At 40.5% G+C, this 72089-nt stretch overlaps 1 protein-coding gene across 2 annotated transcripts; it reads left to right on the top strand.

Moving 5' to 3' along the window:
* The first annotated feature begins 34990 nt into the window (after nt 1-34990).
* On the top strand, nt 34991-70564 carry SLC34A2 (solute carrier family 34 member 2). 2 transcript variants are annotated; one of them, XM_032806627.2, is made up of 13 exons: nt 34991-35037; nt 47269-47383; nt 47493-47627; nt 48233-48361; nt 49280-49423; nt 50068-50179; nt 54300-54495; nt 55146-55241; nt 58863-58983; nt 59678-59845; nt 61622-61738; nt 61823-61947; nt 67222-70564. In XM_032806627.2, the coding sequence occupies exons 2-13, from the start codon at nt 47278-47280 to the stop codon at nt 67801-67803; spliced, it is 2031 nt and encodes a 676-aa protein (XP_032662518.1). In that variant the 5' UTR covers nt 34991-35037; nt 47269-47277; the 3' UTR covers nt 67804-70564. The 2 variants fall into 2 exon arrangements, with proteins under 2 accessions (XP_032662518.1, XP_032662520.1); XM_032806629.1 differs by lacking the exon at nt 61823-61947 and having other exon boundaries at nt 67222-67582.
* Nucleotides 70565-72089: the final 1525 nt, after the last annotated feature.

Here is a 72089-nt window from a genome sequence, read left to right as displayed (position 1 = left end):
TCGTTCCACTAATTTCTCGTCAGGGTATGTAGTTTTGAAAGCTTGGTTGAGATTTGTACGTGTTGGTCTCTGTCTGAGGGCGTTAAGCCAGATGCGGTTGCTACCTCAGCTGCTTGGCTGCTAGAAAGGTCGTGTGATGCCACTGCCCGGATGGGACTGGAGGCATGAAGAATACTTCCAGGACAACATTAATTATATGACTTCTTAAACAAAACATCTTATACTTTACACAACAATCAGTTTTTATATATTATAGACTTCTAGAAAGAGAAACACCTATCTAAAAACTTTAAAATGTATTACTCACAGCAAAACTTACACACACATACACAACACAAACACACACACACACACACCACACACACACACACACCCACACACACAAGCACAACAGGCGTACACACAACATCTGAACAACTCGACCTCATAACAATGTTACTGGTTCACTGTAAATTTGAAGACTATAATAGACACACACACAATAAACACACACAGAACACACACATACACACAAAAGACAAACACATCACAAAAATAAAACATACAAGAACACACACACACACAAAGATAACAACACACACACATGAGAAACTCCCCCATGGCCAATATGAATACAACAAATACTCCAATTTCCAGTGCAAGTACACAACATGACAGCTACACACATACCAATAATACTCGGCTCACCAGCCAGCTAAACGTAACACAAACACACACAACAAAATAATGTAAAAACACACACAAGAAAACACACACACACATGAGACACAACACACATTACACGCTTGCAAACAACAGATACACACAACAACAACACCCCACAGACCGTCTAACAGAACACAACACACAACAAGGCGTTCCAATGTACCTCTTTAGCCATACTCACACCCGCATCTGTCCTACACTGTGGTGAGTCAATAACTGCAGTGGCCACTCCGCCGACCAGAGAACCTCTGCCCCTTGCTGCCGACACTACGTCTGCAGGCGGCTTGTGATGGAAGATACACGGGAGCGTGTTTGAGAGTGACTTCAGGGTTGACTTGTCACAGGCCCAATGCACGCTGATAAGGCAGTAATAACAGCGCATCCCCTGCGTGTGATCCAGATCGCTGGTCTTCTTCCACCCACGATGTGTTGAGGTAGATGCAGACATAGCCAAACACAGTACAGCTTAGACCTGAAGGTATGATTCACATCATGACTCTTCACTCCAAAGTTTAAGAAGCCCCACAGATAGTCGAAGCAGTGAATATATAGAAGCGACACACGTAGAGAGTTGCCAACACAGCTCATCTCTTCTACGGTGCATGACTGGCGAGCAGAACAGCGGAAGCCAGGCAGACATTCACAGCAAGGTAACATGAAGAAAACAGCGTGTCATGATTTACTACCAGCTTAACTGTCTGGTAAGGTTTCAGGCAGAGGCCTAGAAACAGTCCCATTAAGAACCAGGCAGGAAAAATTACTTTCTATAACAGGTGCTAACAGGAACACAACAGAGGAAAGAAACAAACTGAAACGAGATGCGCGCAGAGGAGCACTTTAGACGGAACTCCCTTCGAAGCGAGACCAGCACCACACAGAGTATGCCGAGCGCAGGGACATGTAGACCCAGGTTCAGATCGAGGCGAACCTCCAAAGAAATATGCATAAACACCACACACAGAGATGAGATCAGAAAAAATCAATCACCGTGACGATAACACAGAGACAGCCGCATTAGACCATGATAGACATCTGCTATCTCAAACAAAAGCCAGCAGAGGCCCCATGACAGACCCTGTGATACTGTCAGTGGACAAATGCTGTACCCCACGTGCTTTGAGAAAGTATGGGCAACAAGAAATAATGTGATCGGCAGAACTGAGAATAGAGGCAACTTCTCATCTCAACAAAAACCCCCAGGGAAGTACAAGCAATGCGGTGCTGATGAGACACTGTACACAGATTAATACGAGGATCACATCACGTCAAGTGCCCAGTCAGTATAGTTACTAGATTCTGTGATTCCTACTTAGCGGAGGAGATGAAGGAATCTTCGTCGATCCGACAGCTCCGAGATGCAACCAGGCGAGTTCTGCCGCGCTGACGAACAGATGCATCGCATTGACCGAGATGTAAGCAGAACCGCTTCCGCCCATCATAGACTCTGTACGCGAAGTCTGCTGGGGACGTGAACCTCCAGTTCGAAGAGGTACCAGTCCAAGCATTTGTTGTAACTTATGGAAAAGCAGTCGTAGTAGCATGGATCGAAGAGCACCATGGAAGTGCGCAGGGAATCCTATTCCGTCACTACAGGAATTCCAGCCAAAGCTGTGTCAAGACGCTCGAACAAGACTCATATGATGTCATACACTGTAGATGTGAGATCACCATGGAGGGAAAGACTCACACAGCTCCTCGGACCGAAGCTGTCAGAAGTCACAAGGCATGCAGTGTGTGTCACCACTTCCTCTTTCTCACTCGTCATCATTCGGGACATTGAAGACATCCACGCATGACGATGCTAGGACGGGAACTCTTCCATGACATGTGGAACCCAGCTTGATGACCTGACTTTGCTGATGATACATGCACTCACTGGTCACGCGACAGTAGTAGCAATGAGAAGCACCCATGACACTTTGATGGCAGCCACCGATTTCAATCACAGCGTTAGCTTCCCCTACGCAACAAGCTTCACATGTAGCAAGACCAAGTATCCTTGGAGTTAAATATCCCATCAGCAACGACCCGTCTCACACATCGAATGAGAAAGCCCACTGAAAGAGCTTTCGCAGTCCTTCGACGTCGACCTAGCGTAGCATCAATCGTAGCAGCCAGGCGATGGCCACAGACGCAAGAACACTGGTCCCAAGCGATAGAGGGGATTGGTCGCAGACAGCATAGACAAGCCTCATTACAGACTCGAAGACAGCATCTCGAAGGCTCACAAGAAGAACTCGTACTTTGGGCGTTCACATAAAATTCTCGACTGCGCTTCAACTCCACATCGTGTTTGAATCGTGCGCTTACGTTGATATCGGAGCTAACAAACCCTGGAGGACCAACCGCAAACAAACACCAGGGAAAAGATGCCAGAGGCTACCTTTTCATTAATAGCTGCCTCCAAAGAAGGGAAGTTCTCACCAAATCCCGCTGGCAAGAGCACCGCAAATAACCCCTCCACCACTTGGACGAAGAGAACCCGTCCAACTCCGAGCACGAGCGAAGATCCAGCAAGCGCGACGAGTGGGCTGCATGTCAGACATACACTACGCAAGCAGCCAACTAACATCACCAGACAGGCACTGCGGTGGAACCCCCAAGGCAAGCGGAAAAGAGGCCGTCCAAGAAACACCTGGCGACGCGACCTTCAGGCTGATAGCAAAAAAAATGGGCTATACCTGGAACCAGCTAGAGCGAATGGTCCAGGATAGAAGACTCTGGAGATCTGTGGTTGGCGTCCCATACCCCGATTGGGGTGACGGGCATGAGTGAGTGTGAGTTCTTAAAGTTTGCATGTTACTTAACCATTTGTATTTTCCGTTGTTTATTTTTATTTTGTAATAAAATGAACCCTGTATAGATTTCCACCTTAGGTGACTTCTTTTGAATCCCCCCAAACTCTGAAAGACTGTTTTGTGATTCAGTGTAAACTGAAAAAAAAAATGAAGGGAAACACTAGGTGTATTCATTGCTCACAAGGGATCTATTTAGCAGAATGTTGCAACTTTTGATGCTGGAAATAATCTAGCTTTCTGTCAACAGATGAGATCATAAAACATCTGAGTCTCTTTAACCCCATCTGCAGTTCATCTACTTCCCAGCTTGAGATCAGTGGACTCTCAGAGGCTGAAAACTATAACAAAAAAAAATAATAAAATTCAAATTCCAGATGTAAAATAAAAATGTAGTCCTGATTGACCTTATTCAGACTCTTACCCCATTATGTTGTAGAGAGACCATTTGTTACTGCATTGCTTTTGTCTGATTTATATATTCATTGCTAATATTAACTCCTGTAGCACCTACTGCTATGGCAGATGGGAGCTTTAATTACGCAGGACAAAATCCAAATAAGAGCAAAACAAAAACTCTTAGTAAAAACCGAATGGATAAAGAATGTGGCTTAACTCATGTCCTGACATTCATTACACTTGGGTTTGATGGGAGGTATTACCTGAGTATTGCAAAGTTATTCCATGGGACAGAGGGAGTTGGTCAGAATCGTGGAAAGGGAAAGGGGTGATCCACAGAACTTTTGTTCAAGAATGAACACTTGATGCATTACTTTGAACTGAGGGGTATATTAATTGCAGTGTAATGTGGGCTGAAAAGTAAACAAGAACATTTGTTTTCTCCACAGCTTTGGTTGGTGCAAAGCCAAGCTATTCAGAGAGAACTGTCGATCCCTTGCTGCAGATTGTTAGTGTTATGAGGGAGAAAGGAAAGGAATATAGAACACAGATGAAGGTATTCTAGATCCCAGTTACAAACATCAGCCTTGCCCCAGAGTTCAAGCCTATCTCCATGGAAAACCACACGACTAAAAGCCAGCTGAAAACCATGGAGGAAAGCCTCCTGTTGCAGACAAGTTATATGACTGCCAGGTACAATTCCTGAATCCTTAATCAACCTCTGTCCCTAGAGGAGGTCTTAGGCTATGGGGAGAAGGATTACTCCCTTTGGCTGTCATTGGGAAGAAGCTGATGGGGCCTATTTGCAGTGTTGTGTCTCTCTTTTAGAATGTAAGCTCTTTGGTGATGGGATTGTCTTTATCTTGTTTACTGTAAAAGAAAGAAAATTGTTGATGCTAAAGAAATAAATATTTATAAGATTAATGAAAACTAATGACACGTCTATGCTTGTGGTAGTGTATAGAGTATGTACACTACATACCAAGATAACCTGAGTATAAATAGCAGGGTAGATGGTGAGGCACAGTTTAGGCAAGTGGAGTAAAGACATGCCATAACCTTTGGGTGTATACCCTGCATGGCTCTCTGCATGCCCAAGCAGTGCTTCCCATGTCTATGCTGCTCTTTTTAGTAATGTTGGTCCTGCTGTCTCATCAAAAGACTCTGGCTGTAAGGGCACACAGGTCTCAAACCCAGGATCATGGGTTCCTAGGAAGCCCTTACAACTGGTTGCCACTTCTAGAAGTGAGGAGCTAGCAGAACACTGACTTACCTTCTTGAGGCACTGCCCATAAGGATCCTGTCTGGGGGACAATGATGAGTTTCTCTGGTTGGCCTGACCATACTGTTTAAGCCAGAAGAAGACACAAGAAGTTGTCTGAACTGAGAGACTTCCTGACTGGCTGCTGATCTGGACCTGACTGTTGTTGATCTCTGTCTCTGACCCCTAGCTTGGTTCCTGGATGCTGATTCTGGCTCTGACCACTATGCCTGACTGCCCCTGCTATGATCACTAGTTCAGACTGCTCACACCCTAGTCTTGACATTGGCAAAGGGGAAGCAGCAGGGAAAGGCTCCAGCAGCTCCCTCTGCCAGGGCCTTGCTCATAGTCTTCCTCCTGCTAGAGCCTTTCATTGCAGCCTGTAGCTACACACCACAGTGTGGATGCAGCCTGCCTTTCACTGCAGCGTGTAGCTACATGCTGCCACCAATATAGACAAGGACTAAGTAGTAGCCTGGAACTTGGGAACTTTGAAAATATAACTCTTCAAGTGTATGTGTTACTTGACTGTTTATATTTGCTAGCACAGGAGTGCTCATGGTAGCAGAGTTAAACACATGCGTAAGTATTTGCAGGATTGGACCTGTATGAGCCTAGGCCTCATTGAAAGTCACTGGGATTTAGGTATAATTTAGACATTAAGTGTTTAAGAATATTAACCTGAATCTTGTGATTCTCCTTAGCTCCATATCCTGCTTGCTTTACTGACAGAGTAATTCCGATGAAGTCAGTGGGCCTACTTACATGAGTCAGGTGAGCAGGACTTGGCATCTAGTATTACACAGTCTGACCTAAATTAAAGAATTCCTGGTCACTTCTTAATATCACAAAGCTAGACACATTAGTGACACTTGCATATCTTTTCACATTTGTAGATACAATATCTGTCCTTAATGTTTATGCTGAATTCTTTGAATTTTGCAATAGCTATGTATAGCCTATGCATAGCATTTCTTTGTGTAATCACTGTCAACACCTCCAACTCATAATAACAACCATGACGAGATATAATTGCACTGTTTGTTTATTTCAATGGACCGTATAAAGTATAAGTTCAACATACATATGACCCAGTATAAATAATATTGATGATGTTGCATGCAGTGTAGGTGGAGCTGTGTTGGTCCCAGGATATCAGAGAGACAAGGTGGGTGAGGCAATATTTTTATTGGACCAACTTCTCTTGGTGAGAGAGACAAATTTTTGAACCACACAGAGCTCTTTTTCTGGTCTGGGAAATGTACTCAGAGTATCAGAGCTAAATGCACAAGGGAACAGTTTGTATAGCATAATATTCTAAGGGATCATTCAAGGTAGAGTAGCCTGTTAATACTGCTGCAGTCACAGATTGTAGTAATAACTTATAAGACACTGGATTCAAAATGCCTGGACTCTACGACCTTTTTAGCAAGGAGGGTCTCAGCCCAAGGAGCTGCAGCCCAAACCCAAATTCAAATATCTACACTACAATTAAATAGCCCTTTAGCCTGAACCTAAGTCAGCTGGCATGGGTGAGCCAGAGGTATCTAATTGGAGTGTAGACATACCCATAGAGTACCAGTTGCAAATGTGACAAATTGGAGGTAAAATAATGATGACATATCTGCCATGGATGGAGTTTACCCACTACCAGGCTGATGCTAATTCATCCCAGCCAGAGATGACTGGTCCCTTATGCTCATAAAAATATTTCTAAAGAGCAGTTGTTTGCCTTTGGAATGGATCAGGTTGCACCAGATGGCATGTATTTTTAAAAACAAATCTGAAGGAAACTTGCCCCTAAATCTCTCTACAAGGTCACTTCAAATTATACAAGATGAAACCAGTAACATGTTCATTAAAGTCATGAACAGATGTGTACGCCTGTGTCCAGCCTAGGGGTTGGCAACCTTTCAGAAGCAGTGTTCCAAGTCTTCGTTTATTCACTCTGATTTAAGGTTTTGTGTGCCAGTAATACATTTTAAAGTTTTTAGAAGGTCTCTTTCTAGAAGTCTATAATATATAACAAAACTATTGTTGTATGTAAAGTAAATAAGATTTTTTTAATGTTTAAGAAGCTTCAATTTAAAAATTAATGTTGTCTGGAAGTAATTCTTCATGCTCCAGCTCCCATCCGGGCGCAATCACACGACCATTTCTACAGCCAAGAGCTGAGGTAGCAACCGCATCTGCTCTAACGCCTCAAGACAGAGACCAACACTACAAAATCTCACCAAGCGCCATTTCAAAACTACATACCCGAACGAAGAAATTAGGGAACTAGATCACAGAGCAGACGTGTACCCAGAAGCCTCCTACTGCAAGACAACCCAAGAAAGAAACACAGCGATCACATGCGGCATCACATACAGCCCAGCTAAACCCACTCCAACGCTCAATCAGGGATCTACAACCCATCATGGACATGATCTCCACAGCTTTCAGCGGGTCTCCTGGGGTCAGGCAATGCCTTGCACAGACAACTCACCTGAAAGTATTCTACCAGCAACTGGCCGACCAGTACCATAGCAACTCTAAGCTCAGGAACCAATCCATGCAACAAACTCTCGATGCAACTCTGCCCAATTCTACACTTTTAGCGACCCATCATAGGACTAACGCAGATCAGCCATACATCAGCTGTTCATTCACCTGGCACGTCGACGCACTGTAAATATACGCCTCATATGCCAGCAATGGACCCTTGCTATGTACATCGGCCAAACTGGAACAGTCACGTAGGAAAAGGAAATGGACACAAATCAAGATATCAGGAATGGCATATACAAAACCTGTAGGAGCACTTCAACCTCCCGTGGCACACTATAGCAGACCTTAAGAGTGGCTATCGCATGCAGCAAAAAAAGCTTTGCAGGACCAGACTTCAAAGAGACAAACTGCTGAGTTTCAAGTTCATTTGCAAATTTGACACCATCAGCTCTGGACTCAACAAAGATGTGAATGCTTGCCCAATTTACAGAACCAGTTTCTCCTCCTTGGTTTTCAAACACCTCTTCGTGTAGACAGGGCCCTCCACCCTCCTGATGAACATAACCTCGGTTATCTTAGCGTTTGCTTGCTAGGCCATATAATATCTGCCCCTGGAAAATTTTCCCTACGCGATCTGACGAAGTGGGTATTCACCCACGAAAGGGCTCACGCTCCAAAACGTCTGTTAGTCTATAAGGTGCCACAGGATTCTCTGCTGCTTTTACAGATCCAGACTAACACGGCTACCCCTCTGATACCCATCCACAGAGACTTTCTGTCTCATGAACCTCAGCTGGAGATGCTTCTTGAAGAAGAGAAAGAACTACAAGAAGGGAAAGTGGACACCCCAAATCACCTCTCCTTTTCCTTCTACCCATAGGTGCCAACTTCCCTGCTTTCCCCCGGGTGCTCAACCCTTCTCTCTTCCCCCAGCCCCGCCCCCACTCCGCCCCTTCAATGCATCTCCACTTTTCCCTGCCCCACCCCCATTCCAACCTCTTACCCAAAGTCCCTGCCCCAACTTTGCCCCCTCTCTGCCCCTATTCCAACCTCTTCTCCAAATCCCTGCCCCAGCCCCTCCTGTTCCTGACCTCCTCTCACCTGTTTGGCACCAGCTGGGGGGAAGCGCTGGGAGGTAGGTGGAGGAGTGGGGAAGCGGTGCATTCGGGGGTGGGGGGAGGGGAGCTTGGCTGCCAGTGGGTGCAGAGCACCCACTAGTTTTTCCCCATGGGTGCTCCAGCCCTGGAGAAAAAAAACTTTTGTAGTGATAATCAAGATGGCCCATTTCAGACAATTGACAAAAGGTGTGAGGATACTTAACATGGGGAAATATATTCAATATGTGTAATGTCTCAGCCATTCCCAGTCTCTATTCAAGCCTAAATTAATGGTATCTAGTTTGCATATTAATTCAAGTTCAGCAGTTTCTTGTTAAAATCTGTTTTTGAAGCTTTTCTGTTGCAAAATTGCCATCTTGTACACTATGTACATTGGCCAAACCGGACAGTCTCTACGCAAAAGAATAAATGGACACAAATCTGACATCAGGCATCATAACATTAAGAAACCAGTAGGAGAACACTTCAACCTCTCTGGTCACTGTGTAACAGACTTAAAGGTGGCAATTGACACCTCTTGTCAACTGTCTGAAATGGGCCATCTCGATTATCACTACAAACATTTTTTTCTCCTGCTGATAATTGCTATCTTAATTAATTAGCCTCTTTGCATTGATATGGCTACTTCCACCTTTTCATGTTCTGTATGTATATATATATCTCCTTACTATATGTTCCATTCTATGCATCTGAAGAAATGGGCTGTAGCCCACGAAAGCTTATGCTCAAATAAATTTGCTAGTCTCTAAGGTGCCACAAGTACTCCTGTTCTTTTTGTGGATACAGACTAACATGACTGCTACTCTGAAACCCATCACTACTGAGAATCCGTAGAAGAATGTTTGAGGAAAATTAAAGAAATTTAAAACTGGTTTTGTAATCTTTTTTCTCAGATTGTTGTAGTACTATCTGATGCATGTTTTCTCCAGATTTTTTTTTGCATACTACACATTTTACCCTTCTCTGTTATTACTTTAACTTTTAGAAATAGTTTTGTTCTTCATTTATCATGACTTTTCTGTTTCAGTATAAACATTGTTGACTTTCTAAGCTCCTGGCATGTCTTTCCTTAAGTTATTAGGTTACAATGTTAGTTTGCCAGCCCTTACCCACATCCTCAGGCCTTGTTGTATGCAATGCTGCATCAAGTGCTTTCAATGTGTCAAGTAAATGAGCAGACCTTAGTTTCGTATAAATTGATACATTCTATCCCAGACCTGAAGAAGAGCTCTGTATGGCTTATAAGCTTGTCTCTTTCACCAACAGAAACTGGTGCAGTAAAAGATATTACCTCACCCACCTTGTCTTTCGAATATCCTGGGACCAACATGGCCACACCAACAGTACAGTCAACGTTCATAGGTACAATTTCCTGAATGTCCAGTGAATGTGAAGTGAGAATTCTTAATCTGATTAGCAATTGCATTCATTGCAATTTCCTCCCTAATCCTTCTTCTAATGCGAAAGAACAACTGTATGATGCATGCTTCCATTTACGGCACCTTGTAATATTATAATGCAACAAGACAATGAATTCTACCAGGCCCTTTGCATTCCCAGGCTTTTATGTCCAGATTTTAGAAAATTTGGTCTTTAAAAGGTACACGCAATTAAAACGAAAAAAACAAATGAAAAACCCCTGATGGTGGCTCTAAAGCTGAATTTGCTTTTCTCATGTAAGACCTTTTTGCATTCTGTATTTCACAAATACATATAAAACTGTACTGATCTTCCGTATAACTTCTTGAAGGCTAGGCATGTGTTTGGTGGGCCCATAAATCATAAGTCCATTCCAATGTTCTCTACAGAAATGTGGTTTCACTGGAAAGTCAGCAGGGCTCTCTCATCATTCTAGAAGTCCTCATCCAAGTCTGTGATACTGGGATTGTCATGTTTTTTATGTTGCAATTTCTAAAAATGCTCCATTTTCCTTATTTGATGAACTGTTTGGTGGTGTTAATAAAGAAGCTGAAGTCACTGGGAATTGTTGTGATTAGACCTCTGAAGCCCATACTACATCTCTACCCCAATATAACGTGACCCGATGCTCTGGCGGATCAAAGCAAGTTTGATATAATGCTGAGGACAGCATTATATCGGGGTAGAGGTGTATTTATATGGGTACTTAGATTTGGATGTAAGGCCTGGATTGTTTAAAGGTATTGCTGGCTTCAGCACTGCAACCATGCAAGTCTCATTTTCAAAAGGGATTTAGGCATAGGAGCCAAAATCCCATTGACTGTCCCTTTTGAAAATGATATTTAGACTCCTAAATCAGTTAGACATTGCTATGCTGAAAGCAGCCAACACCTAGATACCTTTAAAAATCTGGAACTAAGTGTCTAGCTATGGCATTCACTTTTGAAAATGTTCATCTAAACGAAGACACTTTGGGAACATAGGATAAATAACTTCATAGTTGTTCCTCATGTTTGTCAGGATTTCCGTATATTTCAGGGCTCTCAAATCAAAGCTGACAAATGCTGTCTGAGTCTCTTCCACCTCTATTCCACGTTTTCCGTTAGTCTAATCTGGAAGCCTACCCATAGCATCTGGGGTATATCCCCCCTCAGTGAGTTCAGGATCCAAAAGAATCTGTGAGTTCGTCATACCCCACACACTCAGACTCAGAGTCACTATTGACCTTGAGAGGGGAGAGAGAGAAAGATGAGAGAGAGACCAGAGGTAGGGGGCTGTAGGGACGAAGGGGGCAAAACTAATACTTGAAAATTCTCTACATCTCCAACCAAAGAACCACCCTCAACAGTGTGCTTCCCTACTGCTTTGACCAAACTAATCTGCTTTACAGCACCCTCAGAAACTGGAGCGCCCTCTTGTCAGAGTTTATGCTCTTTTCTATTTTCTTCCACCTTCAATGACCATTTTTTGCTTTGCAGTTGTCACAGGGTGTTCACTCACTGTGGGTGGTGCCTCCTCCTCACTGTTCTGGGGATTAGCTCTTTTTCAGGTCCAATGCCTCCCCTTGTGGTCTCTCCCCATTGTCATCTTTTTCACTCTGTGGCCCCTCTCTCACTCTAGGAGCTGCAGCTTCCTCTTTGTCACTTGAACTTTTGGCCAGATCCCTATGTGATTTCTCCTCCTGGGGTATAGAGTCTCACTGGATCCACTGTTCGGGCAATGCCAGTCAATCAGTGGCTGGTAGGGGATCCCAGACCCAGCACAGGAACCCTACAACATGCAACTAAGGTCTCTCAGTCGCCAATCTTGCTGTTCTCTTCCTAAGTTACTGCCTATGCACCACCCCACAGACTTTCTTCTCCACCATTCTCTCTTCTGGGTATGCCCTTCCTCAAAGCCAGGCTCCTATTCTCTCTGTTCCCTCCTTCTGTCTCTAAAGCAGAGGGTGGCTACAGACTTTATCATTGCAGTCATTTCTGTTGCCAGCTTCCTGGTGAACACCCCTTCACAGGAGCTTTGCCAAAAAGCCAGAATCCTCAGCTAAGGTGACAGTTTCCATAGCAACAGGCTCAGCTTCCATTTTGCAATCGGGCGCAGGCCACAAGGCTACTGAGTCAGGGGCCACAGAATCAGTAATACCATCTCTCCCAGGTTGTAAAGGGGGCACTGACCCCCCCAGAACCAACATCCTCATAGACAGCTGGAGCCTGTTGGGACACCGTCTCTGTCACAGCCACCCCACCTTGTGCTTTACTCTCAAACGCCCATATTCCTAGGCACTGGGTCACCAAGCAGTCTTCTTAGGACACTGATTAACCAATGTCTCAGACTACCACAACAAAAACAGGCGCTGGCCTCGGAGGCAACAAACCCAACATAATCACACACCCCAATCCTATACTTCACATAAACTTAAAACTTTGGAAACGTTGTTCAATAGCATATAAACTTCCCTATGAACGGACAAGACATGCCAAAGCTCTAGAATCCTCCTAATAGGGCTGGTGATCTTACCATAACTCACCAGGTCTCCAGCCAGTTGTCCATTTTCTAAAAAAGGAGGAACATTAGTGATAGTGACTTTAGCAGCAGGTGTTGCGAGGGGCACTATAGGGACAAAAATACCCTGCACAAAATTGCCACAACCACCGGCTCAACAAGGCTAATGGGTCAACAAACACATGCAGGAGGCATACGTCACATTTATAAACCCAATTACCTTCCCCACAGCTGGAACACACTCCTCCGCAAAGGCAGTCTGGAGGCAAAACCTGCAGCCCAGGGCTGCAGGTTAAACCCTCACAATTCACAATAAATGGAGGTCGCTGTCATCTTGGCCAGCCCCAAGGGCAGGCAGACAAACTGCTAAAAAAGTGAAATCCTGAAATTGTACCTGTAAACAAACATGCAATAAACCTCAAATCCCATTTCCCCAACAGAAAGAAACACAGAGAACAGCAAAACACATCCACCTCAGACTCACTCCCACAATCCTCTGAGAGAGAGTGCAAGCAGGAGAGAGATCTATCCCAGAATATGGGGCAGGGGGAGAATAGACTAGATGCTTGATACATGGATATGTACCCACCCCAGAACACAGTGGGGTTAGCAAGAGCTCAAGTGTTAAGGTATTCACCTGGGATGTAGAAAACTCAAATTCAAATCCCTTGTTTGAATCATTCAGAGTGTCCTAATCACTGGGCTGTTTAGATTTTTTTCTGTCTCTCATTTTGACCAGAAATTATACTCTGGACCCAAGAAATCCTCCCAATACCTTTCTGCAAAAAGTTTTGGTTTTGATGATTCAACATTTTCTGATAAAAGTGTTTCCTAGTTAACTTCCCAAGTAGCTCCTATAACGTCTTCTTTAAACATTTAAAATTGTTAGACAGTGTATCAAAAAGCAACACAATGAAGCAGCCATTACTATTATCTTTCATATTACTCAAATTACAAGAAATAATAAAATGTCAAAAATGACGTCTTGATTTATGTCAGTGTGTGCTGCTGAATTACATTCAGTGGCCTGACTTTTTGTCTAATTTAAATCTGAAGTTCGTACTATGTTGTATCTGGAGCAGGGGTCAGCAACCTTTCAGAAGTGGTGTGCCGAGTCTTCATTTACTCGCTCTATTTAAGGTTTTGTGTGCTGGAAATACATTTTAACCTTTTTAGAAGGTCTCTTTCTCTAAGTCTATAATATATAACTAAACTATTGTTGTATGTAAAGTAAATAAGTTTTTTAAAATGTTTAAGAAGCTTCTTTTAAAATTAAATTAAAATGCAGAGCCTCCCTGACCAGTGGCCAGGACCCGGGCAGTGTGAGTGCCGCAGAAATTCAGCTTGCATGCTGCCTTCGGCACACGTGCCATAGGCTGCCTACCCCTGATCTGGAGTATGGTTGAACATGAGCCACAGTTCACTTTGCTTCCCTTTTACAAAATTTAAATCAAGAAAAATACAGCATGTTTTGAGTTGCCATTGAAGGAAATGAAAAAAGTGTCATTAACAAAAAGGGTGTGTGTGTGTGTGTGAGAGAGAGAGAGAGAGAGAGAATGAGACGGGGAGGAGTCTTGGTGGCAGGACAGGGTTTATCTAGGCATCAGCCAGCTTCCATTCCAGGAGGTCTCTTGCTCCTCAACCAGCCCCAGTCTCTTCCTAATCAGGGCCCCAGACACCTGTGATGCTAGGCAAATATCACAGCAGCTCCCTCTGCTGGGAGGAGGCCCAAATGACAGCCAGCCGCTCTGTGAAATATCTATTTCTTCCCTATGTTGTTTTCTTCATCATCTTCAGCTGGAAATATTGAGCTTAATTGTCCTGGGAGTTTGTGTGGATACTTCAAGGGCAGAGGGATACATAGACACTCACTCTCCATTACACCCCTGTTCATGGACCAAGTAGAACTGCAGTCCCTGAACTACATTGCTCTCTGCTAGCACATCTGGGGTGCAAATTGCCATAAAAGGGCCAAGAAAGAAATGATCATTAGCTCTGTCTCTCCTCTGCACTGGTCAACAGAGCTGTAGTCCTAACCATGGACAGTATGTTTTCACTGCGTTATTAATTTGGATGATTGGCATCTGAGTCTAAGCACCTGGGTTAGCCCAGCTCAGGAGTGAGTGTTCCTGCAGCAAAGCCATGCCAATGTTACTGTGGGCTTACTATTTCTGCACTTGCCCATGTGTGTCTGGGGTATATCCCATAGTTCTTTGTGCTGAGATGCTCTGGGATTCTTTCCCAGACACTTGTTTCAATTACAGGGGAACTTGTTTGTCCTTTGGGGAGAATTGTGGGAAGGGCATTGATTGGAGGACAGTCAGGATTCAAGTGATTTGGCCTGCATCATCACTGCAGAGTAGGTGGGTTCCAGCCCACGTGACAGCAGTATCCAGATTCTAATCCATACCCTAGTCAAGTAAACTAGCCTGTGCTTAAAGCACCCGCAAACCTGAGTCAGAGGTTTTACTGTGTTCAGATAAGAGCCTAGTGAAGTCAGACAGTTATAGTGTTTCCTAACTTACGTCTTATTTAAGGCCTGATCTAATGCCTGTGGAAGTCAGTAGAAAGACTCTCGTTGACTTTAGAGGACTTTGGATCAGGCTCTAAGGGAACTGTAAACAGTCATAATAGTTGATCATGCCAAGATATTTATATGAAAAAAACAAAATACAAACAAAGGGTCAGCTAAATCTCTTTAAGGGCTTGTCCACGCCGGACAATTGACCAGACTAGCTTTTCTAGAATAGCTCCCTCTGTGCATGTTCTTATTCTACAGTAGACAAGCCCTAAGTAAGTTTGAAAATACACATAATGATGCAATATAATGCTAGCCTGATGCATGGAATATGAAAAACCTTGAAAAGATTAGCAGAAGAAGAGGCTGATAAAGGAAATTTTATTGTACTTGTTATTTAGAAACAATACAGGGCAGATTCTACACGAAACTGATAGAGGATTTATAAATAGCAGATCAATCAGATCAAGGTTTAGGGATCAAGGACAGTACAGAACATCTTTGTAAATGTGTTTTACATAATTTGACATTAACCTAAAACGGTAAAGTTTTGCAGACTCTGTAGGACCTTAGTTACACATCAGCTGTAACAGACACATCTGTTTAAATCTTAATATATGCCAAAACACTCTTGTTGCCTTGGGGTAAAAACTGTCTGGCCAGTATAAGTTAACAAGTAATTATTGCTTGCTGAGCTGCATCAATTGATGGGTGATCCATTGCTGTGGAGGTATTTAACTGACTTTTTTAAGGAACAGTCTTTTTTTCTGTGGTCTTTATAATGTTCTGACAACTCTGACAAATCTTTCCAACAGTAGATTCTTCTTAAGGTCATGATCCTGCAAACACTTATACAGGTATATAACTTTACTTGCATTAGGCTTGTTAGGATTTCTCCTGTGAGTAAGTTTATACTGATAGATAAGTGTTCGCAGAATCAGGCCCTAAGTCTGGCTTTTGAAAAGGTTTGGTGATTAGAAATCAGGGCAGACCTTTGTTTAGGAGGTTTGTAGTTGCTATGTTTTAAGAATGTAAGGATATATTTCCCTGAGCATGGAAATTATTTTATAATCATAAGTATGTTATAACTTACACATTTCACAATGGCAGAGTTGTGTGATGTTTCCCCACAAATAGTTGTTCTAGGGCTGTGTTTACATTAAGATGTAAATAGATGTCTCCATTACTGCCTGCCAGCTGAAATACAAGCATTTATCTTTGAAATCAGCTGCTGTTCATTGAGGCCCAATAACAATAGCTGATTTTCAACACCCAGAATATTATAAGCCTGTATATCTGTGGACAAGATTGTGGGCAGGATTGTACCATAGCAAAATTTTAGTGCCAGATTCTGCCAACCTGTATGCAGAGTGGTAGGTAAGATCCTGATCCTGCAAACATCTATGCACATGAGTAACTGCATTTGCATGGGTGGCATCAGTGTAACTACTAAGGTGAGCAAATGTACTCATGCATAAATGTTTGCAGGATTGGGCCCTTACTTTGGAAGGAAGTCTCATTGAAAGTAGTGCCATATTTGATTTTAATAATGGAATAGGTATTCCACTGAAACACTCAGGGCCACATTCTGCTCTTAGGTACACACATGCAACTACTACAAAAGTTAATGGAAGCTCACTCCTGTGACTGTCAGGGGCAGCATTTCACTTTAAATATTTTCCTGGAAATTATTCCACTAACAGAGAGAGAGAGAGAGAGAGAGGCTTTAGAATAAGAACAACCCTATATATCCCTACATTCCTTATTTGATATTAGAAGAGAAAACTCTTTTTGGGACTCTTGTCAAGTGACACTTCCTTCCCTCTTTATAGTAATGAAAAAATGGTTTTTGTTTCAGTTGCTAAATAAGTGTATAGATTTACCAGTTCACCTTCTCAGTGAACATATGTATGCTGATTTCACTGGATTTTTCACAGGCTAAGTCCGGAAAATATTGTTATCATCTTGTGTCAAAATATTGACAGTACATTGGGGCATTACCTAAAGGGGAAGGCTTTTAGTGCAGGTTCTCCAGAATGTTACCTTGCCCTGTCCTGGATGCCATCTCTCTAAATTTTTAAAACCGAATATCCTCCCAACTCTGTAATATGGGCGTGTAATTTAGGAATGGAAGTGGCTGGGTCAATGACTTCAAGCAGTATGTTGTCAGCACCCAAGGATAATTTGTCTTTATTGTCTATTTGAGTACTGTGTAATGTTTGGGTGTTCACTAGTGGCAAATGTCAGAGGGTGAGAAACAATCAGGATATTGGTCAACTCTGTCCACATGAAACAACACCCCCTGAAGGCTGTTGGTTAGAAGACACATGCTAGGATCTTGCAACTTATGACAGTTTTCATAAGGTTCATGAATCTCCTACCAAAATGAAAATGCATCTGTGACGGCGGTTCATAGTGCATCCAGACTGATAAGAAGTGTGTCACTGTGTGCCCTGCAATGCTGGGTGTCTTGCAATGCTCTACTGCTGGAGCTCCCAGCCTGAGATCTCACAGCCAGCTTTCAAGCATGCAGGTCACACCCTGAGTGTCTGTGTGGTACAGCCCTGGTTCAGCAGCTCTGCCCCAGCAACCTGTCTATTGCCCCATAGCCCCTGTGTGGCATACTTTTTGCTGACTGTGGATGTCCCAGGCAGAGAGGAACAATAGCAAGGCATTGGGAAGCACTCAGAGTTACAGTGTAAGAGGTGACAACTCTTTACCAGTCTGGATTGCATCCCAGAATGTGACAATATCTAAGTGCCAAACATAAAATTCCAATTTACTGTGTCAAATGCTTTCTCTGTTTCTGTGGAGATGAAGAGAGTGGATGTGCTCTAAATTATCCTATTGATAAGGCTGATTAGTTGTCAGACATCATTGGCAGAAAACTGCTGTTAACGTAACCTCCCTGGGCAGGAGCAGCTAAAGTGTGAATGACCTGTAGCTGAACAGCTAGGACCTTGGCCCAGATGCTTATACCTATGTAGATAAGTGATAGGGGCTTACAGGAAGCACAAATCTCAAGGTCTTTGCTTTTTTGTGTGTGAGAGAGTGAACGGATTTCAACCTTCAGTGTTCCCACAGGGAATACTCTGCTCCAAATACTGTGGGAGGGAAAAAAGAGGAAAGCTGAGGTGATAACACATAAAATTTCACTTTAGATCATCCAGTTCTGGGGATATATCCACTGCCATGATCTTGGTTGCTTGCTGAAGTGCTTCACATCTAAGAAGATGTATTCCACTGCTTATAATTTAGGGAATTCTGCAGCTACAACAAGATGGATCTACTCTGTGTGCTGAAAGTTGTGTCCTATGTGTATGGTTTAAAAGCTTCAGAATTTTATTGTTATCAAAATGGTGAAAATATTGTGCCATTAAACATGCTGGAAAAAAACACCACCACATAGAATCATCGATTATTAGGGTTGTATGAGACCTCAGGAGGTCATCTAGTCCAGTCCCCTGCTCAAAGCAGGACCAACACCAACTAAATCATTCCAGCATGGCTTTGTCAAACCAGGCCTTAAAAACCTCTATGGATAGTGATTCCACCACCTCTCTAGGTAACTCATTCCAGTGTTTCGTCACCCTCCTAGTGAAATCGTGTTTCCTAATATCCAACCTAGACCTCCCCCACTGCAACCTGAGACCACTGCTCCTCGTTCTGTCATCTGCCACCACTGAGAACAGCCGAGCTACATCCTCTTTGGAACCCCCCCTTCAGGTAGTTGAAGGCTGCTATCAAATCCTCCCTCACTCTTCTCTTCTGCAGACTAAACAATCCCAGTTCCCTCAGCCTCTCCTCATAAGTCATGTGCCCCAGCCCCCTAATAATTTTCGTTGCCCTCCGCTGGACTATCTCCAATTGTCTAATCCCTTCTGTAGTGGGGGAACCAACAATGGACACAATACTCCAGATGTGGCCTCACGAGTGCTTCTACTGATAAAGCCCAATAATCCATTAGCCTTCTTGCAACAAGGGCACACTGCTGATTCATATCCTGCTTCTCGTCCACTGTATTCCCGTGTCCTTTACTGCAGAACCTGCTGCTAGCCAGTTGGTCCCCAGCCTATAGAAGTGCATGAGATTCTTCTTCCTAAGTGCAGGACTCTGCACTTGTTCTTGTTGACCTCATCAGATTGCTTTTGGCCCAATCCTCCAATTTGTCTAGGTCACTCTGGACCGCTATCCCTACCCTCCAAGCCTATCTACCTCTCCTCCCAGCTTAGTATCATCTGTGAACTTGCTGAGGGTACAACTCGTCCCATCATCCAGATCATGGGATAAGTCAAAGTAGTCTATTTTTTGTTTCAAGATAAGGAGAAGAGTATTTTGGTTTTGCACAACCACATTAAATTTCAGAATATGAACCTGTCTGCTCTGGTTAAATGGTTGTAATATTAACTGGATATGGTGCTCAAAGTAATTCATCTCTTTCTCTAGATTCAACTGAATAAACAATTGGAATGTCGGTTTCCCTGCCAACTAGGCAATCAGAACCCCATAGGGCATGTCTGCACTTGAAACTTGTTGCAGGTTTTGTGTATCCACATTAAGCGATCCACAACAACTGTTGGGTGAGCGGTTTGTATTCACCATATTCAGAGGGGTAGCTGTGTAAGTCTGTATCCACAAAAATAACAAGGAGTTCAGTGGCACCTTAAAGACTAACAGATTTATTTGGGCATAAGCTTTCATTGGTAAAAAACCCACGTCTGAAGTGAGATCCCAGGCTGGGAGCTTGAGCAGTAAGAGCATTGCAAGGCCTCCAGGACTGCAGGGCACATGGTGACACAACCTTTTATTAGTCTGGATCGCACCATGAACTGCCATCACAGATCCATTTTCATTTTGGTAAGAGATTCATGAACTTTATGAAAACTGTCATAAATCGCAAGATCCTAGCATGTGAAGAAGTGAGGTTTTTTACCCATGAAAGCTTATGCCCAAATAAATCTGTTAGTCGTTAAGATGCCTTATTATTCACCATATTGTTGTTCTCCAGTTATGGTACTTTTAGATTGTATTGTTGCAGCGAGACAGCACTGCAAAGTTTTGAAGTAAGCACTCAGCTTCTATGTAGACATCCCATGGTGCATTGTTCCACGGCTGTGCTGTGTGCATTCAGGGATTTTTTGCACTGTGCAATGTGAGAAACTACTGAAATTCAGAGGGTTGGGATCAAATTAAATCATTCCTATGATTCCTCTCCTTTCATCCCATCATCTGTTTGTTTTTTATGTGTGCAGCTCTCAAGGAGGTGCTGTCATCCCAGGTCATCTGGCAAAATACAGGAGTTTATTAATTGGTTTCCATGGTTGGGGTTCCCCAGTTGTGGGGACACATATTTGTTCTGATGGGACACATACCTATTCTTTGCTCTCCCATATCAGGTCTCAGTGTTCATCAACAGAAAGGTCATTTCACCATGGTGCTGCAATGTTTGCTTGATCACGGTGCAAAGGTCCATGATCCAGGAACTTTAGAAAATTTGAACTGTTTTCTCCAATGAGAATAGAAACATTTACTCCGATGGTCATTGCAGACATTGATGTTGTTGCCATTCTTTCAGTCATCTGGGAGATGCTGCTTCCTTTTCACTTGGATGAGAAAAAGGAGCTGTTTAACTGTATCCCAAGTATTTGTAGAATGACATTGCAATGCGCATTTGGGAGATTAAGAGGTAGATGAAGGAGCCTGTTGTTGGGGTTTGGGGCCGATGAGATATCTGCCTTTTTATGATAGCTGCTTGCTGTGTTTTGCACAACCTTTTGTGAGAGCAAGGGAAAAAGCCTTGCGGCTATATGGGAGGAGGAAGTGGACAGATTTGCTGAATGTTTTGAACTGCCAGAGAGGAGACCTCTATAGAATGTTGTAACTACTCAGGGGCTCACAGTCAACAATACATTTTGCTACTAACTTGAATGTTGGGGCTGCATGTGAGCAATGTATTGCTTTTGTATATGGCTTTAACTATGATTAGTGCACAACTTCATGTGTATCTGCAGTGGTGCAAGGATTTTATCATGCTTCATATGTGCATTTTATCACACTTTATGTGAGGATTTAAGTATAGTAAATGTGTGGATTTTATGACAATGAAGCTGGACATTTCAGTGAATTGTGTAAGACTCAAAACCATAAATGTAAAAATATTTTCAATGATTTCTTAATAAATAACAGTGAACAATTGAGTTGAACACACACAATGCTCTGCAAAGTTAAGCCATTTAAAAGTAACAATAATAATAATAATAATAATTTTAAAAGTTGCATGCAGACAAGTTTGCAAAGTGTGCTTCAGGCAGATTGTTTGTCTTTCCATCATCCCCAGTGGCTGTGATGTGCTAGCAATTTCCCTGTCCTTTAGGAACTCAGTTCAGCACCTCTATCCATGGTTACCACAACATGTCCGGTGCTTTGGGGAAAAGAGAGAAAAAAGACAGCTAGTTTTTGTCCAGTGTATAGTCTCCATGTCAACAATGAAAAAATATTGCTTTTTCCTAGGTTTTTGGAATTCCAGGAGAAGAGATGAAAAGGAAAGGAGAGAGAAAGAGAGAAGTGAGGAATGGTGAAGAAGAGAGGAAATATGTTGGGTTATTTTAGTCTTTAAAAATACCCCTCTCCCCAAATAATCTCATGGAAAACAGTAATCTTTTACAGTTTTTATATAAGAAGTTTGGTTCATACTTCTTAAATAGCCTGCTCAAGCATTTAAGCTAAAATATAAAAAATTAAAGCAGCCATGATTAAAAAAATTATTTAAAACATGTAGCCGGACCAGTTATTTTAACCTTCTGCTGACATTGCTGCTGTGAAAAATTAAGCTATTTTATGCTAGTGGATTTAGTGTTTTAAACATACACTGTACATATACCCTACTTCCATTCCTAGAGGGCAGGAAGCATGCTCAAGCACACTACAGAATTTATACAAAGTTCTTTCCACAGATCATAGAGAAACTGGAAAAGATCCAGAGGTGAGCGACAAAGTGTTCAAAGAGATGGAATAAAAGCCATATGAGCAAAGACTAAAGGAACTGGGTATGGTGAGTTTGGAAAAGAGGAGATTAAGGGCTGACATTATAACAGTCTTCAGATACTTAAAAGGCTGCCATTAAAAAGATGGAGAAAAGTAGTTCTCTTTTGCTACAGAGGGCAGGACAAGAGGCAATGGGTTCAAACTACAGCCCAGCAGATTTAGATTAAATCTCAGGAAAAACTTCCTAACTGTAAGAACAGTAGGACAGTGGAACAGACTGCCCCACAAGGTTGTGGAAGCTCCTTCACTGGTGGTTTTCAAAAGGAGGCTTGATAACCATCTGTCTTGGATAGTTTAGACACAACAAATCCTGCATCTTGGCAGGGGGTTAGACTAGGCCCTGGACTACACTGTGTGTGTGTGAGGAGATCGATCTAAGATACACAACTTCAGCTGTGAGAATAGTGTAGCTGAAGTTGACATATCTTAGATCAACTTACCTCCCGTCCTCACGGCATGGGATAGACGACCGTGGCTCTCCTGTCTACTTCGTTTCCGCCTCTCACCCTTCTAACCCTATGATTTTATCTGTCCAAATGTCTGTACTCTAGAATTAGTAAATGAATGATATGTTCCAGTGAACATCAAGAAATGGGTACTGCCATGTCTATTGGTTGCATATTTAATACTCAAAATGAAAATCAAATAACCTCTAGTTTATTCAGCATGGTAGAGAGAATTGTCAAACACAGCTTTGATGGAGAAAATAACTTTACATTGCAAATAGAAAAATTACACTAAAATTTGGTATCCCATAGATGCATTTGTGCAGTTGTGATATAGCAAGGATCATAAATGATATCATTACTGAAACAACGTTTGTAGATACCATTTTAAACTAGTGTAAACTGATCTTGTGGTCATGTACTGGACTGATCCTGTGTAAAAAATAAAAAACAAACAAACCAAACCAACAAGAAAAAAGCACTAAAAGCAAAATGCAAAAGACTTTAATGTTTTATTATTTCATTGATTCTAATGGCTATTGCATTAATTTAAATATCTTACTCATTGTATAGTATTTCCTTTATTTTTTTCTTAAATTATCAATGAAAGAATTTTGTGAAAAGAAAAGCACTGGCCTTTTAAATGCTTACATTAAATAAGACAAATTTAAAACTAATTTGATCCCCTCCCTCATTTAGAGTTCATGTGAAAGGATTTATGAAGATTAGGAATTAAACTAATGTAGCCCTAATTATGTCACATTTAACTTGACAGTTTGAGTTTGGATGTACTTAAATCACTGTAGCTGTTTTTGAAATCTCACCTTTAAAGTCTTACATTTTTCTAGTTTAGCTATTTTTATAGATATCACATCTTTATACCATATGGTGGAACTGTTCTTTTCCTACACTAGAGAGACAAGGTGGATGAGGTAATATTTTTTATTTGACCAATTTCTGTTTGTGAGAACAAGCTTTCAAGTTACACAGAGCTCTTCTTCAGATCTGGGAAATGTACTCAGAGTGTCACAACTAAATACATGGTGGTACAGATTGTTTAGCATAAGTAGTTAACACACATTTCAAGGGACTATTCAAGGCAAAGTGGCTAGTTAACACCTCTCCATTGACAGAAGGAGGGAAAAATGCACCACAAAACCAAGGATATACTTGAGATACATTGGTGATATTTTCATCCTCTGGACAGATGATCTAAACTCCCTTATAAAATTCCACCATGACTTCAACAGCCACCATCATCCATCAGACTCTCTCTAGAACACTCCCACAGTAGAGTTAACTTCCTGAACACCACAATCAGCTTCAAGAATGGAACCCCATGGACAATTATATACAGGAAACCCGTGGATCACCACACTTATCTTCACAGATCCAGTAGTCACCCTGTGAAGGGACACACTCTCACTCTGGTGGATAAGAGACTAATGAATTCGTCTGGGCAGTTCAAAACTAATGGCATACCCGCAGGACTTCTTCTGCCTGGAGGGTGAGGAGTTTAAAAAAGGGAAACCTGCCAAAGGAAGGGGTGGTGAGCAGGAAGAGGGCTGCTTCACTTCAGGGATTGCAGACAACAAAGACAGGTCAGCTGAAAAGGAGACAGTTGCAGGCTATACCACTCTTGAAGCTGCACAGACCAGCTGTAAAGCAGTATGCCCCACGCAGAGGGGCAGAAGGTAGGCCCCACTGAGGGGTAATAGACTCTGATAGACCAAGCTCATAGACCTAAATCCAGAAAGACTGCCTGACAGGCAGGCAATCTTTGCCCTCCTTTGTTTTCACCCAGGTTCCCCTATCTCATAAGCGAAAAAGAGGGGAGAGGACTGTCTCTTTTGCCTATTTGTGTAACTCAGTAACACCTCGTGTCTGTGAATTGGGGAGGGGTTCTGGACCAAGAAACACACCAAGAAATCTGTTATTTACAACCAGATACTTGGATACTACAGAAGATGCTCTGAGGAAAAGTTTGCGATACACACCTTAACACGCTTAAAACCACCTTCAAACAAGGACATTCTGTAACACTGCCTGCGGTGACTCCAGAGTGTGAGTACCAACCTCAAGGCAGACAGTTAGGAACCAGGGTACAAACCCCAAGTTCTATACTGGTTGGTGAACCAGTACCCTATACTGGTTCACCAACCAGTTATCAAGTATAAACTTGTCAGGCACTGTAACAGCCTTAGCAGGGAGTCACAGACAGTTCCACTGAGTACTCTGATCTATCTCACTACCTAGGCGAACATGCTTTTGTGATATATTGGACCCTTACACCAAGAATCAGAGCAGTATTCAGATTACTCTCTGTCCCAAAGAACCAGTCAATTGCACCTTAGATCTCACACCAGTGATGAATCTTGTAGCCAATCCTATAATAAGTGATATAAAGATTTATTAAATAGAAAAAGGAAATTAGAGTTATTTACAAGGTTAAAGCAGGTAACATATATAACAAATGAGTTTATAATCTTAAAATTTCAAAAGTTAATAAAAGCTTCTATAATAAGCAAGGTCTATATGTTCTTTAGGGCTAATCCATACCTGGGGATATCTCACTTATGCCTAGAAAAAACCTCAAAGTCCAAGCAGCATAGAGGAAAAACAGTTCCTTCTGTTTGGGGTTCCTATCCTCCTCCTCCTATGTACTCTGAGCTGCAAATTCGGCTGATGGGAGGAATCCATTTGCATGACTCATTTTCATGGTGGAGAGAGCAGAACAACAAAGTCTTTTGTCCTCTTCAATGTCCCACAATAGTCCATTTGGTGTTGATTGGCCTTTCCTGTTAGGGGGGAGGGATAGCTCAGTGGTTTGAGCATTGACCTGCTAAACCCAGCATTGTGAGCTAAATCCTTGAGGGGGCCACTTAGGGATCTGGGGCAAAAATCAGTACTTGGTCCTGCTAGTGAAGGTAGGGGGCTAGAGTCAGTGACCTTTTAAGGTCCCTTCCAGGTCTAGGAGATTGGTATATCTCCAATTATTTATTTAACATCCTCTATTGAAGATCAGCATTTCATGCTTCTTACTGTCTCTCTCCTGTTCGGTGATTTACATAGTCACAGAGACTCACAATACAACTACTCAAATATTACCTTAAAATATGGGATACAGACGTTCTGAGTGAGATTAATGCACACAGGAGCTCACTAGCACTCAATAAAGTCAAAACACTACACACATTCTTATAATTCTAATACATGTTTTAACAATACTAACACAGAGATGAGCCAGATGTAGGGCAAGTCTACACTAACACTTAAGTTGCTCTAACTTACATTGCTCAGGAGTGTAAAAAAAACCCCTCCACCCCTCCCGAATGATGCAAGTTTTGCTTTGTCCACACTAGTGCCATGTCACTTCTTGCCGAGATGGAGTAATTATGCTGACAGGATGGCACATCTTCACCATACGCACTACAGAGGTTCAGCTGTGTCATGCAACAGGCCACCCAAGTACCCCGAGAGAATCTGCTTCAATACAGAAGGAAGACCCTTTCTGACCACACACCCCTGCTTCTCACCTATTACTCCACACTGGAAACGATACAGGGTAGCATTAAACAATTGCAACACATACTTGATGGGGATCACATTTTGAAAGAAATCTTTCCCAAATCCCCTTTTCTGGCCTTCAAACACCCCCCCCCTGTCTCTCCCAGTTTATCATCTGAAGCAAGCACAGACCAGGACCCACCACCTCCAAGTCACACCAGACTGTGCCACAACAGGTGCAAAACCTGCAGACATGTTTCCACTGCCGTGATGATCAATAACCCTGAGAACACATCTTTCAAGATCCATGAGTCCTACCTATGCCTATCACAATATGTGGTATACCTCATCTGGTGCAGTAAATGCCCCAATAACAACTCTGTTGGTGAAATGAGACAATCACTATGCTCTCAGATGAACTCACATAGAAAAATGATATGACACAAACACTGTGGCATCCATAGCAAACACTTTTCATAAAACATTCACTCCATATCTGACCTCTCAGTCCTTGTCCTCAAAGGACATCTACAGAAAACTGTCAAAAGATGAGCCTGGGCTGGGACCTTAAATTCATAACTTTGCTAGACACTAAAAATCTTGGACTTAATAGAGACCTGGTTTTATGGCTTATTATAGTGATCTATAACCTCCCCTACCCCATTTTCCACTATCTTATTATTGCAGAAGTATAAGTGGCCACACTGAATGGTCGGTGCCTTGAAATATATGTTAACTACTTATGCTAAACAATCTGTTACACTTTGTATTTACCTGTGACACTCTCAGTACATTTATTAGACCTGAAGAAGAGCTTTGTGTGAACTAAAATCTTGTCTCTCTCACCAACAGAAGTTGGTCTAATAAAAGATTTTACCTCAGCCCCATTGTCTCTCTAACAACCTGGGATCCATATGGCTACAATTTTTCCTAAACTGGCTTTATTTCTCATGAGTATTGTTCTGAATAATTGGATACTGTTTTTACTTCAGAAAAGAGTGAGAAATAAATTAATCTAATTATTGTTTTGATAGGAATCAATAAAAATGTGTAAGATACAAATTTTACAGGAGTTCAACTCTTTTGTGGCTTCCATTATTTTCTCAGTTCGCTATGCTTTTTTCATATTCCTCCTTACTATTTCAGTACCTTCAGCCTTTTTGTGAGCCTTTTCTAGAGAGAGAAGATCATCATCAAATGCCCCTTATCTTTTCTAACTTCCTCCTTGACCCAGGCCTTTCATTTCTGAAATTAGTATGCATGCTTTCCTTTCCTCTCACCTTGACTATTGTATGTCTCTGCCCATTTGCCTCTCCAGAGCCCAGCACATACAGACTGCCTCTATTCACTTTCTCATACATACAAAGAAATGCAATATCAACTCCATCCTCAAGCAACTTTATTTCTAACTCCCTATTTATTTTAGGATTCTGTTCAAATGTGTCCGCTCGTTATTAAAAGCTATCATGGACTTGCTAAAAGATGCTCTCTATTTCCCCCTAGTGCTCTGGTCATCTAACACTGGCCTCCTTTCTGTCCAATCAGAAAGTCTTGTACCATTTGTTGTTAAAGCCTTCTTTCCTCTTATTGTCTGGAAAAGCCTTCCTGTGGTTCTTCCCTTCATTGACTCTCCCACTCATTTCATATCTCATCATTCCCCCCTTGACTATACCTGTCAAATGCTCTCTCTTTCTGACATTAGTAAGCACTGTATGTGTATAATTGCAATAACTGAAGAATTTTTGCGTACTGTTTATGTGTTAAAAAACATTAAACTGCAATGCAATTACATTTTGCATAACACATAGGATTGCCAACATTGTATTCAAAAAATAAGAGACTGTTTTCTTAGCACCCCTGCCCTACCTATCCTCCCAATATTATTGTTATTATTACACTGGTCTACGATTTTTGAGAAGTCGTCTGCTTCAGAGATAAAATGTGGTATTTATTATGTATTTTGATGTGCTGAATTCAAATATGACAATTAAAACAACTGAGTTGCTACTGTTTCTAAGATATTTAAGTTTTTACATTTTATGTCTATGTATATTGTGTAGATAGTAGAGTTTTAATCACAAATTGTAAACCTAGGTCTTTTCATGTGTTTATGGTTGCTTTACATGATAATATTTCACCTGTCCTGTTTATGTAACACTTTAAAAATCAGCAAGGGTAATATAAATAAAATTTATTATGAAACAAAAGGCAAAAACTATTTGTACATAGTTTAGTCGATTCAGTGTCTACTTGGCTCTTCTTGGTTGTCTCTTGTATTCATTAAATGGAGCATCTCTTGTCACTGATCCAGCATAGTTTGCAAGCATTGATGGGCTCCATTTGCCCTGTAGAAGTTTCTCTGTTGTTGCTGTCTGGTGAAATCGCTCGCGTGCTCGTTGCTCACTGCTCCGCAGTTCAGTGGAAAAAATCTTAGATGAAGAATGCAAAAAATGTAATCTTTAGGTGACATGATTGCAACCAAGGCTTATGTATGCTTAAGGAGGTTTCCACAACAACCTGTAGTCTGTCTGCCTTTTGTTCTGAGAAAATTATTGCCACTAAACTGGAAGGCTTTCCATGCCGTCTTTTCTTGCCACGAAAATTTCTTTTTTGGAGGACCAACAAAGACACCTTCCTTTACTTAGCTTCACTTACTTGGAAATTTTCCACGGAAGTACTGAAAGCTGCTTGTGTTTGTCAATGGCCTTGACCAAAGTTCTTCTCAGACCCGTGATGTGTAGGGTGGTAACAAAATCTTCCTTGATTACAACAAGTGTGGATGCTGAACTCTTTTCCTCACCAGGCTCCATGGTCTCTGTCGGAGTGGCAATCCTTTTTTGATGTAGCGGGAATTTCCTCTTTGCACGACATCCCATTCTCAGAGAAAACAGCAGTGCTTTTTGTATCCAGTCTTCAGCCAAGCAGAGAACACAACCTTCAAATCACACAAAGCTGCACTGATGTTGATCATGTTTATGCACCTACAGTTGTTTCATGTTGATCATAGGTTTGACTTCATAGGACTGGCATGACCAACTGGAAAATGATGGAAAATAGTGCCATTATGCAAGCAAACAGCTTTAAGATCGTCTTCGATTGAATCAAGAACAGTCTTCCACTCCATCTTGATTGTGCATGATGGTTGAGGGGCTCCTTCACACCATTGAATGTTGTTGCAGGCTACAAGATCACCTTCCATGAAGAAGAATGGGACAAGATCCTTTTGACGGTCACGGAACATGGAAACCCTCACATCACCTGCCAGGAGATTCTACTGCTGTAGTCTGGAGCCCAACAGCTAGACTAGAGCCAATCAACAATTTTAAGCATCATTTTCGTTCTCAGTGACCCAGAATTAGTAAAGTTTGACTACATTTATTTCAGAAGCATTTTGGCTGTAGAGCAGTGTTTATAATCAATAATAATAAAAATACTCACCTACATTCACCAGGGATATTTCTTGCTGCTTTTTTGCAGCACTCCGCAACTCCAGATCTTGTTGTACAGAGATGAAACAATAAGGAACTTCCCTTGTAATAAGGGACTGTTGGCAATCCTAGTAACACACTACTCTGTGTGATATGATGCAGATACTTTGTCCACTAGGTTATGTAGCCTTTACATAATTTATGTAATCTTTAATTAGCCTCAGGAAGTCTCCATTATTATTTTCTGAATACAATAGAAACATATTGGGCCAAATACTACTCTCAGTATATTTTTGCAATTTAACCCAGCTGACAGTAAACTCATGTGGGAAACTAAAAGTAGAATATTGCCCTGTAAGAATGATAACATCAAAGACAAATTTGCACTTATTAAAGGAAAAAATAAATTTAATGTACAAGTACAAAGGCTACAGCATCAAGAATCTGCTCTCCAATGCATATATGTACTGAAGTGGAAACCTCAGGTATACTACCAAGGATAGAATTTGGTCTAAATATTATTTCCCAGTGCATACTGAAGCGTATGTGAATGCAGAATTTCACATATCAGAATTACATATCAACTTCAATTCACTGTGCTTTCCTTTTTTAACAAAAAAAATTGTTTAAATATAATCCAAAAAGTATTCTGTATTTAAATGAAATAGATAATTCAGGGTTAAATTCTATCCTGAAATCTGTACTATGGATGTCAAGAAAGAGCACTATTTCAGGTTCTTTCAGGGCTGACAGTAGCTGGCTCTGCACCAAATAATTTTTATATCATTATCCATAACGCAATCAGCATGGGGCTCTTTTTTCGTATAGCCAACAGTTTTGTTTACAACTGGGAGTGTGGGTGGCTAGGGGAAAGGAGAGGAAAGGAGGACATTTTAGGCCAATATATGCCCTTTCCAAACACAGATCAGAGGCCGGAATTTGGCAGAGCAAGTTTCAGTGGACATTGTGTTCAGAAACTCTGAATCTTACAATCTCCTCAACAGCGAGCCTCATGGCTATCTGGTAAAGATAGTGACATCAGCCTTACTTCATTTATATAATAAATGCATGGCAGTATATTGTTCTGATTAGTAGAACCTTAAAAGATTAATGTAATTGGTATATTGCATAAGAGGTAATTTTCTTCCTGGTGTGAGAGGGCTATCTTGATGATGCATAATAATTATATTGGGATTCATATCTAATAATATGACCAGAGTGATCCCGTAATGTTATTAATAAGAGATATAAGCCTTGTGCTGCTATGATGTCTTTGTTAGGATTCATGTTAGTCAATTTTTAGATTGATTTTTAAAGTTTTATTTTAACTGTATATAATCCACATTTTTCTACTGGAATGTATGTGCACAAGCTCAGGAATGAATATTGTCTCTTGGGGACAGATGGATTTATATTTGTCTTGCTCTCACTGCAAGTCCTGTGTATCGCCAGTTTGTTTGGGGATGTTGTCAGAGAGCTTGTAGCATTTTGTGGTAAGTATGCATGTCAGACATATTTCTCGACTGTTTTATAGGCTCCCGATGACAAAAACTGTGACTTGACAGAGTTCATAAGTCACATAACTTACTGACAGCCTGTAAATGAGCCATTGTTTGAGGTGAGTTTTCTACACAAACACGAAAGGACTTCAAATGGTGTTTGTTTCAAGTACCTGGAATTGTGAATAACTACTTTCTGCAGAATAACTAACGGACCTTGTGGCAGGTCAAACAAAACAGAAAACCACATCCATGGAGTGAATTTGTGAGTTAACTCTTTCCTTGCCAGAGACTTTTTTCCTTACGCCTTTCAAATAGAGTCATAGAATCATAGAAGATTCGGGTTGGAAGAGACGTCTGGAGGTCATCTAGTCCAACCCCTTGCTGAAAGCAGGACCAGCTCCAACTAAATCATCCCAGCCATGGCTTTGTTAAACCGGGCCTTAACAACCTCTAAGTAAGGAGACTCCACCACCTCCTTAGGGTAACCCATTCCAGTGCTTCAGCACCCTCCTAGTGAAATAGTTTTTCCTAATATCCAACCTAGACCTCCATCACTGCAACTTGAGACCATTACTCCTTGTTCTGTCATCTGCCACCACTGAGAACAGCCAAGCTCCATCCTCTTTGGAACCCCCTTCAGGTAGTTGAAGGCTGCTATCAAATCCCCCCTCACTCTTCTCTTCTGCAGACTAACGAAGCCTCAGCCTCTCCTCATAAGTCATGTGCCCCAGCCCCCTAATCATTTTTGTTGCCCTCTGCTGGACCTTTTCCAATTTCTCCACATCCTTTTGGTCAGTTGATCAAAAAAGACATCTGCTTCAAAGTAATCCCTAGTTGATAAAAATTAAGAAATCTGTGTTACTTGCCCTCAGTATTACCCGTAGCTTCCTGGTCTCTTCCTGTTCTTTATGTCCCATCTCCATTTCCCATCAGATCTTGCTAGAACTCTAGACTCCAGTCCCAGCAGCCTTGGGACAATTCAGCCAGGTATGCTCTCCTGGTTCTCAGAGAGAGAAGTTGCTAGAGCAATTAACAGACACCTTGAGTCTTCACAACTGAGAGGAAAAGGGAATGCAGCCCGGTCAGCTGCCCTGTCAAGACCAGAGGTCACTCTGCCACACTTTGCTTCCATTTCCTCCCATCAGGGCCCCTTAAGAACTGCACAGTCCACAGTGTTTCAAACAAAATTACCCCTTTTGGGTGGGGGTCTAGTTTACATAATTTTGTGCACAGTTTCCAATGGCCCTAAATCCTTCTTTCTTGACTAAGGGAACCCTGCAGCACTCCTTCTGGGCTGTTCTTCTCTCGGGTCCCTTTGATTCACCCTTCACTAGTTCCACTCAGGCTGGCAACAAACAGAGCTCAGTGATTTCTTTCACCTGGTAGTCTAACACAAATACTGAGTCTTTACACCAGGTTTAAACTGGGCCCAGCCCCTCTTTTCCAACAAGGGGCCTGTCTTCCCTCAACTAATTCAACTACCTCTCCCAGGCTTACCTGGCTGGAGCTCAACATTGTGGCTCTGGCTTCAAAACTCCCCTGGTGTCAGGGTATTGCCTGCAAGAGTCTTCCTCACTCTACAATTTCCTGAGCTTCCCCAAACCCCCATTCTCTTTTGGCTCTTTATATGGACCCCTGTCCTTCATCATGCCCCATCAAGGTTCTAACACAGTGTAGATGAGCTGGAGCAGTTCCCTTTTAGGATATGTCTACGCAGCCGCTGGGAAAGAGTCTTGCAGACCTCATTGACAGACTCATGCTAGCAGGGCTTGGGGTAGCATACTAACTAGCTGTGTAGACATTAGTTTGACATGTGGGCTGGAGCTCGGGCTCTGAAGTCCTCTGTCCCTAGGCTTCAGAGCCCGAGCTCTAGCCCAAACTGGAATGTCCATATTGCTATTTTTAGCGAGCTAGCTTGAGCACAGTAACACAAGTCTGTTGTTCTGGGCTGTCAGACTTGCTCCCAGCAGCTGTGCAGACATACTCTTAAAGGCCCAGTTTACCCTGTGACAGAGAGTTACAGCCCTTCTGCTCATGAAGTATTATTCTTGGGCCCTAAACGCAGGCTGAAATAAGTGTTTTCCCAAGCCCCAGACTACCTTCCTGAAACCACTTCCTCTCCCTCAGTGACCAGCTCCTCTTCCTTAACCTACTGTTTCTGGAACAGCAAAATACTGGTCCAGGAGGGGTCACCCTCCTAAAATCTGAAAAGGCTGGTATAGCCTATTACAAGAATCATTCTGTGTTTGACAGCCAGAACAAAGTATCTTGAATAAAAAACAACTGTTAAAAAGTTAGGCATCTACCTGGTTGAACACTGACCATGAGTTTAAATCTTGAATGACTAATAACTTTCTCAATACCAGAGCTGGTGTTTTACACTTAGTAAACCAAAGGAGGATATATGCGTAGTTCACAGGACACAAGGATCTTCCTATTTTAAGCTATTCTAATATGTATTTTTCTACAAGTGAGGGATCAATTAAAATTATTTTTTATGTAAAATTAAAGTGCAGTTCTAGTAGGAAAAGTGACTATAAAATGGCATTATGGGTTTCCAGGTGTGGTTTCTGTCATTTATTTCCATTTCAAGTGTTTTCAGCTTTCAGAAATAAAAGCATATTTTTAACAGTCAACTTTGCAAGCTCCGTCTGCGATCTGAGACTAAAGCTGGGTACTTTGCTCCTAGTGCATCATCATGAGTAGTAAGGGTAATTAGGCTTTTGGTTACACCTCTCTTCAAATTTTCTCCCTTGTCTTCAAATTATATCTTACTTACCCGTGTGCCACCCCAGTGCCTCCAGAAGATGGCATGAGTTTAACAACTTAGAATTTAGTAAATAATTCTGTTGATAATGTATAAAATCCAGCTCACACCTTGTCAGCTGTGTTGTCGCTGCAGCTAACTGGAGTGAAAAGTTATTTTTATCAGTAGATATGACCTGCATACACATAGGAAGCAGATCTCTTGGGTAAGATGCTGCTTCACATAGTCACTTTTCCAAGTGAAGGTGTTCTTTAAGAGTGAATAGGTCTGTAAAGCAAACATTAATTGCAATATTTGATGTTGCCTGGTCAGTACCCAGATTGCTTACAAACCCAGTCCTGTATAGTGGCTCTTGATCTAACTTGAGTCAATTGTCTGTATAGTTCATGAATCTTTTATATCGTACGAAGCATCTTCATACCTGTCCTACTTTCTAGACTTCGGGATACAATTACCAGGAGCAGTCTCACATCTTTAAATCTCTGTAAGAATGAGAACCACACCAGCAATGGCCAAAATGCTAATGATCACTGTAGCTTCTCTTTAATTGGAAACACTGAGCACTGATAAGAATGAAAATGACCCCTTTGTTCTGAAAGGGATTCTCACAGGTTTCCCAATGAGACTGTTTTTTATCTGATTCGCCACTTCTCTTCTTAGACAGATCAATAGGCAGATGAAACAGATAGAAAGATTAATAGATAGATGAATAGACAGATAACAGTACCATATCCCTATCAGAACCCTTTTGTTAGACTTCTGATACCATAAAATATTTTTGGAAAATTCTTATTAGACAGATTACTGAGTGTTAAGGTGCCCAGCAATTTGTCAGAGTGGAACAAACAGCTCCACCGCATTCACAGGAACATATGAGCTACTCTTGCTTAATGCTGATGAGACAGTTGGTAGAATATGATGAGCTTGAAACAATTTGAAGTTTAGTACCGTTGGTTACTGCCGTGCTGGAAAGAGCTGATTGAGATCATTAAGTTGCAGGTAGGCAGTGCCTCCAGAGTGTAAGGTAGGAATGTGAGTGTGTGGTGATGACAGTAGACTTTGCTCAATACCTACGTCTATATATAATGTAGGTTTCAGTGGATACCTGGTTCACTCTATTGTCTGGGAAGAAAGAAGTGGTAAGTAAAAGCCACTCAGACAAACTCTCCTTTTTAAAAAACTTTACCTTAGTTTGCAAGTCAGAAACTCCACAGAATTCTTTTGCAGCTCACATGAGATAGCAGCAACTAGAGCTCATAAAGAGAAGTGGAATTGCACAATGCAGTATCATTCAGTTCTTATTTTTTTCAGCTTTTATTCTTTAATTTGTACTGATAATATTTTGAAACAGATGATAGAAATGTATACATTGTGATATAATAAATATTTGTTTAGAAAGTAATTATATTTTTTGTCAAATCCTAAAAAGGAACTAAAAGTTATTTGAATAGTGATAAAGAGTAAGAATTAACTCAGCCATCTATAGCCTGGGGAAAGTATTGTCTTAACCTTTTATTTGGTGAGATTTTAAAATACAGCACAGTGAAGAGTAGTATCCAATAGTGGGGGGAAAAGTCAGGAATGTAATCAATAAAGCTTTATTTAAAGATATCCCTTTTTTCACTTTGTTAGTATAAATAATAGTGTAATGTCTATGTGCAGCACTGTTGCAGTATCAGGCGATTTGTCAAGGATACGTTGTCTTATGCTAATTCAGTTTGATACACTGAGGTAAAAGGAGTACATTAGTCTAATATGGTTAGCTGAACTAATGTGACAGGAAACAGAAGTCCATGGATATCAGAGGAACTTTTATTAGCGGCTCTTCTATTAGATCAGCAAGCCTTTTAATATCATTACTTTTTCCTTTCTTGAGATTCTTTACTATGTGCTTCAGGTTAAGTACTGGTAGGAGCCTGTTTTATTTTCATTGTTTACTATTAAGATTTTTTTTTCCTTTCAATTTTTAAGAATTGTAACTTGTTTTATTTAGGTATCTTTCTGCCAGGTAGTTCATTGAAGTCTTTTATACGATAGTCGGTGTGGTTATGGCTCTTAGAAAGCAGTATCTTTAGAACTGTTTGTTCATGAGTTGATGGGTTGTTACTTGGGATTTGCTTTATTTCTGTACTGGCTTAGAAATTCATTTTATTATTTCATGTTATGTATGGTTTAGTTTTGACATGCTTTAGATTCTATTTTGTGAGGCAACCGGAGGTCCAAGGGCTCAACAGAAATGAAAAAATATATAATTATTTAGCATCCATCCCTTGTATTTTCCCATCTATGAAGAGATGTTTAGAGGTTTTACATCGTGGCTAGATTCTGATCTCTTTATTCATGCTAATAGTCCCACTGAAGTCACTGTTGCTAAAGCAAAGAAGAAACTTGTTCCTAGTGAGTTTGAGTCATTGTTTGCATGTATTTAAATTATTACCTGTTCTATCACGCTTATGGGAATTCGGCAGCAATGTCCCAGAGTCTTGGACCAGATCCACAGCTAATATAAATGGGTATAGCTCCAATGAACTTACTGGAGCTACACTTATTTACACTGTCTGACAATCTGGCCCCCTCTTACTTTTATAAGTCTTAAGTTTTATCTTTAGTTATACATTTTAAAGAAACATTCTATATTTATTCAACGTGTATGCTGACAAGGGTTAATACATACTTGCTACTAAGATGTTTAGGTGATGAAATAGTATTGATTCACACAGTTAGCACTAAATATCAGACTAGCTGTAAAAAATGCCATTTTTAAAACTAAAAATCTCTACAGCATGGTGAATTGCTATAAAGTATTGTGTATATGTAGAAAAGTAAAAAAAGAGGATACTTAGAAGAAAGTCTGAATAGCCTGCATGAAACGGATTTTCTGTATCTTGTCTTGGAAACAGTTTGAAAGATCTGGAAAGAATTTGCATGTATGATAGTCTAGCTGTTCCTCTTTTTATTAATAATTGCATATGAAGGTAGTGGTACTTTCTCCACAGAGAAAACCCCTTTCCCACTCCAACCAGCATTTCATCTCAATTTTAGTTCATCCAGTTCCCCTATAATTTTGATTTCTCTAAACCTTACTGCTTCCCAGTACTTCTTTCAAGTACAACTTGCCCTTTCACTGAACTGTCATGGATGGAAAGGTACAAACAATGCTTTGTAGACACATGGCAATTGGTAGTTTATATCTCCGTGTGTTAAGTCCAGCAAAATAAATAGACTTGCAACTGCTTTTACTGTAGAATCGAAAACTACTGAAAGTTTCGCTCTACAACACAGAAAACGTGGAAGCAGTTTAGTGAGACACTTGGGAGTATAATACAGGATAATTCCATGGTGCCTAGTTCTGCTCAAGTTATTTACCAGACAGTTGAATTTTTATGATTGTGGCACTGTAAGTTTCCATGCAAACTGTGGGCTCACCCTTTGCTGGCATATGTCAATGGGCCACTCGTGATTCAGTGTTGGTTTAAAATATTCCACTTTTTGTCCTGATGCTCTATACTCTTTAAGGAAGGGACTTTGCCTTCATTTATATTTGGAAAGCAATTAGAACACAGTGGGCACGACCAGAAGCAAGAGTTACAACTATAGGATCACACGCTTATGACTTGTGAGGATATATTGCAAGGTTCACTGAGACAGATTGGATCACAGCTTGCATGATCATTAAATTTCATACCTTGGAAATAATACTTTCATATGGTGTGCAAAGAATCTTTTGACATGTTACTTTAAAAAAGAAATCTTTTCCGTTTCAGTGCTTGCATCATTGTAGGTGGGAGCCTGTCAAAGTAGCATTGAAAATCATGCCTAAAGTAAATTATTATGTTAAGGACTGTGGAACTGATTCTCCATTTCCTTACACTTTTTATAGGCATTTATATCTGTGTAAAACAGATATAAACTGCTACTATTTTGATGTGGTAATGGAGGTGTTCACTGACTTTACACAAGTGTAAATAACATAAGGGACAAGGAAATGGACTGTGAGGCCCTGTGACATTAGGTTTCAGTTTCTCTGCAGTGTCTACTTTTTCTTCGAAATATTGTTCCCAAAGTTTCAGTACTTACCCTTGGAGAAGACAGTAAACCCGGAAGTCAATATTGCAGTGATAATATTTACATTCTGCATCAGAATGAGAAAAGACCTTTATTAAATCAACTTGTGGGTAGTTGTGGGCGAGAATTCTGTTAATCAGGCTGTCTGGTGGCTGAAAGTTACCTGCTCAGATGCTCACTGTTTCACTTAGCTAGGAGTTGGGGATGGGGGAAGTGGACATCTTTTGGTGACGCTTAAGAAGTCCAACCTCTGTCTACATGGTTCTACTTTCAGAGACCCTTGCTAACATCAGGCAGTCAGAGTTGGCTGCTACTGTGATACCCTCCCTGGAAACAGAGGTGCTGAGGGCAGTTACTTCTAGGAATTAGGGTATTCAGGTTATAGTCCCCATCTTGGACATTGATCAGACATCACATTTAATAATTTTATGTATATATTTAGCTATATAGCACCTCTCCTCTGCCACCTTCTCCCTCCTTCACTCTCCCACCCCCATCCCAACTCGCTCAGTGTGCTTCAGGATAATGAAATAATAATAGAAAACAGCAATAATAAAAAGAAATGACCTACCTGTGGAACTCCAGACACCTTAGTGTTATGAGGCATCCTCATCATGAAAATTTGTTCTGCCAAATTCTTGAGCTTAAAAGATGTCTTCGTTAGTGGGATGAAAGAGGCTGTTCACCAGGTGGAGTTTTCAAGCCCTCGTACCTCTGGAGATCACATCGGTCTCATTTTCATGCTGCCTCAGTAATGGGGGAGGCTGAATACTTGAGTTCCACCTTGAATTTGGGATATAGCAAAACAGTTTTAAATTTATTTTGTAGGTGATAGGACCTGTGGTGAGTGGTGAAAACAAGTGGCCAGTCCAACCCTAAACCTGGATTTAGATACTTCTTTAATGCTTGCATTTAAATTTTGGAGGGCTGCTACTGCTAAGCAATTTTGTTGCAAGCTGTTTTAATGCTGAAGTTAACATATACTAATGCAACTTGTCTAACAGGATTGGGTTGTTCTGACATGCGTGGGACTACGAGAATGGCTCCGGGCAAATGGAAACACGTTGTTGAAACAAGCAAGAGTGTTTTTTCCAGCTGTGTAAAGATCATTCTTTTTGTGCCCTCCAAGTTGCTGTGTCTACACTACTGTTAAAACTCTACTAATAACAATTATGTAAAGGCACAGTTGTTGCTATCAGGCCATTACCATAATTTTCTTGACCAGTGTGGAAGGAGGAGAATGTTTTCCTTATGAGTGTCATGATACTATGCTATAGAAGATGGTGATTGTCTGTGACTTTCCCCCTCAGCCATGGTTGAACACAAATAGCCATTGAAGGAGGGACTGGAACCTGACTCTCCTCCCTCCTACATGAATGCCCTAACTACTGGGCTATCAAGAAATTCTCACTCTCTCTCTGGCCCAGTGACCATTTAATTATTTATACAAAGTGGAATAGCTTCAACAGGAGAAATTGCGTGACACCTACCCCATATCCCTGTGGTTAGTGTACTCCTCAGGGAGACAGGGGAACTGGGTTTAAGTTTCTGCTCCAGATCAGGCAAAGTTCAGACTTGAACATGATTCTCCTGCATCTTTGATGAGTGCTTTAACAACTGGGATATTGGATAGAAGGGGGGAAGGAGCACCACCTCCTCCTCCTTTTATGTTGGCTCTGATCTGGTCCTGATCTGGCCCTACAGGCAAGATAGGGAGGGGAACACTTAGATTCAGACTCCAGCCAGGGCTTATATATGAGCTAGGTGCTGGACATCAGAGCAGAGGTGCCTTTACATGTGTCCACCAGCAGATATTTAGGCACCCAGAGAACTTTACTGGCAGAAATTTAGACAGCTAAAGAATTTAGGCACCTACCGGGTGAGAGGGCAACTCCGCAGGGATTTTGAGGATCTAATGTCTGGATTTAGGCAACTAAATCCTTTTGTATATCTATCCCTGAGGTGTGTAACTGCTCAGAGCAGGTCTATACAATACAGAACTTAAAATTCCAGTTACCTCCACAGCTTTGTTCATGTTAATAATTTCTTTAGCGTGACCAAGGTTGGAGCTGAATTGGTGGTAGCAGCCAAGTGATATTTTAGCAAATATTTCCAACACACATAGCCTTTAGGGAACAACTTTCTGGAATATCCTTACTTTGTAAAGGGCCTGTTCAGAGGAAAGGCTCAAATGTTAGCAATATTTAGCCATGTTTTTTGCTAGAAGGGCTCTACCATGGTTCTTTTCTTATAACTATATTCTATAATTGTAACTGTCCAGTGCTTAATTTGTGTCAGGGCTTACCAGGGCTGAGTCCTAGCACCTCTAGGCTTGGCAGTTCATAGCCCAGGCATCTCTGGGCTTGCTGCATCAGTTATTAATGTAAAAAATTGTTGAGTCCTGGCACCTAATTGCTTGAGCCCCGGCACCTCTTTCATTACACACGGTGGTAACTCTCTATATGGAAGTTTATAACACAGAAGCTTTATCTACATGCAGTAATTTAGCCTGTGTTAAAAACAGCTGTCAGCAACAGATATGGCTGAACCAATGCTAAAAACAGTTAAACTGTGAATATACACAAGATCCAACCCTGATCAGTACCCAGAGTATAGGAATGTGCCTGAATGGCACAAATGGGCCCTATGATTTGGCTTCTGAATTAAGTATCAGAGTTAAGTAGCCATCCTGCAGCAAAAAAACTTCAGGACCAGACTCCAAAGAGAAACTGCTGAACTCCAGTTCATTTGTAAATTTGACATCATCAGCTCAGGGTTAAACAAAGACTGTGAATGGCTAGCCAACTATAAAAGCAGTTTCTTCTCCCTTGGTGTTCACATCTCAACTGCTAGAAGAAGGCCTCATCCTCCCTGACTGAACTAACCTTGTTATCTCTAGACTGATCCTTGCCTGCATATTTATACCTGCCTCTGGAAATTTCCACCACATGCGCTTAATGAAGTGGGTATTCACCCATGAAGCTTATGCTCCAATACATCTGTTAGTCTATAAGGTGCCTCAGGACTCTCTGTTACTTCTGAATTAAGACATCCTGGAAAGATTGATGGAAATGGAGAAAACAGGGTTGTAATTCTCACATATTCAGTCAACAATAAAAATAGCAGGTCCCTCTTCAGATCCATACACTGGAATACTATTTCAGGATTACAATTATACAGTTAAGCACCAGAAAATAGAAAAAAAGTTAAAGCAAAAATTTAAGTTGTTTTCTACAGGAAGCAAAATGAATGAAGAATTAAAACAATCGGTATACTTAAAGTTTTGAAAGCATGACGTTCTTTGCTTCAGTAGCAGCCAAAACTAAACACATTTACAAATAGAAAGAGGAAATCATTTTGATTGCTTGTTTTTCATCCCAAGCCACTAGTCAAATTTTGAATCTTGGGGCTGTTCCAGTTGGACATAGAAATCGATGGAGTCTGGTATTCTCATTGTGCAATCCTGTTTATTTACAAGGAATTTACAAAGTCCTCCTTCTCTGATTGCAGGAGGAACAAAGAACAAAAGAAGTTCCTTAGCAAACTGCTCCAAGCCTCATTAGCCAACAAACCTGACGGTTTCTCTCTAGCTTTTCCCAGGTCACACGGTGCTCACAGGCTATTGCTTGGCTTTGTTGCTTTTTGCCTCTGCTTCTCTTTCTCTGTTCTTTTGAATTCTCTGTTTCTGTATGTTGTGCCTTCCCTCACCCTTTTGCACACGCACACCTGGTTACAATACCCCATGGAATACCCCGGTCCGCATGGTACTAATTTCTGGGCAGACTTTATTGGGCCTTGTTTTAGATGTGGCCTATAAATGTCTCTACAACGCTTTAAAATGAAGGGTATGTTCACACATCAGTTTGAATGAGATTTTAACTCAGCCCTTAACTAGAATTCACCCAGCTCATAACACTCCTCAGCTCCATTTTACTCATCCTCCCAATGAGGCCTAAAATGGTGATACCCAATAACCCATCCCAAACAGAAAGAAAATGAATAATTTAACACAAATGATTACAAACAATACAAGCGTAGCTATTTGCATAACCTTGAGATGGGCCCTGGACAGGACTGTCCCAAATAAATGAAGTGGCACACAGGATGCAGTTGGGTCCCAGGACTAAACTCAAGCTTAACTATTTACAGTGTCTTTCTGTCAGAATAATTTCATTTCACCAACATAAAATAATTTTAGTCCCACCCAAATCTGTTTGGGGGCGTTTTTCTCCCTGGATTCCCTTTCAGTGTGCTCCTGAGGTGTGTCTGTTGTTTCTGTGGAACTGCTGGCTGTGACAGTCCCTGCTCATTCTGTCTGGGGCTGGCACTCATTACTGTCACAACATTCCTAGCCTCAGCATCCACAGTTACATTCTCCAATTTGGAGAGCAACCATGCTGAAATCCTATCTCTCTGATACTGCCTTTGATGGTCCTTCTGGATAACTTTAGGTTTAGTCCTGGGACCCAACTCTATTCTGTATACCACTTTGTTTATTTGGGACAGTACTGTATAGGGTCCGTCCCAAGGTTTATCTAGCTTAGGGGTCCTACCTTTCTTTCTTCTAGGAATGTGAAACCAGACCAGGTCCTTGCTTCTAAAATATTCTCTATATGCCATGATGTCACAGAGGCTTTTCATTTTATCAGAGGCTATCCTCAAATTTTCCCCAGCAAAACTGTTACCTTTTTCAGTTTTGGGTTCCATTCCCTTTGTTCCTTTTCAGGAACTTCATACTAGAGGTTTTCTGGGGTCCATAGCTCATGCCCAAACCTGGGAAACACTTTGTACTCTCATTGCTGTTTTATATAACATCAAAATGAATGGAATATGCTGGGCTCAGTCCCTTTGGTGGTGCTCTACAGATGTAGCCAGCTGAACCTCAAAAGTCCTATTGACCTCTCCACCATCCCATCAGATTGTGGGTGTGCTTTTGTGGATGCCTAGAATCTCACAAGCCTGTTGAAAACCTTTGGATTCCAAGTTTCTCCCTTGCTCTGTAACTCACTCGGGGTCCCAAATCTTGTGAATACCATCACTAAGACCTCTGCTACTATCACAGCCTCTTGATTTCTGAATGGATATACCTCAGGTCATTTTAAAAAATAATCTATAGCTACCAGCAAATATTGATTGCCAGCCTCTGCCTCAAGCAACAGCATAAGAGCATCAATGGCAATGCTCTGCACTGGTGCCTCTCACAAGATCCTTCTGCAAAGGGGCTCTCCGAGTTTTAGGGGGACGCTTCTTTGTAAAGCTAGCATCACATTTCCTACACTGACTTTTTATGTCCTGCCTTCATTTTACTCAACAGAAATTTTCTTTTAGCTTGGCTAAAATCCAAAATGTCCAGCAGTATTAAGATCATGTTTGATGTTATATCTGGTACAAACAGCTGTGTCCATCACCTGCTGTTTTCTCCCACCTTCTAGATAATATTTCATCTTTAAATTCCCTGTGACCAGGAAGCTTTAATGGTGCTACTGTGGGAGGAAACCATATTCCAGGGTGGCTGTATTTGATAGTTGATTTTCTAATTATACACTATCATGAGATCAGAATCCTCTCTCTGGGAAGTTTTTAGTTTGTTGTGGGTTCCATTACTGCAACCCTATCCCCATTGTTCCAGAGGATAAACCGGGAACACTGGGCACTTCTGCAAATAGAGGAAGAGAGGCAGACCTGTTCCACTGAGCAACTAATTCCTTGCTCTCCCACTTGGGGCAGTGTTTTCAAATTAGTGTCCCAACAAGTCTGTCTGGACAAGGCAGAAACATTACTATGCCTATGGCCACATCTGCATGTGATTTTGAAATCTTAGCACTGCAGTTTTTCCAACCACCTGACAAGCTGTCCCTTAGAATTCCTGGATCTAAAGAGCCACTGCAGGGAAGCATTGGTTGGTCCTGACCATAAACTTCCTCCCATACAAACATTCTGTAGATTTAACAACTGCCGGAGCTCCTTTTGGTCGGTGCAGTAATTTCGCTCTGGGGAACTTAGATTTTTGCTATAATAAGTTACCACCCGCTCAAGTCCATTGTGTTCTTGTGTCAATATTTTCCTCCAATCATAAGCGCTAGTATCTGTGTCCAATTTCCAAAGGGGGTTTTGAAACATGGATAGGCCAAGCAAGGCACCATCACAAGAGGCTTTTCACCTCTGAAAATGCTACATCACACTTTGCTGACCATTGAAATTATTTCCTTTTCTCACCCAATCTATGCAGTGGTTTTGCAATAGTTGGAAACCCACAAATGAACTTACTGTAATAGGAGCAGTTCTCTAGAAAGCTCTAAGCATCTGTTCCTGTCTGGGGAGTTGGGTAGCCTTTTTAGCATGTCTGGTCTAATAACCATTATGTCTGAGTCTGTGTCAACTATCCCTATACACAACACAGATCATAATATGTACTCAATAGCCAAACTCCTCTTACTATTGCTTAGATCTGGGCTATTAAACCAAAACTCTGGGTCTGATCTTTGTACCTCCATAAGCTTTGCTCCTGCAACTTGGTGTCACCTGTTTCCCAGTCCAGGAGAGAGGCTTTCACTAGACACTTTAGACCTGCCTTAAATTTATAATAATCCTTCTTTTTGGGCCAATTTTGTCACAGTAGCAGAATTCAACTGACCTATTTTTGCATTATTGGCAATTTCTCCTTTTTACAAACCACGTTTATCATTTGTTCTAATCATTCAATATTGTCATGTACCAAATTTAAATTCCCTCTTTCATCATACATATTGGATACAGAGCTGTACTTATAGGGCTCATGACAATCAGTTTCCATCTCGGTCACTAGCAGCTGCTTTCTCTTCTGGTGCACTACTGAAAGAAAAGCTTCAAGTTCAACAGGAAAATTTCACGGCCTCTTGGAGGGTCTTTGGTCTCCTTTTGCTGATCTTGATTGGCAAGTCCAAGTCCAGCTGAACAATTATATATTGGTCCAATGCCAGTGTATCCTGGAAGGCCTCTGTAGTATCTGGTATGCCAAGAACACAAGTCTCCACACATACCCTGCCAGTTCAGGTGAGGGTTCTTTCCCTCTCCTTCCAGCTCCTAGCTGTGCCCTGGCCAGCTCAGGTAACGGCTAGATCCAAACAACAGGTCAAAGGTCTGGGTAAGTTCTACAGCACAATCAGAGCTGGGCCCCCCAAGCTTGCTGCTAGTAACCCTCCTTTTTATCCTTTCTCCAAGCCATTCAATTATAAGGTTGAACTGGACCAAAAAAGCCTCCCCAGGAGTTTTTTTTAATAAAGATTTTGCCTTATTTGAGCTGGGACAGCCTGACCTCTCCCCCTAGGCCTCTGTAGGTTACAAACGGGGTAGAAAACTGTTGTAAATGTCCAATCTTAGCAAAGTGTGCTAGGTAGCTCAATTCCTCTCCACGCTGCTGCCTTCCACTGGTCTGTGACCCTTTGATTTCCTTCCAGAGGTGAATTTTTAGCTCCATAAGTCCTTGCTGCAGCTCATCTTGGTTGGCAAATTGAAGCTTGTCTAAAGCTTGCTTAGCTTCCACTATTTCACTGAAGAACTGTTGATCTATGCCAGTCAGATTGCTGGTCACCTCATCACTATTCCAGCATGGACATGTCCAGTCCAATCTCTCCGGACACTTTGTAGTTTTTGCTCTCACAGAGATTTCATTTCTGTCTGCAAGTCATCTCTAAGCCCTTTCTGGTGAACCTCTAGGTGCTGCTTCAATTTCATTTGTGAAGCTTCAAGCTCCTGTTTCAGGTCTTGTTTTAAGTTCAGCTGGGCACTTCTGATTTCTGCAAGCATCCCCAGTATTTGTTCCATCTTGCAGGGTCGTCCTTAGGATTTATGGGGCCCTATGCAGTATTATTAAACTGGTGCTCCTATGCCCGACAGCTGCCTGGGTTCGCATATGTATTTTAGATAAGGGAGGTCTTTTGAAGGATTTATTTAGAAAGCTATATGTCTGAAGATCCGCATATTTAAGGATAAAGATGAATACCCAGATTGTGCATCTAAAAATCTATGCAAGGATTTTTTAGTGATGTGATTTTATAACCTTCAGCAACACACTAATGAAATATTTTTAAAGCAAATTTTAAACTAAGGTCCTGTAGGCACCTAACATGTTCTGGGTAAATATTACAGTCATGCACAACTGTTTTTGTCATTAAATTCAGAAACTGAAAGTATATACCTGGGAGTTGGCAAATACCTGTTAAACGGCTTCATCGCCACTTGAATGGCTCTTGAACAGTTTCAGTGTTGTGCTGATAGGTCTGGCAGGCTGGAAGGCTTTTTCACTTTTAAGTACTAGATCCCCTCCTGAGAAAGACTCCCCAGGCTGCAGCAGCCATCTGTGGTGGGAACCTGCGGGAAGGGTCAGAACAGGGATAGGAACAGGTCAGAGGGTGGACACTAAGACCCAGGGGTGCCCCAAATTTTCAGGTGCCCTATGCAGCCGCGTATGCGGTGTATGCCTAAGGACGGCCTTTCCATCTTGGTTTAGCAGAAATACCAGTTCACACTCTTTCTTCTTGGAAATTGGATCCCAAGGCTAACATCAGTGTTGCCCCTTTTTGAGCCAAGTGACTAGTCAAATTTTGGGGCCCTGGGGATTTTCCAGTTGGAAGTAAAAATTGATGGAGTCTGATATTACGTTACTTGTAAATAAACAAGATTGGGTAAAAGAGACTAAGTCCTGTTTCTCCAAACACAGGAGGAACCAAGAACAAAAGGAGCAGTTTTTTAGAATACAGCCCCAAATCTCTTTAGCCAACAGATCCAAAAGCTCTCTCTCTAGCTTTACCCAGAGTCACACTGTGCTCACAGGCTACTGCTTGGCTTTCTTGCTTTTTCCTGTGTCTCTTTCTGTTCTTGTGTGGTCTCAGTTTCTGTGTGTTCTACCTTCTCTCACTCTCTCATACCTCCCCAGTCACAATACCCAGTGGAACCCCTTGCTCCCATGGTGTTCGTTACTGGGCAGACTCTGTTAGATCTTGTTTTAGGTGTGACTCCTCAGCTGTCTCTTACAACCTCTTAAATGACGGGCATGTTCACACATCAACCTGAACAAGTTTTTAATTCAAATCATAACAAGCTTTTATGCAGCTCATAACAGTGTAGCTTGTATTGGCCTAAGTTTCACAAGTAAAGCTAAAATATGGTTTCACAAATAAAATGTGTTAATTCAATAAGGTTAAAAAAGAACAGAGTTGAAGGATGAGTTGTTTTCTCTCTGTTGTTTTTAGAGGTAATCCTTACTCTTGTCATACACTGAAGAGTGTTTTCATCAGACTCTGACATTAATCAATGTATCATTTTAGCGTCAGATCATGGCTCCTTGGCCTGAGTTGGAAAACTCTCAACCCAATAACTATACTGAAGACTCCTCCAAGCAAGGCAAGGCCATGTCTGAAAAAGGTGGAGAAAAAACAAAAGGTAAATATCTGCTCCCATATAATTTACACGGCTATAAAAACCTTACAGTTGTGCTATGGGGAAAAATGGCAAGTAATTAATTTGGTTTATTTGTGTTTTATTTCAACAGACAATGTGGGTTCACTTCAAAGTAAAGGTAGACTTCAGCCTGCACATTCCAACATTGCCTTGATAGATGAGCCAGGGCAAGAAGAAGACCCTTGGAGTATGCCAGTGCTTCAGGACACTGGGGTCAAGTGGGGAGGTACAACCTGTCAATACGCAACTTATCTACATGTCTTTATTTCTTCTCATCTTCTGTGCTCTTTATCTTAGCCATTTCTTCTCAAATGTTAGTTTCTGGAAAAATGAATTTCAAATCTTCCTCTTAGGTACACAGGTTTTAAAATATTGGTGTTAACCACTCTTCTTCAGTTTCCCCATTGGTAAAATGGGGCTATAATATTTCCTCAGATCCTGTGGGTGATGAGATTGTAATACCATTTACCCATCATTTTAAAGCACTGTGAGAGCTGTGGATGAAAGCTGTCAAGCAGTATGTTAATATCAGCCTTTCATTAACCCCATTATGTGTGGTAAAAACCTAAAAGTGAACAGTAAAAAAAAGGATGAATTTCAAACTTCACTGAATCTTTAAAGTATATGAAAAGCTTTTATGTGCAGTGATGCTGTAGTTAAAATTTTATTAACAAGAGCATTCCTTTGGGTTTATCATCCACAGAGCTCACAACAGTATCCTTGACTCCATGGACTATGGATGGAAGACTTGCTTGAAGTGCTAAACGGTTCAAAAAGAAGTGCCAAATACATAAATATTTGATACACAAACACTTATCTTATGTTTTGCAGACCTGGATAACAAAGGAAAAATCATCACTGTACTCACAGCGATAGCAAAGTTTATTGCCTTGCTTGGACTACTCTACTTCTTTGTGTGTTCCTTGGATATACTGAGTTCTGCCTTCCAGTTGGTAGGAGGTATGAAAACTCTTATGAAGTATCAAGTTAGGCTTTGGATGGGCTGTTGAATCTAATTCAATTCAAAATAAAGTAACTAGTTAAAGAATATCAACCTTGAGAACTCATGTCATTTAAATATACAGAGAGAGGCCTCTGTGATTGAATGATGATCTCCCTTTGTTGCAGGATGCCTTTGTTTCCAAAGTTCCAGAGTGGTGTTGACATTAGAGATTGGTGATCCCAGTTTATTTTGGAAGTCCCTTTTATTTTAGTGATCGTTAAATACACAAGTGTAGTTATGTTCTCCTCAATATGTGAAAACCTTTTTACTGTGGAGAGACTTAAAACGGGATGCTTATTGAAAGCTCTCATGATCCCAGGTTTCCTGTGCCCCAGGCTCAGGTAACTGCTGCCACCACCACAGGGTCATGCTGAAAGTAAGGCAAAATATAGAGGGATTTGGACCTATCAGTGCTTTACCCATATCTGTGCCTCAGACAGCTGCTTCTTTTGAAGATCCCCTAAGACTAACTACTTCTTTGTACAATGATCATGATGGTCCCTTCTGACCTTAGAGTCTATAAAGCTATTAATCTTTTTTTTCCTCAGGGGTTTCTCTCCCAAACCTCAATCCCTTTCCCAATTTTGATGTCCTTCCCTCAGACAAAGTAGGCTAGATACAGTTCTCTCTGGGGCCCATCACCATTGCTGATTTTTCAGTCAATCAAAGAAAAGAGAAAAATGTAAGGTGTTCCCTGATCACTCAGAAGGCTAGAAACTATTTTCAGGATCTGAACTTGGATCCCTGGGTTATATCACTTTAGACTGACAGGCATGACCATGTGCATATTTTTTTTATGATCTTTCACAAAATGCTGTCTTATTTACTATAGACTATACACGGCACTTTCTCACTAAATTAATTCCTTTACATAGGTAAAGCAGCAGGGGACATTTTTCGAGATGGTTCTGTGCTGTCAAATCCTGTTGCTGGCTTGGTGATTGGAGTTTTGGTGACAGTCATGGTGCAGAGCTCTAGCACTTCCTCATCCATTATAGTCAGCATGGTGTCTTCTACATGTAAGTCTGCTTACAGTAAGCTAGTGCAGATCACCCTCAGACCCTTTACATTCACCACCTTTTACTGCCAGGTATAGAAACATTGGAAATGGGGAAAGGGACTGCAGGAAAACAACCTGTTATTTCATCCTGATACAAAATAAGAAATGGACAGCAATTAAAAATGGACGCAGAGCATAGAAAACCAGCCCTCCCACCCGACCCCCCAACTGTGTAAAATTTGTTTGGTTCACTGACACTAGATTTGTTAACTTCAGCAGCACTGGCATACTTCGTTCTACCAACAAAGTTACTGTAACTGGTTTTCTTCTGAGGTTTAGTTCTGTGAGAGTTGCATGCGGGATAATGCTTAAGATAAGACAGAATTTCTACTACTTTCACATCTTGTGGCAGTGGCAGAAAACAAGTATGCTGCAGATGCAGAACATGACCTTCGAATAATCAGATTAATCATGTAGCACATTCTCAAGGTGCTTTAATAAAATAAATTGTTTAGATTATAGTGCTTGATTACAGTTACTTAACAGGACAAATCCTGATCCCATTGAAGTCAATGGCAGAGCTCCCATTGATTTCCATAGGATGAATGTAAAATGTGTGCTGAAGAATTGATTTTCTCCTAATGCTCCTTTTTTACTTTATAGTGCTGAGTGTAACGGCTGCTATTCCTATCATAATGGGGGCAAATATTGGTACCTCAGTCACAAACACAATTGTGGCGCTCATGCAAGCTGGAGACAGGAATGAATTTAGAAGGTATTGTGCTTTAATCTTAGCCCTTCAGAGCCTATTTTCACCTCCTCTAGCAGGCTTTCTTTTGTGTTCTTATCACCACAGCAGCCACTTTACAGTTTAATTGTCCAAAGGGTTGTTTTATAATTTGGAGAGATGAAAGTACATTTCTAAAGCTACATTTAATGAATTATTGTGCAGTTTCAGTTATATTCTTGGATATAAACTAATTAAAATCAAAATCAAAATCAACATTTAGTCCACAATCTTGAAAAAATATGTAATCCTGTCTCACTTAAATCAAGGTGAATTTTGTGATAAACCTCAATAGGCTTTGTCCTGCCTAGTCATCATACATAATTACATGGCAATTATGTAGCTTTCTGCTTCATAAAGCAGTCAGCTTTGGTAGTACAGTAAGTACCATGTCCCTTTGTTCATCAGCTGTGTGCCACTGTAAAGTACAGTACAACCTAGACTTAAGGTAGTCTAATTGAAAATATATCTGAAAAAAGGCATAGTGGTTCCATTGAAAAGTTTCACAGTTCTAAGAGATTCTACTCTTGCTTAATAGAATCCTCCTTTTTAGAGATCAGGAATGTCACAAGAGCTAGTAAAATCTTTCTAGCCAGTGGAATTTGAAGAGTGCCTGCTTTTCTACCCTCATTTCACCATGTCTCTATAACAGGCAAAGAAAAACTTTGTCTGCACAGGAGAGGTTAATGTTACATTAGATAAAATGTTTTCTACCTGTTGTTTACTCTCCTTATGGTTTTTTTCAACGTCTGTCAATTCCACAGTAGGTAAGATATGGTAAAATGAGGAAAGTGAAACATTCTAACCACTGACTATATCCATCACCAGTTTATGGTTTACTATCTTGACACTACAAAGGTATGCTGCTAGTTTACTGATAGAGTGCAGTAAAAATGGGATGGGAGTGAGACTTTAGCACCTTGTCATTCAGTACAAATAATAACGAATATGTGCATATAACCAGATGCGTGAAATACATTTACCCAAAACATATTTCTATGTGTTGCCCCTCTGAATCTTACCAGTCTTTGTCAACGACATACACATCACCTACCAAATAGTTTGTTAGAGCTAAATAATGTATAAAAGGGAGAAACTTTAGTTGCTAAAGTAAATTGAAAAAGTTGCTTAATAATATAATTATTAATAATCATATTTATCTGTTAATAACCTGTACTGTTCACATCGCTCTTGTGGTGGATGAAATGGATCGATACCTTCATATTTCAAAGAAAGAATAAAAAAATGACAAGTGCCTGCTAGCAGTCAAAATAATACTCGCTGTGATGTCCTGCATTGTACATAGAACATTAAGAACGGCGCCGTTTACCGGGTCAGACCAAAGGGATCCATCTAGCCCAGTATCTGTCTATCGACAGTGGCCAATGCAGGTGCCCAGGGGGTGAAGTAACAGGCAATGATCAAGTGATCTCTCTCCTGCATCCATCTCATCCTCTTCGATGAACAGAGGCTAGGGACGCCATTCTTTTACCCTTCCTGAGCTAATAGCATTTAATGGACTTAGCCACCATGAATTTATTCCAGTTTCCCTTTTAAACTATTGTATATCAGTCCCAGCCTTCACAACCTCTCAGGTAAGGCGTTCCCAAGTTGACTGTGCACTGAGGTGTGGGAAGAAGAACTTCCTTTTATTTGTTTAAATTTCTGCTACCTATTAATTCATTTGGTGACCCTAGTTCTTGTATTTATGGGAATAAGTAAATAACTTTTCCTTATCCACTTTCTCCACATCACTCATGACTTTATTATACCTCTATCATATCCCCCTTAGTGTTCCTCTTTTCCAGTGAAGAGGCTGCCTCTTTAATCATTGCCACATACGGGACCCTTCTCCAACCCCTAATCATTTTAGTTGCCACTTTTCTGAACCTTTTTATCCACTATTCTTTTTGTAGGTGAGGAGACCACATCTTACACAGTATTCAAGATGTGGTGTACCATGGCATTTATCATAAGGGCAATTAATATATTCTCAGTCTTATTTCTCTATCCTCTTTTTTTAATGTGCTTTCCTAACATCCTGTTTTTGCTTTTTTGACCACCTCTGCGCCACTGCGTGGACATCTTCAGAGACTTCCATGATTGACGACCAAGCTCTTTTCCTGACAGTTCGTTGTAGCTAATTGCCCCCATCATTATTGATATGTTATTATTGGGTTTTTTTTCAATGCTTTACTTTCGTTTATTCCATCATTAAATTTCATTTGCTCATTTTGTGCCCAATCACTTAGTTTTGGTGAGATCTGTTTGGAAGTCTTCACAATCTGCTTGGTTCTTAACTATCTGTGTTTTAATTTCATCTGGGCAACTTTGCCACCATCACGGTTTCCCCTTTTCTCCAGATCATTTATGAATTTGAATAGAATTGGTCCTAGGCACTGACCCTTGGGACACAATCTGAGTTACCCTTCTCATTCTGCAGAATTTCCCATTAATTCCTACCCTTTGTTTCCCTGTTTTTAGCCAGTTCTCAATCCATGAAAGGACCTTTCCCTTTATCCCATGACAGCTTAATTTTTTACTTAAGAGCCTCTGGTGAGGACTTGTCAGGTTTCATCGAAATCTAAATACACTATGTCCACTGGATCCCCTTTGTCCACATGTTTGTTGCCCTTCAAAGAACTCTAATAGATTAGTAAGGACATGATTTCCCATTTACCAGAACCCATCGTTGATCTATTGCTCAACAGTTTATGTTTTTTCTATGTGTCTGAACAATTTTATTCTTTACTATTGTTTTGCGTAATTTGCCGGGGTACCGATGTTGACTTACTGGTCTGTAATTGCTGGGTCACCTCTTAGAGCCTTTTTAAATTTGGTGTTACATTAGCTAACTTCCAGTCATTGAGGTACGAAGTCCGATTTAAAGGACAGGTTACACCTTAGTTATAGTTCCGCACTTCCACATTTGAGTTCTTTCAGAACTTTGGTGTGAATTCATCTGGTCCAAGTGACTTAGTTAATGTGAGATTTTATGCAATTAATTCCAATAAATCCTCCTCAGATTTGTCACCCTACAAAGCTGCTCAGGTTTTGGAATCTTTTATCCCTAAACATCCTCAGCTGTTGAAGGGACTGAAGCCAAGATCCATTTAGTTTCTCCGCAAAGCCTTTTTATGTTCTTTAAGAGCTCCTTTTAGATATCTCGATCATCAAGGGTCCCCACTGGTTGTTTTAACAGGCTTCTTGCTTCTGATGTACTTAAAAAACATTTTGTTATTACTTTTGGAGTTTTTGGCTAGCCATTCTTCAAACTCCTCTTTGGCTTTTCTTATTACACTCTTGCACTTAAGCTGGCAGTGTTTGTGCTCCTTTCTATTTGCCTCACTAGGATTTGACTTCCATTTCCATTGTCCAATTCTAATGTTCCAACTTCCACTAATATTCTACCCTCAAGCAATATTGCAAACCTGAGGTATCAAACAGATTAACATTTGGAAAACATGTTTCCTTGGCTTACAGCATTAGGTTTTTAGTTTTAGGAACTACATTTTAAAACATATATAGACAAATTGGAGAGAATTAAAGGAGATTAATAAATGATTAAAGACTTGGAAAAGAAGACCTATGGGGAAAAAACTGTGAATGTTCAGTCTACAGAAAAGAAAGCCCGGAAGGGAGATCTACAGTAATTGTTTGCAAATATGTACAGGATTGCTATAAAGAGGATAGGGATACATAATTCACACTACTCGGTAAGGATAGGAAGAAAGGTTTTAGCTACAGCAGGAAAAAGTCAGGCTAAGTATTAGGGGAAAACAGTATAACTACAGTCGAGTGATGGAATGAGCTAATGGATATTATGCAGTGACTTTCACTGGAAATAGTTAAGGCAAGAAATGACACCCCTCTTTCAGGGAGAATTGCTTCATTTGTCTGTTCTCCTTTGATGTTTTAATCCTTCAGGGTCCGTTTTGTCAATTGCATGTAAGATTCTGTGCACTGTGAGACAGGATGGCAGATTGTGGCCCCAAAAATGAAATCGTTCCTGCCTCAGTGCAGGCTCCTTTCCAACCCATATGATTACACCCTTTATCTACGTGTGTTATTCAAACAGCAAATCATCTTTTTAAATTTCTTTTTGCAGGGCCTTTGCTGGAGCTACAGTCCATGATTTCTTTAACTGGCTCTCAGTGTTTGTGTTGTTGCCCCTTGAAGTAGTGTCTGGTTATCTTTATCGTCTCACTAATGTTATAGTTGAGTCCTTTAATCTTGAGAGTGGCGAAGATGCCCCTGAGCTGCTAAAAGTCATCACAGATCCTTTTACAAAGCTTATCATCCAGGTAAGCTCTCACTTTAATGAGACCTCTTGCTTGATTCATCTTCAGTTAATCAAACTGCTCTGAGGCTGCCAGGTTGCATGTTAGTATTACTGGACTCATGACAGAAAAGCTCATTTTTTATTTTATTTTATCTTTTTGTTTCACATTTCCTGAAATCTTATGTATTAGATGCATGTTTCAAATATTTCAAAAAAAAATGTATCAATTTAATGCTGACACCCAAGGCAGGCACTTGTGGGAAGGTTGTTTGGGAGTTAGGCAATTGATGAAAAATAGAGTGAACAGGGAAATTGATATGTGGAGAAGTTGAGTTTATATGAAATCAACCATGTGTGTTTGTTTAAATGAGGGGTAGCTGATGGCTGATTTGGTCTAGTACATGGGGCAAAGGATGCATGTTTCATGATTTTATAGATATTTAAAAATGAGAAAATAAGATTATTTTTCCAGGAGATAAACCCCTGTTTGTATTTCTTGTTGGGCAGGAGATCAGGCCACTTCCAAGGTCATGTTTGCTTTACTCATGTGAGCAGACCTATTGATTTCAGTGGGACTACTTGGAGGAGTTAGATGAGCAGGCTTGGCTCTAATTTTACAGTTCCAAACTACAGACTGGAATTACTGTGTTCTATTTGTTTATTCTCTTTTAGCTTGATAAATCAGTAATAAATGCAATTGCTACAAATGAGGAAGGAGCACAAAACAAATCCCTGGTAAAGACTTGGTGCAAAACTAAAACAAATGTGGTAAGTATTGTGTTAAAACGGCTTTTGTGCTCTTAAGGAAAGATATTGTTGCTTAACTATCACTCCTTCATATAGAAGGAAATAGTTTGACAATATTATAAATACATCCACAGCACAAAAAAGATATTTTTCTGTTACTACTAATGTTATTTACAGTAGTTGGGCAAGGTATTCTAATATATGCAGTTTGTGAGATTATTTTGAGATTAGTTTTATTTGTTGCATAAAATAAATGAACAAAGTCTAACATTCTTGTACCTCTGCTGAAGTCTAAGGAGTTGTACTAAGTATGAATTTGGCCTAATGTGTCTGACATTGAACGATGCTGTACACCTTTTGATTTGTCATTGTGATTGTCTTGAATCAAAAAGAAAAAGAAAACCCTCCTAAATCCACTATTATTTTAAATTTCTGGTGCTGCTGCAGACTTCCTGCATGTGGAAAATATGTGCAACACAGTGATGATAATAATACTACCTTCCTCCCACCCTTTTTTTGTCTTGTCAATTTATATTGTAAGCTCTTCAGGGCATGGTCTGTCTCTTACGAGGTGTTTGCACAATGCCAAGCACCGTGGGTCCCTATGCCTGGGGACTTTTGGTGTTACTACAGTAAAAATAATTAAAAAAGAGAGGTGAAAGTCATCTGCAATGAAGCATGAATTTCAGCAGAACAGAATAGTTCCCCTGACATTAAACACTGAGGTGAAGATATAAATAGCAAAGCTAAATATTCAAGCAGGAGACCACTGCAGTATGGCAGCATTCCAGTGAGTTGATCTGACAAACCAATACAGAACTAGTTTATTCTGATGTGCATTAGTGCAGTCTTTTGCCTATTTTAGTATTCTTGGAAAACTGCTTTGTGACCAACCTGACTTGGAACTTAACCTGAATTCATGACTCAGGCAAAACTCCCAATTAAAGGAATTTCTTTCAGAAGTTAGCATCAATATCCATTTTGCTAGATTAAAGACTACAGGATTTGGATCTTGTTCAGTGCTTCATTTAAATAAAAACTGGTTTGTTAAAGATCCCTTGGCTCTCTTAATGAGACTGTTATCACTTCTCATATGTATTACGGTAATGCCCCAAGTCTCCAAGTCAGCGGCCCCAAATGCATAAGAAGACGCAATTCCAGCTCTGAAGAATTTAAAATCTAGTGTTGGAATTTTCAGATGAGCCTAATGGAGTTAGGCACTCACTTTCCATTAATATTCAATGAGATTTGGCCACCCAACTGTCAAACACGTCTTTGAAAATTCCCACTAAGAAGATAAATGATTACATGGAGCATGTGGGAAGAGGGATATAATGAAATACATACAGTTTGATGTGCATGGATACACTTGTTGTTCTAGAACTGCAACTCAAGGAAACAGTTAAATTTAAAAGCAAACTAAACAAACTGTCTCAGCAGAGGGGCCAAATATTGAATAGCTATTCAGATGGATTTGGTAACTCCAGATCAGGGCTGAGGTGTATTGACAGGGCAGTGTGGGAAGTTTGCACTGTTCCTGCCCATATAGTAACTTTTCTGTTGACAAATACAAAATGTCACTCAGCAGGACTATCAACCTACCATCTTTCGCCAGTTCAAAATGCGCTAAAAATAGTTCTTAAGATAAGAGTCGTGTTAGATTCTCTATAGTCCCTTCTGCAAAGCAATGACCCCATAAAAACCAGTAGATCATAGTTCCCCTTTGATTTTTTGCACTCAAATCCCATTTATTTAATAGAATACAGCCAATATCAGTTTATAATGAGCTAGATTCTGCCACCCTTACTTCCTTTGAGAACTACCATACTAGATTTCAGTGAGACTACTTTCAGAGTAAGGTACTGCTCAGCATGAGTAAGAGGAGCAGGTTCCGGTCCACTAAAAAGGTGACCATGCACACCTCTTTAAACATATACTCTAAAGGCTAGATTCTGATTACTCCTTGAGTAATCTCATTGAAACCAGTGGGACGGGCTGGGGAATAAGGTACTTCTCAACAAAAGTGTATTAGAATCAGGTCCTACAACAACAGCATATTGCTTGGCTCTAATACTAAATAGTTGGTTTTGTTTCTGCCAGTGGCTATTTCAGAAGCTCTGCTGAGAGTGGTAATGTTGTAATAATACAGTAAGTAACATTTGGCAATAAATGGGCAGTAATTGCTGCTGAATTTGCAGGAGATTCATTAAACATGCTTTACTTACAATAACCCCTGGTTCCAGAGACTGCTATGAATCCTACACAATAAGTTCTCTTGTGTTTATTAAATTGCAAGCTTAATCCGGTGTCTCTGATGAATAAAAATTCATATGAAGGAAAGGAAAGAAGAGATGTGTAGAACCCCTGCTGTGTTGTCATTCAAAAATATTGTTAAACTGGTACATTTAAACACACAATGTTAGAAAATTGTTTTAATAAACCCCTTACAAGCATAGGCACAGACAATTTGTCACTGGCTGTAAGGGCAACAAAGTGAGAGATAACAGAAAAGGAAAAACTTGTCTGTGGACTGGTGACAGTCACAATGTCAGTGGCTCAGAGAGTCAGAGTTCAAAGTCTAACTGGCTGGTAACCACTTTTTTGGGCTGTACAGTTTAGCAAACAATCCATTCCATGGTTTCTTAATCTGACTAGGATTTGCAGACTTTGTATTATATAACACTCTGTGAACTGAAGGGTCAGGGTCTGTGTGTGCCTGCCACCCTGAATGAAGAATCCTGTTTGCACCCACTAGAGCTGAGTCTGATCTACTCAAGGCTACTGCTTTGAAATAGCAGAACATGATTGCCTTGGCAAACCACAGACAGCACGGCAAGAGTCTGAACTGGTCACTTCCCTCCTCACGGGCGAGGTTGTGGTTGGTGAACAAGTGTGGGGTCCAGTACAGGTCCCCACTAATAGTAATTAGCTCTTCTATATCACTTTTCATCAGTAGATCTCAAAGTGCTTTATAAAGGACATCAGTAGCATTATCTCCATTCTACAGATGGGGAAGCTGAGTCATAGAGAGATGAAGTGACTTGCCCAAGGTCACCCAACAAGAAGAGCTGGCAGTAGAACCAGGTGTCCTGAGTCTTAGTCAAGTGCTCTATCCAATAGGCAGCACTGCCTCCACTACTTTCAGTTAAAAGCAGCAGAGAATTCTGTGGCACCTGATAGACTAACAGATGTTTTGGATCATGAGATTTCGTGGGTGAATATTCATGATCCAAAACGTCTGTTAGTCTATCAGGTGCCACAGGATTCTCTGCTGCTTTTACAGATTCAGACTAAAACAGCTACCCCTCTGATACTTTCAATTAAGGACCCTAGTGGAGATAAGTTTCTTTGATTCAAGGAAGCAGTGAGATGGATAGGGATTGTCAAGGAATTCCACAGCCTTCCCACCCCACCATATTATTTTATTAACTTGAATGAAGTCTCAGCCTTTTTTCAAAATACAAGCAAGTCTGCCTCTTCATTGGTGGGATGCCAATAGTTATAGACTGAGCTTAGCCCTGTTCACCATTCTTCATTTATTATATGAATGCTTTGTTGCAGTCCTTGAAAACCCATGCATGTTAGTTTTTAATGCAAAGGATGTAGTTGATTAAATTGTCTGTTTTGCATGGCAATATCTAGACAATGCAGAATGTCACCATTCCAGTCTCAGAAAACTGCACATCCCCTGGCCTTTGCTGGACTAATGGAAACTTGACGTGGACCATCAAAAATGTGTCTCTCACAGAAAATATTCAAAAATGTAAGTTGAAATACCACTTATTTGTAAGTTATGGGTTTTAGATACACTTATTTTGTGTAAAATGAACCACAAATCATTATAAAGGGATACAAGCAAAATGAAGTTTGACAGCTGCATACATTCAGACCAGCTCCTCCGGAGTTATTGACCAATTTTCTTTTGGTAACATTGCATCATTCAGACCCTACACAGATCTCTTGCTAGGAGCCCTAAAATCAGCACAGGTTTTCCATGTCATGTCACACCTTACAAGTCCAGTGACAGGTTTCTTGGGTTACTTTACAAGAGTGATTTCTTGGATATTTTGATTGATCATCTTCATTGGCATGTGAGTACCATTTGGCAGAGAAGGGGTGACACACTCATCTTGCCATGAAGAACACACTAAGATTTGCTCCTGCCTTTGCATATCGCTCCCTTGCGCAAAGTTGCATGGAGATTCACTACCCATACATGGGCATGTTTCTGTCTCTGTCTGCCCCTTTGTGTGGGGATGCTAGATATCTTACAGCCATGTCCATAGCAAATCCACACACACCCCTAAAACACCCATACTGGGCAGACTTTGAGGTAAGGATTTTTTGCTACCTTTGACATTGATGCCACTGTGCCTATTTATGGAAGAACAACAGTATGGCCTAGTGAAAGAAATAAAATTCTGGCTAGTCTGACTTTGACTTTTTTTCCTTTTTAGGCCAGCATCTCTTTGTAGGAACAAATCTTGCTGATCTTGCTGTCGGTCTCATCCTGCTTGCAGCGTCTTTGATAATTTTGTGCACCTGTTTGGTGCTGATAGTTAAGTTACTGAATTCTGTGCTTAAAGGACAAGTGGCCTCAGTTATCAAGAAGACGCTCAATACCGGTAACTATGTGTTGTTTCTATTTAACTATGAATAACTGTGGCAATAAACACATTTACTGATACTTTGCTCTGGCTGAGCCGAAGCGATGGCACGAGTAAAGCAACATAAGCTGAAATTCTAGAATAATATTTTATCTTGTCAGTGTGTTTCTTTCATTTCTTTTTATAAATCAATGAGTGAATGTTTCACTTGTGAAGTGTGGCTGATTAAGCCGTAGGAACCAAAGTCCAGACTCTGTTTTTGATGTACTGTATAATCATTAGCTGTAAGAATCCTAGGGGTTACTAGATATATATCCTTAGTAAATACCACTGAAGTGCTGACGGCTTCCTCTGGCATGGGGCCTTCACCTCATGTTACTGCTAGAGCTAGTTGAAAAAAGGGACAATTCCCTTTCCTTCTCCTGACTGAGCAGCCAGCTTCAATCTCTATGACCACCTGTCTCATTAAAAAGCCACTTTGTGCTAGGTCAGGGGTCGGCAAACTTTCAGAAGTGCATGCATCTGACGAAGTGGGTATTCACCCAGGAAAGCTCATGCTCCAAAATGTCTGTTAGTCTATAAGGTGCCACAGGACTCTTTGCTGCTTTTACAGATCCAGACTAACATGGCTACCCCTCTGATACTTTCAGAAGTGGTGTGTCAAGTCTTCATTTATTCACTCTAATTTAAGGTTTTGCATGCCAGTAATACATTTTAACATTTTTAAAAGGTCTCTTTCTCTAAGTCTATAATATATAACTAAACTATTGTTGTATGCAAAGTAAAATAAGGTTTTTAAAATGTTTAAGAAGCTTCATTTAAAATTAAATTAAAATGCAGAGCCCCTTGGACCGGTGGCCAGGACTCGGGCAGTGTGAGTGCCACAAAAAATCATTTCCCGTGCCGCCTTCGGCACGCATGCCATAGATTGCCTACCCCTGGGCTATATCATTCAAGCCATACAGCATCACTCTAATTTATTGATCTTCACTTAACTAAAGGTCACCTATGTCTCACAGGGCTGCAGTAATTAAACTCTCCTCCTGCTGAGGACAGAAGGTCTGACGAGGTAAGAGAGATGTGCTCTGCAAATGGGAGAAGGTTACAAAGCCAGGACTTGCTGCTGGCCCTTCCTTCCTCTGGGGTACAGGGCAGCAGCGGCTCAGGAAAAAAATTAGTCAGTTCTCATGTTTACATCTAATTTGGAACTTGTCAGTTTTTTGGGTTTCTTATTTCACTTCTTCCCAACTGATTAAGTCCTGATTTCATAGCTGACTGGCAAAGTTGCAGGCTTCAGGGAAGCATGGTACATTATCTCTCTAATTGGGGTCTTTAGGTCTATATTTTCAAAAGTTATTAGTGATTTTTAAGTGCCCAGCTTGAGACACATTAAAGAGACCCAATTTTTCACAGGATGGGCTCTCAGTGCTTTTTGAAAAACAGGCTCACTGAAGGCATCTGAAGCTGCCAAAATTGAGGCAACTGAAATTTGGAAACCGTAGGCCTTGTTTTTTCAGTTTATAACTTGAAAGGCACCCATACATTGTTGTGTTGATCTCCATGTAAATGCTTTTATTATTATTTGCGCTGTGGTAGCACCTAGGAGCCCTACTCAAAGACCAGGGCCTCACTGTCCTAGGTGCTGTACTAACATAGAACAAAAAATGGTCATTGCCTCAAGTAGCTTTAATCTAATAAATAAGAAATAATAATAATATTTTCACAGCTGTATTACATAGAGCATAAAATATTTTGTGACTCTAAAAATCGTGCCTTCCCTTTTTTCTTTTTCAGATTTTCCATATCCTTTTTCTTGGGTAACCGGCTACCTGGCGATGCTTGTTGGAGCTGGTATGACGTTCATTGTTCAAAGCAGTTCTGTTTTCACATCTGCTATTACGCCACTCGTTGGTAAGTTCTTTGGTATTCCATTTCTAAAGCCTCGTATTTTATATTTTTCAGTCCAAAATATTCAGTCCTATTTTCTTCTTTTAGGTATTGGTGTTATAAGTATTGAGCGTGCTTACCCACTTACGTTAGGGTCTAACATTGGTACGACCACGACTGCTATACTTGCGGCTTTAGCAAGTCCAGGCAGTACATTAAGATATTCGTTACAGGTCAGTATAAATCATGCTTATTATTACTTACAGATTGTAGTCAGTGAGAATTTTGCCAGAGTAAGGAGGATTAAGGCGTAAGGAGGATTTAGCTCTAATCTTGCTGTTATACAAATATCCCACATTAGTTCCAGACTATTGCCTTTCAAACCTGAGCTTTTCAGGTTATTAAGGGTCACGCACCAGTTTCAAATATTGAGACCAGCATAAAAAGATACATTATATGTTCACAGAATTGATAATGGCTTTCCTGAGACTGGCTTGATTTTCAGAAACGAGAGTCTGAAGTTAGTTTCCGAAGTCAGAATGTAGACATCTACACTGATGGCCTGTTTTCAAAAATGCTGAACACCGAGTTGCTCCCATTGACTTCATTATTGGCTCTGCCCTTGTGAAAAGCACACCCCTAATTTTAGGAGCCTAGGTTTGGGAACCTATTTTTTAAAAAGGTAAATGATTTTCCAGGTATATGGTGATGTCTGAATTTACCTTTCTACATCAAGTATCAATGCATTTCAATAACTCTAATAAACTGAATGGGTTATTGACATACTTGGAAAACGGGGAAAAAACAACAGTAGTCGTTTTATTACCTCTACACAAGATAAAGCAGCTGCTATCTCAAAGCTGGGCTAAGTCCAGTTAAGTTAATCTCATGTTAAATAATCATTTTATGACATCCTTTAAAAAATAAAACCATATGTTTGAATTAGGGCTGTCAAGCGATTAAAAAATTAATCACACTGGTAAACAACAATAGAATACCATTTCTTTAAATAGTTTTGGATGTTTTTTACATTTTCAAATATATTGATTTCAATTACAACACAGAATACAAAGTGTAGAGTGCTCACTTTATATTTATTATTGATTACAAGTATTTGCACTGTAAAAAATCAAAAGAAATAGTATTTTTCAATTCACCTAATACAAGTACTGTAATGCAATCTCTTTACATGAAAGTTGAACTTACAAATATAGAATTATGTAAAAAAAACCTGCATTCAAAAATAAAACAATGTAAAATTTTAGAGCCTGCAAATCCACCCAGTCCTATTCTTGTTCAGCCAATCACTCAGACAAACAAGTTTGTTTACATTTGCAGAAGATAATGCTGCCCCCTTCTTGTTTACAATGTTACTTGAAAGTGAGAACAAGCGTTCTCATGGCACTGTTGTAGCAGGCATCTCAAGATATTTACATGCCAGATATGCCAAACATTCGTAGGCCCCTTCATGTTTTGGCCAGAAGGAACCACCAGATCATGTAGGTTATGTCACTCTTAAACCTCTACAGCATAGACACTCGCAGCTGCAATAGAAGGGTTTCTCCCATTGCTGTAGTTAATCTGCCTCCCGGAGGGGCGTTAATTAGGTTAATAGAAGAATTATTCTGTCAGCCTAACACAGTCAACAGGGGGCGGTTAGGCTGACTTACTTGTGGATTTTTCACACTCCTGAGTGACACAACTGGGTTGACTTAACTTGTTAGTGTAGACCTGGCCCTCGGGTGACTTCCTGTATATCACAGACCACTAACATCATCCAACACTGTCACACTAAACCCAACAATCAAAATTAGATGAAAATTCTGTAGCCCACAAGAGACTAAATTATTATGTGGCACAGGCAGAGAAGGGGGGAGACTGAGGTGTATCAATGCCGGAAGCCCTCACCATGGCAGGGAATTGATTGAGCAAGACATATCTAGATGATCCCAGCATGTCAAGTGCACCCCACGCTGCAAAGGAAGGTGAAACCCCCATAAAGTCACCCTCTGACCTTGGGGAAAATTCTTTCCCAACGCCACATGTTGCAATCAGCTAGAACCTGAGCATGTAAGCAAGCACCTGAGTGAGAGAATGCTCAGTGCCACCTTAAAGCACCATCTGTCCAGTGTCCCATCTCTGACGCTTCAGAGGAAGAAGAAAAAAACCTCAGAATACATTGAGGTCACCCCTTCAGGTGACCGATGGAAGACATAAACTGGAAGGGACCCCCGGGGCTGTTGAGCCTTGCCCCCCACCATCACAAGCAATCCCATCATACAATCCTACTCATAAATTTATCCATCTCTCAAAACTAATTAACTGTTTTGCCCTATAACTCCTATTGTAAGGCTGTTCCAGAATCTCATCTCTTTGATGGTTAGAACCTTCTTTAACCTTCTTTAAATTTCCGGCCTTAATTTGTTCGTGGCCAGCTTATACCCATATGTTCTTGTCCCAGCCTTGTCCTTTAAATTTAATAGTTTTTCACGCTCCGTGGTGTTTACCCCCTCTCAGACTTCATTTTGCTAGGCCAATCAAGCCAAGCACTTCCATTCTCCTCTCATAGAATAGGTCCTCCATATTCCAATCATCTTAGTAGCTCTTCTTTGCACCTGTTCCAGTTTGAATTATTTTTTCTTGAACATGGTTTTACATGAGTTGTACACAGTATTCCAGATGAGGTTTCACCTGTACTTTATACAATGACATTAATACTTCTCTATCTCTACTGGAAATGTCTTGCATAATACAGCCTCTCATCGCACCTGCCTTTTTTGCAGCCACATCATGGTGGTGGCTCATAATTATCCTGTGATCAAGCAATACACTTAGTGTTTGTTGCTTCTAATTGATAAACTCTGAATTTATAACAGAAATTCTTATTATTGAATCCTACCTTGCACTTTGTGCTATTGAATTCCATCCCATTTCTATCACTCCAGTCTTCAAGATCTTCCTGTATAATATTCAGATCCTCCTCTGCATTGCCAATACCTCCCACCTTTGTTTCAACAGCAAATTTTATTAGCACATTCCTACTTTTCATGCCAAAGTCATTAATAAAAATATTAAATAACATTGGCCCCAACACCAATCCTTGAGGAACTCCACTAATAACCTCTCTGCAGTCTGATATTTCTCCTTTCAGCACAACCCATTGCCTTCTCTCCTTTAGCCAGTTCCTTGTACTAATCCTTATCATCTCTAACTTAACTAACAATTTTCCATGTGGTGCCATGTCAGATGCTTTACTGATGTACAAGTGTATTAAATCTGCTGCATGTCCCTTATCTAAAAAATCAGTTCTCTTCTCAAAGAAATAAATCAGGTTAGTCTGGCACACTTTATTTCTGGTAAAGCCATGTTGTGTTACCTCCCTTTTCCATTTACCTCCACGAATTTTATTATCCTTTCCTTCGTAATTTGTTCTAAAGCCTTGCATACCATTTAGGTCAGACTAATAGCTCTGGAATTGCCCGGATCAGTTATTTTCTCTTTCTTAAATATCGGAACAATGCTAGCTATTCTCCAGTCATATGGTACTACTGCCAAATATACAGATTTATTAAAAATATTTGCTACTGGACTAGCAATTTCATGTGCCTGTTCTTTCAGTATTCTGGGATAGAAATTATCTGATTCCCTAATTTTAGATCATTAAACTCCAAGTTTTTCTTTCAAATACAATGTGACAGTCTCCATTCCATGTGCTCATTTGGAATGGAGACTGTCACATTGTAGGTTTTCCCTAAAGTTTTTCCTAATGTCCAACCTAAACCACCCTTGCGGCAATTTAAGCCCATTGCTTCTTGTCCTATCCTCAAAGGTTAAGAAGAACAGTTTTTCTCCCTCCTCCTTGTAACAACCTTTTATGTACTTGAAAACTATCATCACGTCCCCTCTCGGTCTTCTCATCTCCAGACTAAACAAACCCAATTTTTTCAATCTTCTCTCATAGGTCATGTTTTCTAGATCTTTAATCATGTTTGTTACTCTTCTCTGGACTTTCTCCAGTTTGTCTACATCTTTCCTGAAATGTGGCACCCGGAATTGGACACAATTCTCCAGCTGAGTCCTAATCAGCATAGAGTAGAGTGGAAGAATAACTTCTCGTGTCTTGTATCAGAGGGGTAGCCATGTTAGTCTGGATCTGTAAAAGCAGCAAAGGGTCCTGTGGCACCTTATAGACTTACAGACATTTTGGAGCATGAGCTTTCGTGGGTGAATACCCACTTCGTCGGATGCATGTAGTCTTGCTTACAATACTCCTGCTAATATAACACAGAATGTTGTTTGCTTTTTTTGTAATAGTGTTACACTCTTGACTCATATTTAGTTTGTGGTCCACTATGACCCCCAGATCCTTTTCCGCAGTACTCCTTCCTAGGCAGTCATTTCCCATTTTGTATGTGTGATCTTTCCTTCCTAAGTGGAGTACTTTGCATTTGTCCTTATTGACTTATTAGACTGCCGGAGTCTAAGGCAGCATCTTATTTCTTTGTAAGCAACACATTTTTTACATTAAAAAAATTAGGGTTGTGTGCCTCTCTCATTGATTTAGACTTGTATCTTTTTCAGTTGATGAACAGAAATTGCTTATTGTTTGAGTTGGCTGGCTTTGTCAGCACAGGGGTGAAGGGCTACATGGTAGAACTACTCAGCAGAGCTGTGTGGAGGATGGGAGTACTGTTTTGTGAAGGATTTGGAGATATTGAGCTTTGCTCTGATTTGGAACAAAGCCAAACACCCAAAATTTCCAAATTGTCCACAATGGGAAATTCAAAATAATATTTTGGGTCATTTGAAAAATGTTTCCTTTTGATTTCAACTTTTTACATGTCTTTTTTTAAGTAAAAAAAATTAGATATAAAAAATAGTTTCAATTAAAAAATCAAAATGTTTTGTTCCAAAAATGTCTAAATGGGACATTTGTTGAAACCTTTCGCCCCACCTCCAATGATATTATGGCAAAATGTACCCAGTTTCATTAAGCATTTTGATGCTGACGAAACCACATATTCCAACAGAATCAGGTTCTCATCAAGCTTCTCTGGCCAGCTCTGTGTATCATTGTGCATGTGAATGTGCTGTCCATTGTACACTTTTAATGACCTTTTAATACTCTTATTGTAGGCTCCTTGGTTTCACTGGGAATTTTGCTAGTGTGAGAGTAAGGAATCAGACCGTTAGGCCAAGTCAGATGTAACTTAGTTGTCTTATGTTGATGACTCATCAAAAACACACAGAAATCTGGATCTTTTCCAAACATTATCCTGATTGTTGATCATTATTAATTATGTAGTACCCAAAGTGTTCGTAGTGCTTCCCAGAACACAGACAAGACCGTATAACCTAAAACTAATAACTCTTAAGTGTGATAATAGAGTAAGAGGGGAGTGAGGGAAGACAATACAGACTCTGAGGAAGATCATAGGTTTGTTGGTATTTGGGTCACAGTATTTAAAGGCACTTTAACTAACTGCTCAAAATGTGCTTGCTTTCAGATTGCTTTGTGTCATTTTTTTTTCAATATTTCCGGGATTATTCTGTGGTACCCAATACCTTTCACCCGGTTACCAATCCGCCTCGCAAAGGGCTTGGGGAACATAACAGCCAAGTACAGATGGTTTGCTGTTTTTTATCTGATCATCTGCTTCCTCCTGATCCCGTTGGCTGTGTTTGGTTTGTCGGTAGCTGGCTGGCAGGTCCTTCTGGGCATTTGTGGTCCCATCCTACTTGCTTTGATTATAGTGATTGTGATTAATGTTCTGCAGTCCAAACGGCCAAATATTCTGCCTACAAAGCTCCAAAACTGGGATTTCCTTCCCAGGTGGATGCACTCCTTGAAGCCATGGGATAATGTGATAACTTCTGCACTTTCCTTCTGTGGGAGATTCTGCTTCTGCAACAAGTGCTGCAAATGCTGCAAAGGCAACACGGAAGATGAGCTGGCCAAAGACAAGCAGGAAAAGGCTATGGCAGTTTATGATAACACGGTTGAATTGGCTGATGAAGAAAATTGTGTTCCAAAGACACAACCAGCAGCTGGTGTTGAGACAACCTACTCAGACAACACAGCCTTTTAGGAGGGGATCAATCTCTAATAGCAAAGATACAGTATAAGACAATCAATCTCTTGAAAATCAGCTTGGGCAGTATAATGAGGAATGAATGAAAACTCTGTTAGGTTCTTGTATCCAGTGGAATATTACTCATCAAGGAATGCAGTAGAACAAATTCTACAGGGTTCCCAGAAAGTCTAAGATCAGGTAAAAAGCTAAGGATGGATTTTTATCTGGAGGATCTACTATATGATATGTTAATTCAAGACCAGTACCAAACAGTACCAAACAAATAAATGTTGATATGCAGTCCCATTAACAGAATGGCTCCAATGAATTGAGACATATGAACTTAAAAAAACATGCTGTAATGTGCAGAACATTCTCTCTGAATTAGAGGGATATTAAACTACACTCACCTGATGATACCACAAAGTTTTTGGAAGAGGCGAAAACTCAGAAGAATGAAAATGTTTTCATATATTCATTTCCTGTAATGTTAGAGAGCTTAGATGCTGTATTTTGTGACTTCTAACTGAAGGCTAACGTAAGTATTTTAAATTGCTGGTGCACTTGTTGTTTGAAAGTATAAATCAGTTAAAGATTGGGTGCCTACTGAAGGGCTTGCTGGAAACTCTACTAAACTACAAAACAGCCTTTTAAAATAGCAGTAAAAGTTGGATTTAGAGCAATAAAAGCAAGAACATTTGGAATTCAGCATTATGCCGACTGCAGGGCTTATGCTAAGATCACACATTCTTAAAGAAAGCTGTTAATACCAACTGTAGAGAACATGTGTGTTAACTGTAACCATTTACGACATGGCCTGTGTCAGTCTTGGCTGGAATCAGCATAGTGCCCGGCATGAATTTGTACTGTCATTATTATGCACGTGCATATTAGGAATCCAAATCTCTAATAAACATCCACAGGTAAAGTAATCGGACATCACATGGTGGGAAGTCCCTTGTCCTCGCTCTATGTGGGCATTAATGTTGTAGTAAATGCCTGTGCAGATTAATCCACATCATGGACTGACAAGAAACTGCAACATTTCAGAATAAGCCATTTCTGAGTACTGCAAAGCCTTCAAATATCAGTACACTTTTGTTGGCTTTGTATAATTTAAAAATGACCAAATCATGGGAGATATAGTGGGTGACGGTTGGAATGTATGAACATTGACAGTTGTGAGGGGTGGAAAAACTACAGCCCTGGCTCTATGCTAATTTTTAGTTTATATAGCTGAGTTATAAATGAGACTTACAATGGAAATGTTGACAAGACCCTTCACTGTAGCATGGCTACTCAGTGCTGCTAAAATAGATTTACTTCTACACAAGTTTGCTATTTTCTTAATGTTATGTAATTTAGTAGGCAGAACTCAGTTATAATGTAAATATGTACATTTTGAGGGTGAAAATAAGTTCTTCACATTTTTAAATTGACATGCTTATAAGTTGTGTAAAGTCTGCTTTTTCATACTATATTAAATTGTATTCAGACTGAGCTTTGGATTTTTTCTGCTCCTGTGAGCCAGTGACAAGATGCTAAGCATGGTTGTGATTTGTATCTATTAGCCCAGATAGGATTTTCAAAAGGACTCACTGTTGACCTAACTCTGCTCCCCTGGATCTCAATAGAGAACTCAGAGTTAGGACCAGCCATCCCTTTCAGTCTATTCCTTTTTCTGTTTTCTTGATGTTAATGTTTGTTGAACTTTGTTGTCTCTGAACAACTCTTCTCATACAAACAAGATCTCTAGTCTGCCCCTCACATTTCTAATGTGCTCTCACATGTCTTTACAGGCTTATGTGCATTTCCTACTCTCAGCTTTTTGACTCATTAGAATAATATCTAGATGTTCTTGTGAAATTCTGTAAGATTTTTTCATTGACTAACTTTGAAATAGAAGACGTTTCCTGCTTCTCCTTATTCAGTTAACAGAGTGACTCTTTGTTTTACTGTTTAAATAAAAGCTTAACAAGTTCTCTATCAAAACACCAGGGGTAGTTAGGAAAAGCAGTTGCTACAAAGGAACTGGAGGAATTATGTTTTGACATATCAGTGCTCTAGGCTTCTTTGTTGTAACTATTCTCCTGTCCTACATTCAATTCTTGTTTAGCCTTCTTCGCTCTTTATATACATTGTGTTATGTGCCTTTATTTTCAGGCAGAACTCATGGATTTCAGTGGAGACATTTACCTAGAAGTTGATAGCACATGTCCCTGCATATTCCTTCCCAGACTCTAATAATTGCTATTTACACTTAATTTATAATTGTTCTAATGTACAGCATTTTCATAAGTTATATCGTAAATGTCTTTATGTGATTGAGTTGTTTACATTACATATTTGAAAACTATGCAATGTTTATCTATAATGTAAAAAGGACATACTGTATATTTTGTAACATAGTTTTTAAAAATTGTATTTGTAACTATGTATACTTCATACTATGGAGGCATGTTAGTGGCTCCATTGTTTAAGTTACATTGTGATTTGCTGCTAATGCAGGAGGTGAGTCCTTAAAATAAAGATTGCAATGTAGCTAAATATATTCCTATTATATCTATAATGCACAAGGATGTTGAATTCTATTTTTCTCACCAGTTGTGAATTTTCTGTGAAGAGTAACTGTTGAGGCACAAGGTTTCTAAAAATTATTTTTTTAAATTCAAAGAAATTATACAGCCTTTTGGGATTCTGTACCATTGGCTTTGTAACCTGGCATGAATGTTCATCCTGCTCTAGTAGAGTGCAGTGCATTGAATAAAAAAATAAAGAGATGTTTAAAATATATACATTTACTTATATGCAGTGGTTGCAAAAGGAAACATAGTTCTTGTCATAAAGCATAATTCCCAATTCTGAACCTTAGCGTCCAAAATGTGGGTGCCTGCATGAGCCTCCAAGCTTAATTACCAGCTTGGATCTGATAGTGCTGCCACCAGCCAGAAATTCCAGTGTCTGACTCACTCTGGTCTCCCCAAAACCTTCCCTGGGGAACCCCAAGACTCAGATGCCCTGAGTCTCACAACAAAGGGAAATAACCCACGTCCCTTCCCCTCTTTACCTCTCCCAGATCTTCGCGCCCGGTCATAGGAGATTACCCTGCTTCAATTCCTGAACAACCGAGAGACCATTTCACCTTCCCACCCTCCTTCTTTTTCCCCCTCCAGTCTTTCCCTGAGAGAGACGTAATCCTGCAAAGGATTCTATCCCGTTGAGCCTAACTAGAAAAGAAATACAACAAGTTTAAAAAAGAAAGAATTTATATTAAAAGCAAAGAAAAAGACATAAAATGGTCTCTGTTCATGGTGACAATATAAGGGTCATTGGCTATAAAGAAAACAAATGATAGTAACAGTCTTATTCAAAAAGAAATACAATTTAAACATTCCGCAAAACTACAAACACAGTACTCACAAAAACAAATATAAAAACCTATATTGTCTATTACTGTACTTACAACTGGGAAACAGAAGATTTAGAAGCCTGGCACAGAGAGTTATCCAGAGCCGAGAGAGCACAGAGACACAGACAAAGGATACACCACAAAATTCCCTCCGGACTTTAAAAATCCGGTTTCCTGATTGGTCCTCTGGTCAGGTGTTTGGTTCCCTTTGTTAACCCTTTACAGGTAAAAGAAACATTAACCCTTAGCTATCTGTTTATGACAGTTCTGAGTTGAAGAGTTCTAGTTTGAAACAGAAAATGGTAAAGGAAATGGGGTTGTGCATCAGCATAGGTACAACAAAGGAAATCTTAGGAGGAACATGCACCAACATAGATTTTCATAGCATTAAAACATGCTGCGTAGGAGGCATACTGGAAGGGACCATGAGAGGTCATCTAGTTCAGTACTCAGTGCTGAGGCAGGACTAAGTTAGGTCTAGAACATCCCTGACAGATGTTTGTGCAACCTATTCTTAAAAACCTCCAATGCTGGGGATTCCACAACCTCCCTTGGAAGCCTATTCCAGAGCTTAACTACCCTCTGTAGTTTCTACTTTCTATAGTTAGAAAGTTTTACCTAATAGCTAACCTAAATCTCACTTGCTACAGATTGAGCCTAGCACTTCTTGTTCTGCTTTCAGTGGACCTGGGGACCAATTGATCACCATCTCCTTTATAACAGGCTTCAACGTGTTAGCATACTGTTATCCAGTACCCCCCTCAGTCTTCTGTTCTCAAGACTAAATAGGCCGAGTTCTTTTTAACTTTCCTCCACAGGTCAGGTTTTCTAAACCTTTTATTGTTTTAGTTGCGCTCCTCTGGACTCTCTCCAATATGTCCACTTCTTTCTT

The sequence above is a fragment of the Chelonoidis abingdonii genome, chromosome 5 (genome assembly GCF_003597395.2).
Source record: "Chelonoidis abingdonii isolate Lonesome George chromosome 5, CheloAbing_2.0, whole genome shotgun sequence".
Classification (NCBI taxonomy): Eukaryota; Metazoa; Chordata; order Testudines; family Testudinidae; genus Chelonoidis; species Chelonoidis abingdonii.
Note: the sequence above shows the minus strand (reverse complement) of the source record. Positions and strands in the feature narration are given on the sequence as shown.

Excerpts from the sequence above, each read along its gene's own strand:
- SLC34A2 (XM_032806627.2), top strand. The coding sequence starts at position 47,278 with ATGGCTCCTTGGCCTGAGTTGGAAAACTCTCAACCCAATAACTATACT. Across the intron at positions 47,628-48,232 it reads CACTGGGGTCAAGTGGGGAG|ACCTGGATAACAAAGGAAAA; the intron begins GTACAACCTGTC and ends TATGTTTTGCAG. Across the intron at positions 49,424-50,067 it reads CAGCATGGTGTCTTCTACAT|TGCTGAGTGTAACGGCTGCT; the intron begins GTAAGTCTGCTT and ends TTTACTTTATAG.